This window comes from Capsicum annuum, chromosome 6 (genome assembly GCF_002878395.1).
Source record: "Capsicum annuum cultivar UCD-10X-F1 chromosome 6, UCD10Xv1.1, whole genome shotgun sequence".
Lineage (NCBI taxonomy): Eukaryota > Viridiplantae > Streptophyta > Magnoliopsida > Solanales > Solanaceae > Capsicum > Capsicum annuum.
The window spans coordinates 216,711,896-216,783,984 of NC_061116.1; the positions used below are offsets into that span (position 1 = coordinate 216,711,896).

The window sequence follows — 72,089 nt, forward strand, 5'->3', positions numbered from 1 at the left end:
TGCAACACCTTATGTTTGCAATGATCACTCAACGGGGAATCTGAATGTCCTTAAGAATGGTCACCCTGGAGAGGTTTTTTTGTCTGCTGGTTCTGGTGGAATGCAGGTCCACAGCTCGCTAAACTTGGATGAATCAAACAGTTATAGCAATGTAGGCACTGATTCTGGTTTTGGAATAATACGAAGGACTCGTCAGATGCAGAACCAACCTGATGATGGGCAGTTGGGATCTGGAACGCAAGGATCTACTGGTAGAAGAATACGTTACCAATTGAAACTTCAAGCTGGAAGAATCGAGTGTCGCATGCCTACTGATTCTGACCAGGGTGGAGCAAATCATGAAGGCCTGTTAACTGCATATGAGGTAACTCTCCTTAATCCCTCACGAAAAAGAGGCTAAAAGGTGACACATTGACATATATTTAATAATTGGCATGTGCAGAGTGAAAAAATCTCCACTGAAGATAGTTCTACTGCGCCTGCTATATCTGGTGATGAGACACAAGATACCGTGAGTAAAGAATTTAAAGGAGATGGTCTTATGGCAGAAGACTTGAATGGAAAAGTGAAAGATACAGATGATTTTCCAATTTGTGAAGATTCAAAAATTGGAGCTATGTGTTTGTTTTCATTAAATTTTTATATATCCAAGGTACTCATGGTTGTAAGCGTACTAATAGTGTTCTTAGGTGTTTTGGGATGCTTTAGGCTGAGATAGTCTGCATCTGAATCATAGGTTTTTTGTAAATAGGTCTGATGGATGACAGAGGTGCTCGCGGTAGCATGAACCGGCTTAGTATGTTCTGTTGGTTTTATCTCCTTTCCTATTATTGCAGAGGAGCTCAAGTTGATACAACTTGAAAATCAGTAGTTTATATTTGATGACTGGCTCGTTTTGTACATTACTAGAATTATATTGTATAAGGAGATCAGTTAATTTAAACTTTTATCCAAAGATTTGCATTTCGCATTTGATGTCACATCCTTGTGCTCTGGTCTTTTCCTGAATCTGGGGCATGGTGGAAGCTTTAGCACTCCGAGTTGTCCTCCTTGATTCTATCCTCCCTCAATATATGGACCTTCCGTGGCTCAGACGAGGGAATTCTTCCTCTCTAAATAAAATAAAAAGAAGCTAGAAGCTTTCTATTGATAGAGCTTTCACATCAGCACATAGAATCCTATTCAAGGAATGGCCATAAGTAGGAACTGTGGAAGTAGTTGCAGCCTTGTTTGTCCTCAACAGCTTTGAGAATAGTATACTTTTTTTTTTTCAATTAAAACTGGTTTTTCATTGATATGAGTAAAAAGTACATGATTTCGAGTTTGGTATACCAAACTTATATTTGGTGCTTTAGAAGCACTTAGCAAAAGACTAGGCCTAGATAAAAGCCAGTGAAGATCTACTGACCAAGCTGTCTAAGGGGGTTCAAAAATAACGATAGCATCTTTTGTTCTTTTTGATCTAAAGGTGGCCAAATCCATTCTATCTAGATTTACAAGGCCTCGGACTCGTCCAGGAAGGTTAGAAAAGGAGTTGAAGACATGGTTTGCATCTGTTGTGCGACTGATTGCGGCAAGCTTATCAGCTGGTTGATTTGCATCTCTAAGGCAATGCCGGATGGTAAAACCATGCTCTTCAACTAATACATTTTCCAAGGGATGGTCCAGTTATCAGTGATAGCCTTGGCTAGAAGCATGGAGTTTGTTTCTCCGATCACTAGGTTGATTCCTCTCTGTATGCCATGTTATTTCATTTGAAGTTTTGGATTGATGTAACTGTTTATTATTTTTAGTACATTGCAAAGGACTAAACTGGTAGCTTACAATTGTTCAAATGCTACACTGTTTATGTCAGGCTGGAGGAGAAACTCCATCTCCTTGAGCACGTTTCCGATATTATCAAATCTTCATCACGTTTGTACCATTTTTTTTTATTCCAATCCATTGTCTGATATCTGCATTGGAGTCCGATTAATTCTGATTCGCGCCGGGTAGGGTCCCATTCGGGAGGTAGCGCTTCCTATCAAGGATTTTTCCATACCCAGGACTCGAACACGAGACCTCTGATTAAGGAAGAAACAGCCTCATCCACTGCACCACATCTTTTGGTGTTTGTACCATTCGTTTGTTCTGAAATCAGCACGTTTGTTTCCATCTTATACGGGTAGTATATTAATATGCCAAGTAACACTTTATTCAGTTACTGAATATTTTATTTATAGAAATTTATGACTTTCTGTGTAAATTGAGAGAAAATAAAATAAATATGGATAAGAGTTGTAGAGAGGAGAATGTATAGTTCTTCTCATTCAAGCGTGTATTTTCTGAAATGCGACGAATATCAATTTATATGATTGTACAAAATCATCCTAGAGTTACATATCTCAAGTGATACATTAATAAATGTACGGAAAGGGGCCTAAAATGTTCTTTAACTATGTAAAATTGTGCAAAAATATCCTTCGTCTAAAATATTATTTCCGTCTATCTATTGAACCTAAAATGTCCTTCTCACCTATCTATTAGGCTTAAAATGCGCTTCTCATCTACCTATTGGGTCTATTTTGCCCTTTTACTTAGCCAAATTATTTGAAAAGACCATCCATAAAACTTAATTACATAAATAATAATACTTTCTCGATATTAAAAAAATAAAAGTTTTTTTTCTTCATATATAGCCATTTTAAGAAATAAAAAAAGATAATTATAATTCTTAATTTAATGCAATAACTAATTATCAATTCACCTTAATTTAAGAGATATATTTTCAATCTTCAAATTAAACGTAGAAAAGATAATCCTTACTTTCAAATATTTTTCTCTCTTATATTCAAAACTCATATATTTTTACGTAAACTAAGCATCCCATTATTTGCTAGTGTATGTTTCGTTTTATTTTCATGTATGTTAATCATCTAGCATTATTTCATTATTGTGTATTTTAAATTCTAATGTAATGGGGTAATCATATTTTTTTATGGATAAATATTTATGAAATAAAAATTATTTTGTTGGAAGTACAGATATATCACGTATTTTTGTTGTATAAATATAATTAATGTAAAAGTCAAATTATTATTATATTTTTTATAATATTTATATATAAATATTCATGATATTTTTAAATATATTTTTTACACCAATTGATATAATATCAAACACCATTTGCACCATTTGATATAATATCAAACACCATTTGATATAATATCAAATGGTGCAAAAATTATATCAAAAATATAATAATAATCTGACTTTGACATTAATTATATTTATACAACAAAAATATATAATATATCTGTACTTCCAACATAATGGTTTTTATTACATAAATATTTATTCATAAAAAATTATGGTTAACCCATTACATTAGAATTAAAAATACACAATAATGAACTAATACTAGATAATTAACATACATGAAAATAAAATGAAACATACATGAGCAAATGATGGAATACTTAGTTTATTTAAAAATATTTAAATTTTGAATATAAGAGAGAAAAATCTTTGAAAGTAGGGATTATCTTTTCCACTTTTAATTTAAAGATTAAAAATATATCTCTTAAATTAAGGTGAATTGATAATTAGTTATTGCATTAAATTAAGAATTATAATTATCTTTTTTTAATTTTTTAAAATGGCTATATATGAAAAAAACTTCTATTTTTGTAATATCGAAAAAGTACTATTATTTATGTAATTAAGTTTTATGAATGACCTTTTCATATAATTTGCCTAAATAAAAGGGCAAATAGGCTCAATAGGTAGATGAGAAAAACATTTTAGGCCTAATAGACAGGTGAGAAGGACATTTTAGGTCCAAAAGGTAGACGGAAAGAGCATTTTAGGCCCAATAGATAGACGAAGGACATTTTTACATCATTTTACATAGTTGAAGGGTATTTTAGGCCCTTTTCCGATAAATATATGATAAAGAATTCATAAAATGAACATTTATAATCACAAATTTGTATCACTTTTTGGTACTTCATCCATTCACAATTTATAGTTTTTTTTTTTTCATTTCGTTTTCAAAAATCTAACATTTAAATTTAAGATATTAAATTAATTTAATTAGTTGGATTAACTCTCAGCAAAATAAGTAAAAATGAATTAAGAGAGTAGTTTCAAATTATATAAAGATTAAAATTATACTCTCATGACAAGCGGATGCAATTAAAAGGGGACAAAGGAATTTATCAATTAAATGAAATTTTTCAAGTTTTAAAAATTAGTTTAAAATAATTTTTTATTTTTTTATTTTTTATTTTTATACTTTTATCCCCAATAACAATAAGGGGTCGTTTGGTAGGCCGTATTAGGAGAAATAGTCCATGTATTAAGTATGGTATTAATTAATACTATGTTTGGTAGGATTTTGGACTAATGTATTACTAATACCTTGTATTAGTTATACACCCTACATGGTATTATAGGGTGTATTACTAATACATCACATATTGTGGTATTAGTAATACATGAGTTTTAATGTCATGAAATTAGTATGTGTAAAGACAAGAATATTCCTCAAATTCTTTTAAACATTTTTTCATTTTCTTAAATTTTTTTAAATATTTGTATTAATAAATTTATTCAAATAAATTAGTTTATAAATTTTATTATTATTTTAAAAAATGTACTCAAATTTCTTTAATTTTTTTCTAAATCTTTTTCAATTTATCCAATATGTGTTACTTCTTTCAATTTATCAAAATAATAATGTCCCTCCAAATAATTATAGTTATAAAAAAACTACTCCATTAGCTCAAAAAAATATTTATTGATCAAAATCTGAAAATAAATTGCAAACAAGCTTTAATTTTGTAAATAAGATATTCATAAATAAAAATAATTTTTCTACTTAGTTTTAACACTCTATAGAATACAATTTTATTTTAATAATGATTTTACTGTCTCATCCAAAAGTTATACGTATCTCCCTTCAACTTAAAAACAACACAAAGTGGGAACAACAAGCAAATGATGAACAAACAAAGAAAAGGTAATAAAAAAATAATTTTTATAAGTGAATGATTAAATCTTAAAATTCTAAAGTAAATAATTAGTTATATTGTTAACTTTTTTTTATTTTTAAAAAAAAAGAATAAAAAACTTTTACAAAAAAAAATACACAAAGTTATAGCATGTCAAGAGTATTTTTGTAAACAAACAATATTCTTTTTAAGATATAACAATGCATATTGCTTTCAATGCATCAAACCAAACACTGCATAAAATATAATCCCAGTATTACTAATTCTGCACTACTAGTCCCATATTACTAATATATTGATCAGAGTATTATCTTATACACTGTACATCCTAAATTTTGTCTCAAAATTTTAGCAATCTCAGGTTCCCCATAAAAATGGAATAGAGGGATAGTTTATTTTACTGGAAAAATTTGTGATGGTCGAGTTGCAACCAACATTAGTTGGGTGAGACTCCTTTAAATTTGTGACATGTGTGTCTGTGGGCCCTTATATCAGCCCACTTCATTTTTAACTTTCCTCTCTCTTGTTTCGTTTTTTTTTTTTCCTTTCTATCTAACACTTCTTTTTCTCTTCTTTATTTTAATATAATAGCAATTCCTTCCTTTTTAATAGTTCTATTTTACCCAAAATTTTATAAGTATAATAAATGATCCTAATTAGAGGCGGACCTACCTTGAAAGTAGAGGGTGCATGTGCACCCGCTAGCTTCGAGAAAAATTCTGTGTATATAATTTATATATCTCTATATATATCAGGATATTATGTTAAATATATGTTGTGCACCCCCAAAAATAATTGATTTGATTGACAAGATGGTTGAGCATGTCAATTAAAGTCTTCTTTATTGCGTGATGACTCGGGTTCGAAGCCCAACAACAATATTTTTTTATTGCTCCTTTTTTCAAATACACTATTTGTTTGTTGTTTTATGTTTGGAATTTTAAGTGCAAACACACACACACACACACATATCAATTGATTAAAAAAATTTCCTACTTAGTAATCATTTATTTTACACTTTTTCTTTTTTCTTTTGTGTATTGTGGACATTGTTAACGTATTTTTCATTTTATTTCAAAATACAAGCTCCCCTCCAACTTCAAAATATAGATATTTTCCCCATCTTGTACTGTAAATGTTTATTTCTTTTATCTTTTGATCATTGACTTATTTTTTATTTAAAAAATTAGTAATTTAAAATTTGAGATAGGCTTAAACCAAACGTTTTTCGTACAACCATCTAGCAAACAAATCTCTCGAATTTCATATTTTTTTTAATTATTATTTAAAATATAAAAGTGCATTGAATTCAAGTATGATGGATAACACACTTTTTTCATATTAAATCTAATTAATGATATTTAATAATATTAAAAGTTTGCTTATAAAATACTATAATTAATAAGTTTTCAAAGAACTGCATGTCGAACTTTAACACTATTAATTACTATGTTAAATATAAAGGTACACCCGTCAAGTTCAAATTCTGAGTTCGCCTCTGATCCTAATCCAAATTTTTTCACAAACAGATTAGTACTAACCTAAATAACTTATATATTATTTTTTTAGTATGTTCTAATAATTCTTTTTCTCATTTTTACCTTTCAGAATTTATAACTTAAGATTTCTGACAAGTATCCATCGAGTTAATTTCTTAAATGGTCATTTAATTCAATAAAATTATTTATTATTATTTTATTCAAGTAGGCTGTTTAAGTTAGTATATTTATCTTACAATGTGACAATGGAATTAAAAACTCCCCTTATATATTATAATAATTTATTTATTCAGAATATTAAACTATTTGAATTACAATGAACAACGAAATTTTATTAAATTTAAATCCGTACAAAATTTAGATTATATTGAATTCAAAATATATATTAGTCCCAAATAAATATTATGGATTAATATAGTTTGATTAATTAAGTCCAAATATTTATGGATTTAATTAAAGTTCAATTTTTATTGGGCTAGCCCATTGATTTGGACTATAAATAATGAGCCCACTTAGCTAAGCCTGAGATATTGTCATATTCTAGAGGCCCAAATTAGCGTCTCGTGTCAAATGATGTGGCATGCCAAGTCAAGGGAAAGAGCCAATAGGACCATGCCACATGTCAAAATGATGCAACAGGCCCATGAAATCAAAGCCCATAAAAGACGCCACGTCACTCAAATCTGATTGGTCAAAGGAAGTTCATATTCATCATGACTCTTCCATTTCCACAACTATAAATAGGGGTCTCATAATTCAGAAAAAGGACAGACCCCATAACTCTAACAAGTAGCAAGAGAAAACTCGTGGATCAAATGTAGCAATTTCTCTAAAAAGCTCAAGCATTCAAATCAAGTTCACTAAGATCAAGATCAAGACCGCAATATTCAAAAACAAGCTCAAAAGTCCTTGAATTCAAGCACAGGTCAAGATTAAGTCCCTCAAACCTGCTAATCAAGTTCAAATTCAAGATCAAGCTTCAATCCCTTGAATTTATATTTGAAAAGGCGAATCAGAGGATTCATAGAGATTGTAACACTCACATTGAAATCAATAAAATCAATTGTTGCAATATTTTTCTTGTCTCGATTATTTATTTTCCCGACTTAAAAATTTTACTGTCCAACAAATTCTGGCATGCCCAGTGGGACAATCTCTACCTCTCATCTCAACTTTTCCAACTGCAAAGTTCAAACAACACTGAAATGACTTCCAAGAAGTTCAACTCTCAATCAACTGCTTCCAAGGCTGCTGATTCAAAGTTCTCTGCTGAAGTAGAAAGCATCCATGGTGTCACTTTCGGAAGCTTAGGAGTTGTTACAAAGAGCAAGGCAGGCTTGCTAGGACAACAAACACATCCAGTGTCGTCCACACCAACTCCAGTTTTTAAATCTTCAATCCCGAAAGAAACAAAGTCCAATGCAAGTGTTTCGGAAGGAGGAAACTGTACGAAAGAATCGCTTAAGAATACTTTAGCTTTACTTGAGCATTTCGGTTCTAAATACTCTGGCGCAAAGAGCGATGATCGTTCAAGCAACTCATCATCTCTCCGACTACACCACATAAGTTGAGCACTTCAAAGATCAACTTATGCGATAATTCATGCTACTCTCCAACATCTCCCTTGATCATGCAAATAATGGTGACTGATGCCTCATCTATAGAAGAGCAACTTGTGAACCTGATAAAGGTAATTGAGAGACTGACCAAATATGTTTAGAATCAAAATGCTCAAATTGATAAGATAGTGGATAGGGTGGAAGGCCTGATAGATGGAGAGTTTAGCCATACGCCTAGAAAATTTTCAGAGGTTCATGAGACAAAATCCTGTAAAACAAACACCACTGACTAAAGAGGTGCAAGTTTCTTCTGAGGAAATAATCCCGATCGAGCAATTGAGGGAATTCATTGAAGGGACCCTCAAAGACAAGTATGATATTGTCACCAAATCTTTCCTTACGTATGCCAAGACCTACATTGCAAGGATAGATAGCCTCAAAATTCCTGCCAGCTATCAACCCCCAAAATTTCAACAATTTGAGGGCAAAGAAAACCCAAAATAGCATGTCGTACACTTTGTTGAGACATGTAACAATGCTGGAACTTACGGTGACTATCTTTTCAAACAGTTTGTTCGTTCTCTAAAGGAAAACACCTTTGATTGGTATACAGAGCAATTGGAGCACGAGTTCCTAAATTTCTTTTATAGCACAAGGCGTACAGTGAGCATGGTAGAGCTCACAAATAATCGACAAAGAAAGGATAAAACAGTCATTAACTTCATCAATCAACGAAGAAATACTAGCCTAAACTGCAAAGATAGGCTCAACAAAGCTTCTGCAATAGAGATGTGCGTCCAAGGAATGCACTGAGAGATTCTCTACATCTTGCAAGACATTAAGCCTAAATCCATTGAAGAGCTAGCTACCCATGCTCATGATATGGAGTTAAGCATGTTTTCTACTGGAAAGGGATCATCGCCTATCCATGACCCTCAAAAGGGAAAGGATAAATAGGAGCCCAAAAGATGGGGCAAGTTTGTCCCCAAAAATGACAATAAGGAGTCCATGAATGCCGATGTGTCTCCTATGAAGGTCACCACAAAGGTGAGCAAGAAACAAAGTGTGAAGATGACTTTTAGAGCATGTTCGAATCAGAAAACTTTAAAGGAGATGCTAGAAAAGGAATATCCCTTCCTTGATTCCGATGTTGCTGAGATTTTTGATGAACTCCTTGAGCATAAGTTCATTGAACTCCCAGATATGAAGCATCACAACGAAGCTGGAGGGACCAAAGACCCTAATTACTGCAAATATCATAGGCTCATAAGTTATTCTCTGAAAAAGTGTTTTGTTTTTAAAGATAAAGTCATGTAACTGGCAAAAGAGAAGAAGATCTTCTTTGGTGATGAGATGGCCAGTTCTCATCAAATCTGTATTACTTTTAGCTCACTCGACCCAGTCCAAATATGTGTCAAAGAGCATAATAAGAAAATATTAGAGCCTGGCAGATCTTCAGTTGACGAAGGAAATAATGAAGGTTGGACTCTGGTGATGAGGTGCAGACGCAGGAGGATGAGTCTTCAAAAGGAGTCATTCGAGCAGCCAACCAGAAGGATAATGGTAAAGAAACAAAGAAAACAAAAGTTTGTTGAATTCCTAAAGAAGACGAGGGTGATGGAGCTTCACCACCAAAAATCTCGGCGTCCGGTGACTTTAGAGGAATTCTTACTGAGTTGGTTTCGTGTAAAGACTGCCCAAGTCAACCTTGAGGTGTCTTATCTTTATACCATCAAAGAGGGGGCAAAGGGTGAGAATCTACCCATGGAGGTTCTTTCACCTTCCGAAAAGCTTGCTGAAACTCTTAGCGAAGAAGCGCATGCGTGTGATACAAAAATCACATTCATAAATAACGATTGTCTGCTTGGTGAGGCCCTACATAATCGTCCCTTCTACATGGTGGGTCAAATTCTAGGAAAGAAGATTAATAGAATCTTGATAGATGAGGGATCTGGAGTCAACATCCCGCCTATCCGCATGATGAAGAAACCTGGCATCGCTACTAGTGAACTAGATAAAAGACATATAATGATCCAAGGCTTCAACTAAGGGGGCCAGAGGCCATGGGATGTATTAAGTTGGGGATTTGTATGGATGATTTTCAATCAAACCCATTAATGCATGTGATCGATGCCAAAACTTCATACAATGTATTGCTTAGTAGGCCTTGGGTGCACGAAAACAAAATTATCTCATCCTCTTACTATCAATGCTTAAAGTACCTCGAAGGCAGAGTGGAAAGAAAAATAGTTGCTGATGACAAGCCATTCACTGAAGCTGAGTCAACATCCTACCTATCCACACGATGAAAGAACTTGGGATCGCTACTAGTGAACTGGAAGAAAGCCGTATAGTGATCCAAAGCTTCAATCAAGGGGGCCAGAGGCCCATGGGATGTATCAAGTTGGGGATTCATATGGATGATTTTTAATCAAACCCATTGATACATGTGATTGATGCCAAAACTTCATACAATATATTGCTTGATAGGTCTTGGGTGCATGGGAATAAAATTATCTCATCCTTTTACTATCAATGCTTGAAGTACCTCGAAGGCGGAGTGGAAAAAAAGATAGTTGCCGATGACAAGTCATTCACTGAAGCTGAGTCATATTTTGCCGATGCAAAATTCTACTTAAAAAAGCATGTTGTGGATGAGAAAAGGGTTGAAGATGTCACCAAGACTAAGTGTGATGATCTTAAATCTAAGAAGGTCGCGGTGATTTCCAAAAAAGTCACCACCAAGATGCCTCTCTCCACTTCAAATAAAGAAGGTGTTGCTTCTACGAAAAAAAGGAAACTCTCATTATTCGTTACGTACCGAAGGTAAGGAAAGAAAAAGATCACCCATCGGATTCCCAAGATAATGTGCTAAAGGGGCTAACTTTACCTATCAGGAAGATTGATGCAATAAATCCATCCTTAAGACTTCTTGAAAAGTCTGTGGCTCAAAATCTGCCATAAGATATAACACTCCCTATGTAACATACTGTAACACCCCGTATTCAAGTACGTGTATTGGCGTATTCAAGTACGTGTATTGGTCTTATATATATGGAATTAATTTTTTTTATTTTATTTATACCGAAATTTGCCCGTCGATGGTTCCATGCGAAGGTTATTGAATAAACTTTCCAACGATATAAAAATTTCCAAAAATGGATAGATTTTGGATATAATCGAGCATGTTCGAAACTATAAAACGGTGGCCGGGATATTTGGGAATAGTAAATGTGCAGGAAAATTTTCTGCACACAAACTACTAAGGCCAGCCAATTTTTTGGGTCAACTTTGAATGATCATAACTCCCTTAATATAATGAACTGGGAGAGCTGCGACCTATGAAAAGAAATATCTTTGAGTCTTCTTTCCAATGCAATTGGTTTCATCCAAATCCAACGTCTAAGTAAGGAGTTATACTCGTTTTACTTCAGCCTCTCAAAATAGATTTTTAGGGTCAACTTCAAACGACCATAACTTCTTGTACAGGACGAAATGGGTGGCGTACTTTATATTAAATGAAATAACTTTGAATTATATTTCCAAATATACCAATTTCACCCAAATCCGATATCGGAGAAAAGATTTATGGTCGATCTACTTTAGCTTATCAAAACAGTCCACCAAAGGACAGATTTGACATTATTTAAATTTTAAAGGCATTTTGGTCATTTCCTATTATATTATGGATGGGAATATGTGTATATTTACATGTATATGAGTTCAGAAACTCATTTTCATCATCAATCATTGAGGAAGAACAAACCCTATCCAAATTTGACCTTTAAATTACTTTTGATTCAACTGTAGAAATTTCAAAGTAATCTGATAACTGCGTTTGTCATCTCGAGAGCTTCGAACGGCACCTATTATTTGTGCAAAAAGGATTGCATAATCAAAAGGTGAATTATAAGGTATGAATATTATTTGCCTTTGTTCTTTTTCATATGTATATGTGTGATAGAGGATTATATGTATTGGTTGTTATTGAAAGGTGATGGAAATAGAGTTATGGACTATTTTGCATGGTTTGGTTGTATTGAATTGTGGAAGGTGGATATGGTAATTTACTTATGGAAGGTGGATATGGTAATTGAGTTATGGAAGGTGGATATGGTGATATACTATTGAATTGATGATTATTTATGTCTATGGCTCAATTTGGTTTAATGGATTGGTTGGAAGGATAAATAAATCCAAACTTGATATTGGAGGATGTTGTATGAATATTCATAGCACGTGAATGTAATTGGAGTATAAGAAGGTTAAAGTGACACCCTTTATGGTGTAATTAAGGCTTACTACTCAACCACTAGTTTGGTGAATTCAAATAATTGAATTGTGACGTTTGGTTGCTAATACTAGATTGCTATATATGTTCATTATAGATAAGTAATCCAAAAAGACGGGAAGTCCATTCGGGACTAGTATTGAAGGTTGACAGTCAGGTATGTAAAGCATACTCTATACCATATCTTTGGCATGAAAGTGAACAATTGTTCTATTAAGAAAGTTTCCAAAGTTATTCAATAACATGTGATCCATAATGGTTTTGTATGATGTCCTACGTTGCCAATGAACTTTTTTCCACCCTACAAGATATCAATACATTCCAATACTTACTTGTCTTCCAAATCTTACATGTTTATTGCACTAATGAATGTCAGAAGGTATCCGGTTACTCAAACAAGATCCATGTGCTATTAATGACTCCAAAACGTTTCATTGATATACCAATAGGTTCCTACTTCATTGTTATGGTATTGATAACTCCAAAACACTTTATTGATGTGCCAATGAGTTCTTACTTCATTTTTATTGCATTAATGGTCTATTTATATGTCTCTTATTGATGTATCATTGTTTCAAAGTATCAAAGATGCGGTGGCGACCAAAATAACAATCTCAAAGATTAATTGAACTAAGTGATGGAAGTTCTCTCTTATCGGGTGGTATCCCAGGGGCATAAGCCTATCATGGGTCAATCCCTATTTATGTATTTATGGGTGGTATCCCAGGGGCATAAGCCTATCATGGGTCAATCCCTGTTGATATGTATTGGAGGTAGCCTAATGGTCACAGTACAGTACAGTAATGATTACAAAGATGATAAGAATGAAGGTAAAGTGATTGAATAAATACAATGTACAGGTTGTCACAAGTTCTAGTAAGTGTGGTCCACTCCTATTATGATTTATTCACTTGTTTCTAATTTTTCCTATATCATATGTGATTATCTACAGCTTTACATACTCAGTACATATTTCGTACTGACGTCCCCCATGGGGGACCTGCATTTCATGCTGCAGGCACAGGTACCTCAGCTTATACACCACACAAGTAGGAGCCAGGATATTCAGCTGTTTTTGGTAAGCTCCAGTTTGCTTCGGGGCTTTTCGTGTCATATTCAGTCACTTTTGGTATTGTATAGAAGTTAGTTATATGGCGGGGTGTGTCCCGACCTTAGTTAAACTCTGTGTATTGTCTAGAGGCTTTGTAGACCTAATGTACAGTCAAGGTGGTATTTTGTTAATAGACGTAATGGCTCCAACGGCCAAGTATTGTATATACATATATATGTGTGCTCGAGCTTATACAGGTGATTATTTCCTTTTATATGCGACATGATGTTGTCCGAATTTTGGGTTGTCATAGAGATATGCATGGGAAGTATAAGATTATTAGCTGGTTCTCCTGGGTCTCCTCGGTTATGGGTGCCAGTCCTCCCCAATAGGCTTTGAGGCGTGACATGTACGAAGGATGGCTTCGATCTAAATGCATACAAGCTATTTGTAAAAGCTGGATACAATCCAAATGAGCCATCAAGGTTGGACAAACTTCCATCGAAAGGTACGACCAGGCAAGCACGTGAAGGCCTAGGATATACGCAGCCACCTCCAATTTGTATCTCCATAAGAAGGGCGGTTAGCAATTACATCACTGTATAAGAAGAGTCCACTGCATCCAACAAGAGGGCTTCTGTCTTTGACCGACTTAGAGAATCAACTGCAAGAACTTCTGTGTTTGAAAGGTTAGGACCTCTAAATAAGAGGAAAAGCAACAAACATAAGAGGAGTCATCAAAGCACGATGATGCACTCTTCACTTAGAATATGAAAGGATTTCCAAAGTTTGATTCCTTCTAGAATGAAGCGACAGATGGAACTGGTAGTTTCTTGCATGATACAAGAATAATGGCCGCCTTAGCTTTTGATGACATCATTCAAAGTCACTATGTAAAGAATCAAGATTTGGTCGCATAGAGGGCATGTGATCATACTTGAAGGGGACGTTTTTAGCCTACCATTGATCAAACCCAAGTGTGGAAGATTACTTAGAGCCTTGAAGACTTAAAGACTCTCGGGTTTGGACTACCTTTGTTGGTTCACGGTTTTGGTTCCCTTTACTAAGGGCATTTTGGTCACTTAGCTTTAAGGGCATTTTGTACAATTCATATTGTCTTCCAACACACCAAGGCCACCCTTGGTTATTAAGGGTAATGTGGTCTTTTTGTCTATTTTTTTAATATACTATAAGTAGTGCATTTTAGGTCTTTCCTCTTTAGTTTATGAAAGATGAAATATTGAAACACTTAAAATCCTCTCGAGAGAGAGCAGACCAACTTAGTGTAGTTCTAGTATAGGGCTTGGAAAAGCTAACATTGTTCTTTGTTTGGAAACGGTGGATCTTGAGGTGAGTTGATTCACTTGATGGTCACCGTAAGAGTGTGGTTTTGATTATTACATTCACTAGGGGTTTATGAGTTTAATACACTCTTTATTTCTTAATCTTGTAGTAAGCTTGGTCTCACTATCTATCATTTACTTTTGTTGTTGTTATCTTGTGTAGTGGATTGTTTTGGGTCATTTATTGAATCCGAAACTTGTGTTATTGTTGTTGCTATTATTCATCACGTTTTATAGTTGTTTTGGTGTTGAAATACACCCTTGTATCTTGTATTCTTGTTGTTGGTAGCGAATTCGAGTGTGGTCTCCATCTTGGTCCTTGAATCCTTAAGATTAGTAGACTGATTTGGGGTGTGATTTTATGTTTCCGTTTTCATTCCCGTATCATTTGGTATCAAAGCATGGCTTGATCTTATTCCCACAAGATCAATCTTGGGCTTGTTAGTTGAAAAATAAAAAAAAATTGTTAAAAAAAAGTTGAAATTTGAAAATTCCAGAAAAATAGCAATCTGTCCATTTTATGTTCTTGGCCGAAAATTGTGTTATTGTTGTGTATTGGACAATATTTTTACTTTTTTTTGTTGTCTCTAAGTGTTGTTTTGTTCCTCACTAACACGTTGAGTCTATATCTTAGATTTGAGCTTGAAATATTGATGTTGTTAATGTGAACAAAGTGTGGCCGATTGTTGTTGCGGGTTCGAGACTTGAACGTGTGATGTGTTGTTGGTTTGAGTTTTGAATGTGTATTGTGGAGATTGTGTTGTGGAATTTAAGCTTGGGAAGTTGTTTTTGTTGTTTGGGATGTCCATCTTGAACCTTAGAACTTCAAGACTCAATGTTTGTGTTCTTGGTGTTCTTCACCATCTCCATATATTGTTGAAAAAAAGTGGTTGTTGATCTTAGAAGTTGAAGAAAAAGAGTGCGTATTGTGTTAGTCTTGCAAGACATAGATCCAAGTTTCAAAGTGTAGTACTTGTGACTCAAAGACTTTTCCTATACACTAAAGACTTTACATCACTTCTCAACCACTTTTCCATGAAACAAGGATCCATGTTTTAAGAAAAAAGTATTAAAAAAGTCAAGTCTTGAAATTTGAAACTTGAAAAAAAGGCTTCAAGAATTATTTTCCCTCCAAAAATAAATTCTACCAATCTAAATTAATTTTTGACCAAGAATTGAACCTTTGAGAATAACCACTTGATAAAATCGAACCAATACGTGGCTGCCACATCATCACTGCTATTGTTCACGCAATATTTTCGAGCTTAAATTTTAGATTCTTAGTTTTATCTTATTGTTTCATTAGTTTCATGTCTTGATTCTAGAATTAATTAACAACTAGTAATCACCTACTTAGTTGTAGATTAATTATTGAATCCGTTTCTTCGTGTCTTCGTTATTTGTGTGCTTTTCTCATTTTTAACTTTTAGTAACTTCTTTGTTTCAAGTTTGTAAGTAAATTTTGTTTTGTTTCTTGAGTCGATCAAGCAAGAATCCATTCCGGCCGCCAAGTAGAATTGACATCTTATTGACTACCGAAGTATAAACAACTTTCAACATTTGACGCTCCAATTGTGAGGATCACAAAAGTGAGTGAATACGAGTGTTGGTGAGGATCTTTTACTACTAATCTTGTTTGTTCATTTTGTAGGTTCAAAAGGTGATATAAGGGGAATATGTCTTCGATAGTCGGGGATTATTGTGACTACAACATGGGAGACTATGGTTGTAGTGAGGGGTTTTATGGCTACGAAGTTGAGGGATATTGCGGAGGCTATGAAAATAGTCATGATCAAAACTTGGGTAGATTCGAAAGTTACTATTTTGAGGGAGAAAATGAGGTGAATAAAGTGCCTAGTGCTTATGGTGATTTTAGAGATGATGTAGGACCTCGTGATGGAACTTATGATGACGTTGGGGCATGGGAGGAGTCCTACACTTCTTACTCTAAACCTAGATTTAGTGTTAGGTATAACCCTTTCGTTCGCAAAGCTTATGAGAGCTACGATGAAAGTACACGTGAGGAGTGTGAAGATTCATATTCTCCACCTTTTAGTACTTCTTATCAAGATCGATATAGTGTGAATGGTTATACTAGCTCTAGTGGAGGTTGTTCAACAAGAAGAAGAGGGTATGGATCTTCAAAACCGAGGGGTACTCATGTCCTTTATAATGTTGATCCAAGAAGGAGTGTACACTCTGGAAAGGTGACCATTTGTGGGATACCGGGCTGCCTCGTTGTGTTAAATGATAGGTACTATAGAAACTACATCGTTCCATCCATGGTTGACTACTTGGGGTTGTTTTGCGAGCCTTTACTCGTTCCATACTTCTTAGACGGGTTTAAGGTTACCGAGATAAGTTCGATGAGGAGGTGTGGTGTGATATTCTTCCATTTACATATGGTCATGTATGCTTAGGTGTTGGTTGGTTTGCACAACATAGAGTTCCAAATATGGAAAATTAGCCTAATGTTGTAAGAAACCGGTGGGGAAATCACCTCATGACATACATGCTGCCCGAGCTGCAAAGACAAGTGAATACTTACTCCAATCCGAATGCTTATGAGATAAAAAAGATTGAGAGGAGGGTGTGAAAGGAGGTAATTCGAGAGTGGAAAAAGGAGAGGTTATGTGGAGCGAAGTGATGGGATCGCCACCAAACCGAGCTAACATTATTTGTCCTTCTATTTCTAAGAACATTTATGTAGGTACCGGCATGGTAAGTAATGGAAATCAATGCCAAAGTGAAGTTGTTTCCCAAGATTATGGAGGACCTTCACAACACGGCAAAGGAGAGTCGACTCAAGAAATTCAAGGTAAAATAGCTAACTCTTACACTTTTGTGCATGTGAATGATAATTGTGTGGCAAGTTGCCCATTGAGTGTGAGTAGTAGATTACTTACTTGTGAGTCTAATGATTCTTTGTCTTTTGTTAATGATGTACATGTTGTGAGTGTGGATACACTAGTTGATCCTATTGATGACCAAATTGACTCTTCTTGTAAGATCGATTTATGTCCACTTAGTGTTGAAGCCTATATGTTGAACGAAAGTACATTGTCTTGTGTAATTGATGTTGATCAACCTATTTGTGAAAATTTTCCACCAATTGAGTATGTGTGTGATGTGATTAAGAAAAATCAAGTGAGTGAAGTATTTGAAAAAGTTGGTCAACAAAAGGAGAGTGAACCCGAGAGCTATTCTTGGGATAATCTTGTACTTGAAATCTCTTAAAAATGTGATATTAAGCTTTTAAAGAATGCTGAATGTGTTTGTTCCGAATCTGCCCGTGAAATAGATCATGCTCCCTTTAGGTATAATGTCTTATTTGAAGATGATATAAACACTCCTAATGAGCCTAGTGGTGAAAATGAAGGTATATCTTACCTTGGAAGCTATAGCCGATATGCTAACCCACTATGGTGTGACAACATTCCTCCTAAAGATGGAAATCTCTTTTTGGAAGACGAGAGTACTCTTATGGATAAGGAATGTGTAGTCCTTCTTAAAAACCCGAGGACAAATGTGTCATTGACTCCTTGGGGTAATGTTTCTAAATGTGCATCCTTGTTTGACACACTTGTGCCTAAATTGCATGAATTCCAACTTGTGGATGCCAAGTTGTCTAGTTGTTTGAAGGAAAGAATGTGTATGTGTTTAAATACTTATTCTTCACCCGTGAATTCCTTTGCATGTGATTCTTTCCTATACTACCTCTTTGCCTATGATGATGTCCATGCTAGTTTTGGATTTATTTTATATCGAGGTAAAAAGTTTGTTGGTCTGTCCATGTGTGTGTGTGATAATGCTATATGGATTTTATGGACTTTAGAACCAATCGAAACACCCCCCGTGTGGTCTTTTGACAAGATAAAGAAGCAACGGTGTCTTATGGCTTATAATATGAAGGAAGTTCTACTTTATGAATTATTTGATGCCATTAGGACCTATGTATTTTCTTTATCTCTTGGTGATTCCCGTAACCAAATCCTTTGTGCACCTTTTATTGATATTTTTATATTTAATTCAAAGGATCCTTGGTTATATTGCAAATATGTGAAACCTTGGCATGTTGAGATGATTTATTGTGCTAACCCTAACCCTCGTGCCATGAGGAGTTTGTATTTGTTTGCCCTCTCTTCGGTTTAGCAAGGTTTGGATTCGAGGTCGAATTCTTTTCAAGAAGAGGAGGATGATACAAGAATAATAGCTGCCTTAACTTTTGACGACATCATTCAAAGTCACTATATGAAGAATCAAGATTTGGTTGCATGGAAGGCATGCGATCATACTTGGAGGGGACGTTTTAGCCTACCATTGATCAAACCCAAGTGTGGAAGATTGCTTGGAGCCTTGAAGACTTAAGGACTCTCGGGTTTGGACCACCTTTGTTGGTTCATGATTTTGGTTCCTTTTACTAAGGGCATTTTGGTCACTTAGCTTTGAGGGCATTTTGGACAATTCATATTGTCTTCTAACACACCAAGGCCACCCTTGGTCATTAAGGGTAATGTGTTCTTCTTATCTACTTTTGTAATATACTATAAGTAGTGCATTTTAGGACTTTTCTCTTTAGTTTATGAAATATGAAATACTGAAACACTTAAAATCCTCTCTCTTGAGAGTGGACCAACTTAGTGTAGTTCTAGTATAGGACTTGGAAAAGCTAACATTGTTCTTTGCTTAGAAACGGTGGATCTTGAGGTCAGTTGATTCCCTTGGCGGTCACCGTAAGAGGGTGGTTTTGATAATTATATTCATTATGGGTTTTTGAGTTTAATACACTCTTTAGTTCTTAATCTTGTAATAATCTTGATCTCACTATCTATCCTTTACTTTTGTTGTTGTTATCTTGTGTAGTGGACTGTTTTGGGTCATTTATTGAATCCGAAACTTGTGTTATTGTTGTTGATATTGTTCATCACATTTTATAGCTATTTTGGTGTTGAAATACACCCTTGTATCTTGTATTCTTGTTGTTGGTAGTGAATCCAAGTGTGGTCTCCATCTTGGTCCTTGAATCCTTAAGATTAGTGGACTGATTTGGGGTGTGATTTTGTGTTTTCATTGTCATTCCCGTATCAATGCAACAAGGTGCTAAAACCAAAGGCGTATACTGTGGTTTATACCAAGCAACACGAAGAATATGAAGAGAGTGTTGGCTCCTCATATCATGTTACGACCCAGAACGAGAAAGATGTCTCGTCTCAAATAAAGGTTGATAAAGAGATAGAAGATGCCTTTTGGTGTTATCATATATTTATCAACGATGATGATCCTCAAGAGGAGAAAGATGCTGGAGATGCTCCATCGTAACTTGAAGAAGGAGTAAAGGCCACAATAGATCCCTTGAAGGAAGTTAATCTTGGAACCGATGAAGAACCAAGACCAACTTACCTGAGTGCATTTCTAGAAGTAGAAGAGGAAGAATCTTATATGGACATACTCAAAGAATACATGGATGTATTCAATTGGACCTATAAGGAAATGCCTGAATTAGATTTGAAAGTAGCAGTCCATCAGTTGGCGGTCAAGAATGGTGCTCGTCCTGTTAAGCAAGCCCAAAGGCGTTTTAGGTCAGAGTTGGTTCCTTTGATTGAAAATGAAGTTAACAAACTCATTGAAGCGGGATTTATTCGTGAAGTTAAATATCCCACATGGATTTCAAGTATTGTTCTATTACGGAAGAAGAATGGTCAAATTCAAGTTTGTGTTGACTTTCGAGATCTCGACAACGTCTGCCCTAAGGATGACTTTCCAATCCCTATACCAGAGTTGATAATTGATGCCACCACTGGTTATGAGGCAATGTCCTTCATGGATGGTTCATCCGGCTATAATCAAATTCGTATGGCGCCAAAGGATGAAGAACTCACTGTATTTCGTATGCCCAAAGGTATTTCGTATGGTTTGAAGAACGCTGGTGCCACTTATCAAAGGGCTATGCAGAACATCTTTGATGGCCTACTCCATAAAAATGTTGGGTGCTATGTGGATGATCTAGTGGTGAAGTCAAGAAAGAGAGACGACCACTTAAAAGACCTAAGAATGGTATTCAAGTTACTTCAAAGATATTAACTTAGGATGAATCCATTGAAGTGTACCTTTGGAGTTACTTCTGGAAAGTTTTTTGGCTTCATTGTACGATACCGAGGAATTGAAATTGATCAAGACAAGGTCGATGTGATTTTGAAGATGCCCAAGCCTCAAAATATTCATGAGTTAAAAAACCTTAAAGGAAGGCTAGCATATTTAAGGAGGTTCATCTCAAACCTACTCGGAAAATGTCAACCATTTAGTCGTCTCATGAAGAAGGACACTCCCTTCTAATGGGACCAAGTTTGTAGTAATACCTTTGAGAGTATCAAATTATACTTAATGAAGCCACCAGTTCTTGCGGAACCCTTACCTGGGAAACCATTGATACTCTACATCGCTTCACAAGAGAGGTCAGTTGGAGCACTACTGGCTCAACAAAAGAGTAAAGGCAAAGAAAACTCTCTTTACTATTTGAGCAGAATGATGACGCCGAATGAGCTAAAGTATTCTCCAATCGAAAATCTATGTTTGGCATTGGCCTTCTCAATTAAAAAGATGAAATACTACTTTCAAGCTCATGTTGTCCGTCTCGTGTCTAGGGCAAATCCCATCAAGTTTGTAATGTCAAAACCAGTCCGTAGTGATTGAATTGTAAGATGGTACCTTCAATTTCAGCAGTTTGAGATTATATACGTTCTCTAGAAGCTAGACCCCCATGGAAGATGTCTTTTGATGGTTCCGCACATCGAGATAGAGCTGGTGCCGGTGTGGTGTTCGTCACTCCACAAGAAGAGGCCATCCCATACTCTTTTACCCTAACAAATCGTTGCTCTAATAATGTTGTTGAATATCAAGCTTTAATACTTGGACTTGAGATGACAGTTGACATGAAACAACTGTAATTACAAGTCTTTGGTGACTCCCAACTGGTGATCAAACAACTTTTGGGAAGCTATAAAGTCAGAAAGCCCGAGCTACGACCATATAATAATTATGCACAGAAGTTGATAGGGTGGCTTGGAGAGGTAACCCTCCAACATATGCCAAGGAGAGAAAATAAGCAAGCTAATGCCTTAGCTACTTTGGCCTCAACAATCAGACGTGAGTTACTATCCGCCAAGAATGGGTAGCACCGCCGTCAGATAAGGATATAGAAAACAGGGTTGAATACCTCGTTGCCATGTCTGAAGCTGTAAAAGAAGATTGGCGACAACCTATCATTGATTACTTATGTTATGGGATACTTCCAGAAGATCCAAAGAGAAAAACTGACATTCGTTGTCGTGCACCTTTCTTTCTTTACTACAAAGACACACTGTACATAAGATCATTTGAAGGAGTAATCTTACGGTGTTTGGGAGAGGAAGAAGCAATTCAAGCTTTGCAAGAAGCGCACTCAAAAGTTTGTGGATCACATCAGTCTGGACCGAAGCTCCATTTTCAAATTAAAAGGATGGGATATTATTGGCCAATGATGGTGAAAGATTGCTTGGACTATGCTAGAAGATGCAAAGCTTGCCAATTCCATGCAAATTTCATACATCAACCTCCAGAGGTACTACATCCAACTGTAGCTTCTTGGCCATTCAATGCTTGGGGAATGGATGTTGTTTGTCCACTACTAAAGTCTTCTGGTGGACACTTATACATCTTGGCCGCGACAAATTACTTCTCAAAATGGGCCAAAGTTGTTGCTCTCAAGGAAGTAAAGAAAGAAAATGTTGCAAACTTCATCCGATTGAATGGCATCTACCGCTTTGGAATTCCTCAGTACATAATAACCAACAACGGCAAGCCATTTGATAACAAGTTGATGAACAAATCTGTGACCTCTTTGGCTTCAAACAGCGCAAGTCTTCAATGTATCATGTTGCTGCCAATGGTCTAGCTGAAGCCTTCAATAAGACTTTATGCAACTTGTTGAAGAAAGTCGTCTCCAAATCTAAACGATACTGGAATGAGCGAATGAAAGAAGCTTTATGGGCGTATAGGACAACTTACCATACATCAACGCAAGCAACCCCATACTCACTTGTTTTTGGAGTTGAAGAAGTCCTGCCACTTGAGCATCAAATACCTTCTTTGAGATTGGCTATTCAAGAAGGGCTCACTATGAAGAAAATGTTAAGTTGAGTCTTATGGAGTTAGAAGCTCTTGATGAGAAGAGACTGGAGGCTCAACAAAATCTTAAATGCTATCAAGCCCGGCTATCTCGTTCTTTCAACAAAAGGGTTCGCTTGAGGTGTTTCCAAGTTGGAGATCAAGTCCTTGCAGTAAGAAGGCCCATTATCACTTCTCATAAGTCTGGGGCAAATTCACCTCAAAGTGGGATGGACCATATGTCGTACAAGAGGTATATTCAAGTGGTGCTTACAAGCTTGTCGATGCAGATGGTGTGAGGGTTGGTCCCATCAATGCCAAGTTCTTGAAGAAGTACTATCCTTGAAGAAAGATGACACACGAGTATAAACTACATGTACACTCCTTAAGGCACGAGTACAAACTGCATGTTCACTCCTGGCCCGCAAGAGTATAAACTGTGTACGGCTAAAAAAATATATATATGAAAATCGCTACGTTGAAAACCTCGATAGAGGCGGCCTAGGCGTCCCTGCAGTATCTACCATATGGATACCAAGTCTGAAACTATCCTAATTAAATTTTGGACTTACTCTAAATATTTGTGACTCAATGGGGGCAACCCATAAAAAAAAAGAGTTCCTTCAATGGGATTTGAAATGCCAAAGTTCTCCAAGCCTACAGCTAGAAGGATCTAAAAATTTACATGCCTTAAGGTGGACAAGATTTGTTCGTTTTCACCTTAAGCGGGCCTCTAACGAGTTTATCCTTAAAGGATATCGAAATTTCCATGCCTTAAGGTGGACAAGATTTGTCCCTTTGCACCTTAAGCTACCTCTAACGAGTTTATCCTTAAAGGATATCGAAGTTTCTATGCCTTAAGGTGGACAAGATTTGTCCCTTTGCACCTTAAACTGGCCTCTCGTGGGTTTATTCTTAAAAGGATCTCAAAATTTTCATGCTTTAAGGTGGACGAAATTTGTCCCTTTACACCTTAAGCTGACCTCTTATATGTTTATCCTTAAAAGGATATAAAAATTTTCATGCCTTAAGGTGGACAAGATTTGTCCCTTTGCACCTTAAGCTGACATTCTGATGGATTTGTTATGTAAAGGGACCGTCTTGAAGTTAAATTGGTCGGTCTTAGAGTGTACTGAAGCGAAGTTAAACTCTCGTACCCTAAGCCGATTATTGCAAAGTCAGCATCTTGAAGCCAAATTGGTTGGTCTTAGAGTGTACGGAGGCGAAGTTAAACTCTCGCACCCTAAGACGATTGTTGCAAAGTCAGCATCTTGAAGTCAAATTGGTCCGTCTTAGAGTGTACGGAGGCGAAATTAAACTCTTGCACCCTAAGCCGATTGTTGCAAAGTCAGCATCTTGAGGTCAAATTGGTCGGTCTTAAAGCGTACGTAGGCGAAGTTAAACTCTCGCACCCTAAGCCGATTGTTGAATATTGCTATTTGCTTCAAGAAAAAAAGGCAACTCACCGAAAATACTTCAATGAAGCACGACGATCAAATCAATGCAAAATAAGATCTGCAGCAAGGACCAAACGAAATTACTGCTGTGAATTGTATAATTCATGACGTGTATTTATAGAGTAATTAGGCGGTGACAAACTCCTAAATCAATTTAAACTTGGAGAGGCAACGTCCTAATTCTAAGGAAAAGAAAAAAAGAAAACAATAGGGGCGGCTGACTATTACCTACGGAAAACAAATTGAAACAAAGTAGGGATCAATTTTTGATGGAAAAAAAAAAAAAAAAAAAGCAAAATGAGCCTGCACTTAATATAAGGGAAATCAAAAGGCATCAAATGCCAAAAGAAAAGAAAAGAAAAGTGAACAAACTAAGTTGTTACACTTGCACGGAAATTCACGCTTTTATATATATATATATATATATATATATATATATATATATTAATAAAAAGAAAGGGTTCTCCATGTCCCTCATATTCATTTTATGGTCCGTCCTAATTTTATTTGCACATAAATTTGTATAATTATAAAAAATATCAAGTCTATATTTTGAGCCTAGTCTCTCAAAGATCTCGACAATTCTCGAAGCAGGGGGCATTGTGTGAACAATGAAATTTTATTAAATTTAAATTCGTACAAAATTTAGATTATATTGAATTCAAAATATATATTAGTCCCAAATAAATATTGTAGATTAATATAGTTTGATTAATTAAGTTCAAATATTTATGGATTTAATTAAAGTTCAATTTTTATTGGGCTAACCCATTAATTTGGACTACAAATAATGTGCCCACTTAGCTAAGCCTGTGATATTGTCATATTCTAGAGACCCAAATAAGCGTCACGTGTCAAATAACGTGGCATGCTAAGTCAAGGGAAAGAGCCAATAGGACCATGCCACATATCAAAATGATGCAACAGACCCATGAAATCAAAGCCCATAAAAGACGCCACGTTACTCAAATCTGATTGGTCAAAGGAAGTCCATATTCATCATGACTCTTCCATTTTCACAACTATAAATAGGGGTCTCATAATTCAGAAAAAGGACAGACCCCAGAACTCTAACTAGTAGCAAGAGAAAGCTCGTAGATCAAATGCCGCAATTTCTCTAAAAAGCTTAAGCATTCAAATCAAGTTCATCAAGATTCAAGACCAAGACCGCAATATTCAAAAAGCTTAAACATTCAAATCAAGTTCATCAAGATTCAAGACCAAGACCGCAATATTCAAGAACAAGCTCAAAAGCCCTTGAATTCAAGCACAAGTCAAGATCAAGTCCCTCAAACCCGCAAATCAAGTTCAAATTCAAGATCAAGCTTCAATCCCTTGAATTTATATTTGAAAAGGCGAATCAGAGGATTCATAGAGATTGTAGCACTCGCATTGAAATCAATAAAATCGATTGTTGCAATATTTTCCTTGTCTCGATTATTTATTTTTCCGATTCAAAAATTTTATTGTCCAACAACAATCTATTTAATATATTAAATAACTTAGCAACCAAAACAATTTTGCTTGCTTAATTGGGTAATGAACAAGTTAGTATAAACTAATTACACAATAGATCAGTTTAAAACTAAAATAAATTGCCCTTTAAAAACATAAAATAAAATAAAAATCATAAATAATAATAATAATAATAATTGTTATAAGCTTTCAAACTAAATAGTTTCGCCATAATACAACCACATGATTTTAATACCACCAAAGGATATGGTACAGTGGATGGGTCTGCTCTTTCCTTAATCAGAGGTCTCGGGTTTGAGCCCTAGATATAAAAAAATCCTTGGTAGGGAATGCTTCCCCTCGAATGGGACCATACGCGACGCGAATCCAAATTAGTCGGACTCCAATGCAGGTACCAAACACCGAATGAAAAATCTCTCAAAAAAACATATGATTTTAATGTAAATCAAACTAAGCTAATAAATAATTTCCATAAATATACTTTTAAAATATTAAATTTGATTATTTAAAGTAGCAAAGACAGCTCGAAAGTCATTCAAGATAAATTCATTGGAGGTATGAATCAATACTATTTTTTTCTTCTTATCCCCCCACCCCCCCCCCCCCCCCCCTTTTTTTTTTTTTTTTATCTTTGTAACAATTAAAATGAGATTAATTATAATTTTGTAAGAATTTAATGAGATTTTAAGGGCCAAGACATAAAAAATAAAATAAAGTGTAATTAAAAAATGCACATGTAATAAGGATGCTAATTACAAACTATCCTATTTTTTAAGTGGGGTTTTTAATTTTATTGTTACTTTGTAAGATAAATATATTAATCTAAATAACCTTATTAAATAAAACAATAATAAATAATTTTATTATATCATTTCATTACCTTTTAAAAATTAAAAAAATAAATTACTGTGATAATTTAAAAGTGAATAACTTTTTATATGATAAATAAATAAAAGAATAATTTATGTGTGATAAACTTTAAAATTAGATAATTTATAGTAATAAAAAATAAAAATATTTTTTGTATCATAATTTTTTCATCCTATTTTATTCATGTTATTTGATTTTATATAAAAAAATATAACATTCTAATAAAAAGTGAAAAGGACAATAATCACACGAAACCACAATGTGCACTCTCAAATAATGAGAAGCCTCACACACCTCATCCACCATAAAATTTTCCCATTTTACTAGTCAACTCTAAACAACAGTTACATGAACAATCAACCGCAAAATCACATAAAAAAAAACTGGCAAAATGTTGTCATTTCCCTCCTTTTTACCCATAGTGCTTTTCTGCTTCAGCTTCCTGTATTCAATTCAAGGCAGTTACTTTGATCAAGAATTTGCCAAGCAAGTACTGAACTCAGCAAGGAAGGATAAAGATTGGTTAATATCCATAAGAAGGAAAATCCATGAATACCCAGAGCTCAGATTTCAAGAATATAATACAAGTGCACTCATTCGTAGTGAACTCGATAAGCTTGGTGTTTATTATGAATACCCTTTTGCTAAAACTGGTTTTGTTGCTCAAATTGGTAATGGTTCTCCCCCTGTTGTTGCTTTAAGAGCTGATATGGATGCCCTCCCTATGCAGGTTTGTCTCAATTCTTTAGCAATGTTCATGTTCTTGAAGACATAAATATTGTTGCTGTTTTATTATCAACCAACCAACCAATTATATATACCCCAATCTTGAATTAGTTGGGTCTAGTTGCGGAGCCAGGAATTTAAATAAGGGGATTTAACAAAAGAAGTTCACATGTACAAAAAGATTCAATTTTTCGTAGGAAAGGGGAACAACTGATAGTTGTGATAGTTGATAGTTGATAGTTGATAGTGGAGAGTTGAGAGTTGAGAGTTGAGAGTTGATTGTTGATTGTTGTTTGTTGATAGTTGATTGTTGAGGTGTGTTTTGATAAATAGTTGGTGATAGTTCAGTTAGAAAAAGTGAATACTTGATAGTTCAAATAACAAACTCGCAAAAACGTGATGTTTCAAGTGTGTTTTTCATCATTTAACTCAAAAAGAAAATTCTTATGTACAAAAAGATTCAATGTTTTCACTATTTACATAGTATAATTTTTCAATGCCCTCGGTCGTTGCACCCCTCTGCCTCCACCTCGTGTTGGGTCGGATATTATTATTCTGTATCAAACCCATAGGATTCAATATTAGCTAGATTGTCTTTTGCGCTGGTCGTCAATCTATCACAATCCTCCAACTTTATTTGGAGTTGTGAACGGCTATGTTTTGTGAAGATTATATAGGAGTTAGAAAGAGATTCGTAGTACTGTGCATATTTTAGTGTGAAATGTCTCTGGTATTGATCTTGAATGAATATAACCATAGGAACTTGTTGAATGGGAACATAAGAGCAAAGTTGATGGCAAAATGCATGCATGTGGACACGATGCTCATACGACTATGCTTCTTGGTGCTGCTAAGCTGCTGAATGAGCGGAAGGACAAACTTAATGTGAGTTTTGTTGATGTTTGGTATAAAGGAACTTTACTCTTCACTAGTACTGTCTTGAGCCGGGGTCTATCGGAAACAACCTTTCTACTTCTCCAGAGGTAGTGGTATGGACTGCATACATCTTACCCTCCCCAGACCCCACTGTGTGGGAATACACTGGGTTTGGGTTTGTTGTTGTTGTTGTTGTACTCTTCACTAGTACTGATTCATTTGGAATGTAAGTTGTGCTTGTGTGATTCTACGAAAAAAAGATTCTTTGCACTATATTGACCAATGGCCAGATTGACTTGTTCTGAATAGTAATAATACTATCCATTGTGCTTCAAGTCCTCATCTATGTTCGCATGACATTGTCCTTTGGAGCTTATTACAAAAGGGGGCATTCCTAACACAAAGATGACTGTAGATAATAACATTCTTTTAAGGAGGGGGTTTTATGTCTACTTTGTCTAGATAATGAAAGAATAGACTCAAAAGGAATTGACAAAGAAGATATCTTATTATTTTCTTACAGATTCTGTTCATTTGTTAATTAACTTGTATCTCTAAATAACATAGAACAGTTAAACAAGAGCTTTTTATATGTTCATCCAAGACAGGTTAAAAGAAAGTGAATACTTCATATAAGATCTAGTCAGTCAGTAGAACTTACAGTTTTTTGAGCCATCTCAATGTTTCCCCTACACAACTGTTTCTGCACTCCAAACCACTGTTTGAACATCACACAAACTTATCCAGAAATATGATATAGTGTTTAATAGGCAAAGTTAAGGAAATACAGAAGCTAGCTACTGTTTAGCGATGCATGACTGGAAATTTCCATCTGCATACCTTGGTATACTATTTGGGGTCAACTATATAAGTCCTGCAGACTTCAGGCAAAATGATTGAGAAGTGGGAGAAAGATTGTATTCTTGGAGAAGGAAATATCTCTCTTTGAGAGTCTTTCAAGTCTGATAAACTGTGTGCCGGTTGCTATTTCAAGTTGTCTTCTAACTCCCTTTCCTTCCACGCATCGTTGGCAGAAGTGAAAAGTCGACCCGCTTGAGATGGTTGGTGTCAGAGATGCTCCCTAATTGAACATTTTCTTGCAGCCATTCAACTTGTTCTTTGCTTAAGAGAGCAGGTTCACTTGTGGCTATAGCCACCAAAACCCCTGATAATCTGGTTCTTTTCTGGGCTATCCACTGGCTTTCCATGCATCCTCCTATTTCACTCTGGCAAGGCCTGTATGAAGACACTGGTCATACAAAGGTCTGCCCTTCTCTGTCGAGAATCATTGGTTGAAGTTGTTCCGTTTGACATGAGAATAGAACTTTTTGAAATGGTTAACAGTGGTTGGGTTAACATTATGATTTTCTTTGTACTTTTCATCTCTTCAAACTTCTAAAGGTCTCAGAATTGGAGGGATGGTTTGATTCCCTGAATTCTTCCTCTATGCTCGTTGAGACCTAATCAAGACCTAAAAGGAACTTAGAGATTTTCTCCTTTCAAAAATCTCCTTGAATCTTCTGGCATCTCCTGGAATTCAGAATCAGGACTTTCAAAAGTAGCTAGTTGTTTCCAGAAATGCCCGACAGCACAATAATATTGGACCTATTGGTAACTGGACGTATCACCTTGTAGGAGATCGTGTGGAGCACATCTAGTCAAAAAGGTTGAGTTGCATCTTTGTTGTCATACTATGTCTCCTTTGGAACAGTCTGAACTTCATAGAAGTGTCATAAAAAGGAAGTTTCCCCTATTTCATTGTCGATGTTGCTAATTAACTAGGACATGACCATATTCTTCTTTGATTCTTAAAATCTAAATTTGGGTCATCCTTCCATGGTGGACTAGTAGTGCACTAGGAAGGATGATCTAATCATTTTCTACGAGCGTCACATACCATTTCTTGGATCTGTTTATGCCTAACTACATATGCTTCATCTTGCATATATTCATCGGAACATTACGTTTTGAACCACACTCTTTGATTACTTGTCAGTCTGTAATTGTCTGAATGATACTATTAGATTTTTCCTTTTAACTTCATATGAATACAGCATCTGTCACATGAAACTCCTAAAGCACTGTTCAAATTCACCTAATCTGTTTTGTCCTTTGTGTGGCATCATATAGTATCAGACATTGTCTTCTTTTTGCTAAACTCAATGCTATTGTATTCTTTTGTAGACCACAAAGGGAACTGTGAGACTTGTTTTCCAACCTGCGGAGGAAGGAGGCGCTGGCGCAAATCATATGATAAAGGAAGGAGCTCTAGGTGGTGCAGAAGTTATATTTGGTATGCATGTTGATTTTAAAAGACCTACAGGGAGCATTGGCACTAGTCCTGGACCCCTTTTAGCTGCTGTTAGCTTCTTTGAAGCAAAAATAGAAGGACAAGGTGGCCATGCTTCACAACCCCATGAAACTGTGGATCCAATACTTGCTGCATCATTTGCAATTGTAGCATTGCAGCAGCTCATCTCAAGAGAAGTAGATCCCCTTCACAGTCAAGTACGTGCCTTAATCTCAGTTTTGGTTCATTGAGAGTTATCAAAGCGAGGCGAAAAACATGTTAGTGCTTCGCCTCGCTTAATGTGCACTTCAGTGTCATCATCAAGTCTCTTAAATACACTTTTCGTTGCCAATGAGCTTCTACGGAAGAGGCAACACTAAGCAATTGATATTTCACTTTATCGTTATTTTTTTTTACTATTTCTTTGTTCGTATATATTTTATTCATGTTTATTGTTATTTGTCTTAGACTAAACGTATATATTTGTATTTTTTTCTCCATTTGGGCCTTTTTTCATTAAAGCCCTCATCTTATTTGCGCTTAAAGCCCCAATGGACCTAAGAGGTTTTTTGTGCTTTACTTTTTATTAACACTGGTCCAATGGTCTGTCTTCTATTTTTCTTCAAGATGTTTACCTCATAAGAAGTGTACATTTTGGTATGTTTATAATTATGTAGACATGTATCCCTTTTAGGAACATTTCTTGTTTTTAGAACTCATTATTTTAGAGGTGGAAGTTGTGTAATGTTTGAGACCTCAAGTCTCATTTGATAGTTAAGCTGACTGATACTGAAATACTCACTTCTGCCTGAAGGTTCTTTCTGTTACTTATGTCAGAGGTGGATCGGCATCAAATGTAATTCCATCTTATGTTGAATTTGGGGGAACTCTGAGGAGTCTTACAACTGAAGGCTTGTTTCAACTTCAAAAGAGGGTGAAAGAGGTACTTTGTTGAACCTTGAATCTTGTTAACTATCAACATCGACCAACTATTTTTTGGCTGTTTCCTTAATATGCAGTTTGCATTACAAATTTTAGTGATTTTTATTAGCTTTAAACTGATGGCCTTCTTAGGCCATTGGGAAATGATGGGTTACAAGAACCTCTGTAATGAACTAACAAGATTAAGGTTGACTTCTTGAACACGTAGGAAAACCCTTTCCCCGATGAACATGCAAGTACCAGCCGAATGAATGACGTTCTTGCAGTTTGCCTGTAAAGATGCCATGACGTAACTCTGGCATTCTTAGCAGATCATATTTCCCTGCTTTGCTTCTCCTTCTTTTTCACAATCAATTTTATTCCTCTCCCCAAAATAGAAGGTTATTAGTTTTACTATTGGATCCTGTGTTTCTCGATACATTGTTGCAGTAGATGCAAATGGTGTCCTCATGTCCAGTATTCACCAAATTGCTACAAGTTCTTTCCAATAAGAACAGAACCGCGATTTCTCATAGTAATTCGGTGCGTTTGAAATACACATTTATATGGAGCATGCAGGTAATTGAAGGACAGGCAGCTGTGCATAGGTGTAAGGCGTATGTTGACATGAAAGAGGAGGATTTCCCAGCATATCCAGCTTGCACAAATGACGAGCGCTCACATCAACTTGTAGAGAGGGTTGGCCAACTCGTGCTTGGTCCTGAGAACGTTGGGGAAGTGGAAAAGGTTATGGCAGGCGAGGACTTTGCCTTCTATCAACAAGTTATTCCTGGAGTTATCTTTCAAATAGGGATCAGAAATGAAAAGGTGGGCTCTATCCACGCCCCACACTCGCCTCACTTCTTTCTTGACGAGGATGTCCTGCCAATTGGAGCAGCAATGCACACAGCCATAGCAGAGATGTATCTGAACGATTACCAACATTCCTCTGCTGTTTAGATAAATACATTGTTGTTTGGTGGTCTCTCGAGTTACATAAACCTTCCAATCACTCGATCATTCATTCTGTTCTATAATATTGTATATAATACGACATAAATAAGCAAATCTAATACAGTGATGATGTTTGTTCATGCGTCCTATTACCATTTTCTTGATTGACATGGTACCGCTTATGCTCTTTAAAATCCCTCTTATGCAACAAGGCATTAAGGAAGTAGCTAAGTAAGCAGATCCCAACGCACTTGCAAATATAATGACAGTAGTTTGAGACTGTTTATGCAAAATCTAGTGCAGAAGTTACTGTCTTTATGACAAATTGCGACAGGTGTGGTGAAATTTCATGATGTTATTAACTCATGCAAACACCACATTTTGGTGTTGAGAGCTGATCAGAACCTGATGCACTTCAACTAAGATATTAGTAGTAATAAGTAGGCAGAAGAGGATTCCGCGTGCCAACTTTGTGGGATTATACTGGGTATGTTGTTGAAGTGGGTACTCTGTGTGCTAATGAATTTGCTCATATTTTGTGGATTTCTTAATGCACAAAGCTATTAAGTTCGGCGAAGTCCATATATTACACTCTATATCCGCCCTTCTGTCGTTGTTCTCTCTCTCTTTTTTATTATTGCCCCAAGAAGAGGGGGCAGAAATTTGGAATGTAGAATTGGAAGAAGCCATGTGAGACCAACTTTGAAGAATGAAGATCTATATACTCAAATCATTAGCACTTTAGCATCCCCAAAGTTTGATACAACCCATTTTTTGCTCAACTTACCAAGTTGTATTGCAACTTCTTTTATAACAATGATGTTTGGGTCAACTTGAGCACACCTAGATTAATAGGTAATAGGTTACCAACACGCCAAATAACTCTATCCATCAAGACTTGGACAAATAGGATTACCTAGTGATTCTCGACCTACTTTATTGAGTGATCATACAACTTTAAACTCTTATATGATTATTCTCTGTGCTATTAATATTATTTTTGTCCATAAATTTGGGCATCCCCTCCTTTGTGGAATCCCTTTCTCTTGAATACAGTTCAACTAATATACAAAAAGGAGGAATTAATTAAGAATACAATTAAGAGGTACCCTTTATGCAGTTAGTTCCCATGCATGTGCACTGCCATCTCACAGAGTTAGCTTTTTTTGCACACAATTTTGCAAACTCATATTGTCCTATGATAGAAGTTTGATTCTCCTCATTTTCAGTATATAAAAGCTTGTTAACTAACTGGTTTCTCCTCATTAGTCATCAGCAGAGAATATGGGTAAAGAAGCCAAACATGTTAGTCATATTTTGCTTTCTTGAATTTATTTCATTTGTGAGATTCAATAGACTATGAGAAATGTTCACATTGTTGAGTATTATGTTTGATAGGAGACCGTTACGAAGATAGAAGAAGTCAAACAACCTTCTCCTTTCATTTTGTATGTAGACTTGCATTGTATAGGATGTGCTAAGAAGATTGAGAAGACCATTTCCAAGATTAGAGGTTTTTATTCTACTCTATTCACTTTGCTTGTGATGTTATAGTCATTCTAGGTGCACCTTTACTATTTCACTGTGTTTTTGTGTATGTTTCTTCTAACGTTATTTCAGAAAACATCAAATAATCAAATCTGTATATTCAAATGGAGCAGGGGTTGAGAGAGTAATGATAGATATGGTGCAAAACCAGGTGATGATAGATGGAGTGATCGAACCACAAGCAGTGTGCGCCAGTATTGTTAAGAAAACAAAGAGAGTAGCAAAAATATTGTCACCCCCGGCACAAGGCGAGGATGAACCTATTTGTGAAGTTGTTGCTTCAGAGGTAAATCTTTTATGCTCCTGTAGTATAATTTCTTACTGAAGAATATTCATTAAGACCATAAAGGTAAATGTTTGATCCTTGTTTAAATACCTTTTCAGGTTAGCAGGTTGACAACAGTTGAGCTTATTGTCAACATGCATTGTGAGGCATGTGCCAAGCAACTTAAAAGAAAAGTTCTACAAATGAGAGGTACACCAACGTGTTCTTTAACATTATATTGGCTAGCCAAATTTTAAGTACGCGGATCCAGAATTTTAAGTTGGTTGATGTGAAATGTCATGATAAGTATAACTTGGTGTCTACAATTTTGCACTTAAGTGATCCGAAATTTAGTAAGAATCCATGGTATGTTGGTAACACATTCACATTTCTGTGGACGACTTTATTTACATGCTCATAGTAGTTTAGCCAACTCCCTATAGATTAGACACAAATTTCATCAAATTATCAACTCATACAAAGCATAAAAATATAATAGGAGATCAATTGTTATAACTTAATGGTATAGAGTACTAATAATCCTCTTCATGGTTTAATTTAGGAGTGAGAACAGCTGAAACATATCTGAGCTTAGGGAAAGTGATAGTAACAGGAAGCATCAACGCCAACAAGCTCGTTGACTATGTTTACAGGCGAACAAAAAAGCAGGCGAAAGTTGTCCTTCAACCTGAACCCTGGAAACCTACGGAAGAACCAAAGAGTGAAGATCCAAATTCAAATCGAGATGAAGAGGCTAAGAAACTCGAAGAGGAAGAAAAGAACGAAGATAGGAAAGACGGTAAGAAGGCATCAGAAGGAGAAGAAGAAATCATCAATAAGATGATGTATTATAGCCAACCACTTAATGTCATCGAAAGATCAATCCCTCCACCTCAGTCCTCACCTCTTCTCCGACGAAAATCCTGATGCATGTTGCATAATGCAACCACTAATAACAGTTATGTGAAAGATCATTTTCTTCTATTCAATTTGTAAGTGGTCATAGGAGGGAGACCATTTTCTTTGTTGGATGACCAACTCGTATGTTTCTTGCATTTTACGAGACAAGGGTGCAACAGATAACAGATGATAATGCCAGAAGAAAAAAATCAGACCTTATATACATAAGGTTTCAATATCATCTCTATGTAATTGAAAGCATAAGGTGAAAGCATTTCGATGCTAAATTATCATAAGGATGTGTGTATAACCATAGAAAAGGTTTTAACGATTACTATTTTCTAGAGGGAGGACTAAGACAAGGAGTAAAACTAGTCCCAGACTCAAAGCTACATGCAAATTAAACTGTGATAACTATTAGGAGATCTCGGTCACATAAAATCATGCGTGCGCCACTCATGTATAAACCTTCTTGAAAAGTTTCAAACGACGTTCCTGGTCTAAACTCCTGCTCCAGAATTTGTTGTAATATTCTGTATAGGTGAAATCTCGATAAATGGCTGAAGATCCATCTTCAGTTAAGGCTTTCGGAGCACTGATAATGGAACAATCAGAGGGACAAAGGAAAGAGGCCACAGACATCCTTGCTTTGTCTGAATTTACAATAGCTCTATGCCATACACTTTTGTACTTTCCATTACTCAATGCCTGCACCACAAACGTGAGTGTGATTATTTCGTCTAAAAGTTTAATTTACTAGAAAAATAGTCTAGTTTTACTTGATTATATTTTTAAGACCGCTCCTAGCCCCGCCTCCCACTACCATGTTTGAGTTAAAGGTAAGTTGCACTAGTATAGACAAGTGACGCTTGCTCAAGTACGTTGAGCACCTCCAAAACATCTACCTATAGTTTGAGGGTTAGCGCCACGTTGGAAGGTATGGGGCACATAAATTGGGTCAACAGGAGAAAGTAATTATGAAATAGAAGAGACATTTTCTTTTTTACCTCCAATTGATCACCAAGATTGATGACAAAGGCATTAGGCTGAGGTTTAACAGATAACCATTTTCCATCCTTGAGAACTTGGAGACCTTCTACTTGCAAATCTTGAAGAAGAATAGTAATGGCATTTGGATCTGTATGGGCTGGCAGGCCATATGTGAGTTCAGGTTGTGGACACTGAGGGTAAAAATTGATAGCCATATGTTGACCTTGTTCACCCAACACATTTTTTATACAATCTTTCCCAAGGCCTAGGCTCTCTGATATGGCTTCTTCCAATCTATATCCAAGTTGTCTAACTTCCATGCAATACTTGCTCACTATTTCCCTATGCAGTTAGAATAAATCATGAGAGTGGTATTAAATTCTTCTTCCAATTAAATCGAGTTAAAAAGAAAAATAATGAAACACCAATGCAATATGAACCCAGCTATAGGTAAAACGACAACAACAATATACCCGGTAAAATCATACAGTTGAGGTCTGGAGAGGATAAAGTGTGCGCATACCATATCACTATACCTCAAAAAAGTTAGAGAGGTTGTTTCTGAAAAACCCTTGGCTCAATTTTAGTAAATCCATAGGTACAAAGAAGAGAAAAACAATGAAGAAAATATAGTAACTAACCAGGGAACAAATCTATGAGAAAATAATAATCAATTACAAAATAGAGCGATCGTCGAAACACAATAAACAACAACTACAGTAGATATCATAAGTAGGGATCAGCTCCATCTTAACATATATAATCGATTTTTTCTACTTATTCTTTTTTAAGTAATAATATAATTAATGCATTTAATCTTTCTTGAGACATAATACTAATCTAGATATATGAATTTCTCCTAGTAATTCTTTCCTTTTACAGTATATAAAAATTTATTTTTTTTTATAAATAGTAATATTTATTTTTTTAAAAAAATTATAATATATTATCGTAAAAAATGAGGCCGCCCTCAAATTTGGAAGCCTAAAGCGACCGCTTATTTTTTTTAGAGGTAGAGCTGCCCCTGCGTACTACTACTGTGCGACAACACTTCTACCTGACTAACTTTCTACTCTAACACCCGTTGTAAAAAATTCTGTTTTTCTTGTAACAATTTACTATCGTTGTTTACAACAAAATTAAGCACATCATTTTTTGGTTCCTGGCTCTAGAAAATTAACAATAATATCGTTTTAATTTTTTAAAAAAATGAGTTTTAGCTTAAAATAATACTCTTTCCGTTCCATTTTATGTGTTGTTATTTCCTTTTTGGTTCATCCAAAAAAAATAGTATCATCTTTTTTTTATTTGGTAACTATTTAATGGCATAATCCCTATTTTATCATTAATGGGTCCCATTTTTGTAGAAAAAATAATTAAAAAATAAACTTTAAGAGGGACAATTTTGTAAACTTTACAAACTCATTATTTATTTTTTAAACTGGATGTCCGGTCAAATAACAACACATAAAATGGGACGGAGGGAGTAAATAAAAACGTTTACAAAAGAAGAAAATGTTCTCCAAATACGACCAGATATGGACAATCAAACACCATTAGAGATGAAATCCCAAGGAATCAATCATCCATCACATGATTTTTGTTGCTTCTGTCACATGATAGTACTCTCTTCATTCACATTTACTATTTATTTATAAATTTTATATTAATATTTTTTAAAAATAATAAGTAAAATATAATTTTATTATAATGTTCATATAAATGTAATGTAGGTTGATCTCTTAGTATATTAAAATAGACAAATAAAAATGAACAAAAGAAAGTTAATTAGTTTACTATTGATTGAGAAAAAAAAAATTCTTATATAAAAAATGTCAATATTTTTTAAAGAAGATTACTCTACACTTTACGATTTGCAAGCTGTTTTAAGATAACGTCATGAGCCTATGTCATCCATGACGTCATGGATGTTACGTTAACAGCTGAGCAGCGGGGACGGAAAGAGACACAGACAGAGACAGATACATCGACAATTAACTATTATTCACAATATTTTTGAATATGTATGCTTTTATTTTATTTTAGAACATATATTTGGTCATGAAAATCAAATAAATAATTCGAAATATGTTTTGATAATTTTTGATTTTTTGAAAAATATCTCTTGAGGTGTTTTCACTTTTTTTTCACAAAACTTCAACTTCAAATTCAAAAATACCAATTAAGTGAATACATTTTTTATTTTTCTTGATCAAACGGATCCTTAACAACTTGATGAGAATAATAATAATTAATGTTTGAATGAAATATTCGAATTTTTTATTCTTGTGAGCTGACCAAATTAAAGTGTCAGGGGAGCAAAATGCATAGAACTATAGGGGATAATACTCCATAAATCATTTTATGTTCGTGTGATCAGTCCTTTTAGTTTTATTTGTCTTATTTTGGATCTTTTTTTATCGTGGGCATGAGAGTTTTAATTTTGTTTTTGCCTTTATAATTGCTTTGTTATGTGTTATTTAAGTCAAGGATTTTTTAGAATTAACTTCTTTATTTTTATGAATTTGGAATAAAATTGCTTTGTTATGTGTTATTTAAGTCAAGGATCTTTTAGAATTAACTTCTTTATTTTTATGAATTTGGAATAAAATTTAAGCATTCTTTTTCAAATCTCACTTATAAAAATATATTAAATTCATTATTCTTGAACAAAACCTAGAAGACCTCAAAATAGTAACCTCTATCAAAAAAGGTCAGTAGAATTGTATTTATCATCATTATTATGGATTGAGGAAGGTTATTGGATAGATACGCATACGACTATGTTTCTTTGTACACAGCAACATATAATTTGACATAAATCAAATTAATTACTGTAGTACTCTTGTTAAAAAATCAATTTATTACTGTATTAATTTTTAAAAAACTATTGATGTGAAGAATTCTCTTGGGACCAATACACTAGCTAGATATTTTTTTCCCTCCAATAAAAGAAATGGCACATGGCTAAATCAATCAAGGTGTACTTTACAGAATATTTTTGTCTTCCTAACAGGCAGTACTCTTCACTAAACAATTTTTTTTAACATAGAAATAGCTTAAACACAATCAACATGGGTTGTGGTATAGTGGATAAGGTTGTTTCACCCTTAATCAGAGGTCGAGGGTTCGACCTTAAATATGGAGAAAACTCTGTTGAGAGCGCTGCAATCTTAATGGGCCTTGCAACGCGCAATCCGAATTATTCGGGACTCCAATATAAACACCGAACACCGGATGAAAAACGAAAAAAAAAAACGTAAACACATAACAAAAAATTTACCCAGATTTGGGTACATGGATGAGTCACCTAAATTTTATACATATAAAGCAATTTAGATTTTAGATACGTGACAAACAAAATGACGACTACTTAGAAACGTGACAAAATAATATAATAACACAAAAACAGCTTGGATACGTGACAAAACACGTACACCGATCAATTACATTAAGAAAAAATGATTTGGCACATATAAAAACAATTTGAGCTATGCCAATATTTCATATGACTTATTTAACACTATAAGATAAAAAAAAAAAAAAAAAAATTTAAATTTTTACATACTTTTAAGTTATGATCATAAGATTCAAAAAACTTGTTCCTACTGTCTAAACTTATATACCGAAAGTCAAAAACAAATTAACATAAAGAGTATAGAAAAGTTAATTGTGTTTACCTGAAAGAAGAGGGGTTAGAAGGCCATTCAGGGGCATATTTGTCCAAAGGATAACAGTGCAGTCTAAGATAATCTCTCCAATTATGAACAGTTTCCTTCTTCACATTAAAACTTGTTGATAATCTCATAGTCTTTGATGGATCATCTGAGTATAATTTCATCTTTTCTTCCACTGGAAGCTTGAAAAACTCATGAGCTACCCCTAGCATTCCCTCTATCACCTCCTTTGGCACGTCATGATTTATCACCTGATTGTAATAAAAAGAAAACAAAATGCAAGGTAAGACTGTATACATCAGTATACCATGCATAACGAAAGTTTTAAAGCACTGAACTGCCATAATGACTGCTGTTATATGGAAGGTTAAAACTAATTTATTTTTGTGTGAATTATTCTGATATTTCTTTAGTGTGCTCAATAATACGTAATTGCTAGTACTATAAGTCATAACAGTTACTCCCTCCGTTTTAAAAAGAATATTTATAGTCCGTTTAAAAAAGAATGACCCCTTTCTTTTTTTTGATAATACTTTAATTTTAACTTTCCACATGACATGTTTATGAGCACAAGATTAAAGGGTATTTTGGTACATTTAACAGTACTTTAATTTAAGACCACAAGATTCAAAAGCTATCTTTATTTTCTTAAACTTTGTGTCAAGTCAAAGTAGATAATTTTTTTTTAAACGGAGAGAGTAATTCAAAATACCTGAATGTAATGTTACCACATAAATGGAACCAAAAAGAGAACAGTAATAACATGCCTAGCTAGTGCAATTACAAAACCAGAGAATTGAATGCACGCAAACGTTATCCCTACCTTGTTTTGGGTAGAGAGACTGTTTTCGATAGATAAATAAAAAAAACACTGCACGTGCATTAGCAAAATGAAGAAAAAAGGAACCTGGAAAAACCCGTAAAGAAGACAAGCTTGGCCAATTTGATGAACGATAATGTTCCTGTCAGTGCAAGACATATCGATAACAGGAATAAAATCTTCACAATCAACAACTTCAGACAGACGAGGTCTTTGGGATTCAGGGCGAATGTACGTTTCAGGGAGAGTTGAGTACTTAGTTCCACTAGAAAGAACATTTTTTGTTTCCATTTATGTCGACTAAGAACGCACACAAAATACAAAAGGGCTTGTAGTTGAGAGTGGCAGTACTACAGGAACTAGATTGTTGTTTAGTGTTGCTTGAGTTGTGCAAGTAGTAGTTTCAGAATATGGACGCTCAAGCTAATATATATACACGTAGAAAATTACTCCTCTCGGTCTTCGTTTAAGAAAGTGAAAAGGATTTTTGAATCTGATGTCAAATCACGAGTGGGTGATCCTATTGACTATTACTAGCATTCATATTTACCGACTTGATTACATAATTATTCTTAAGATGTAAAATAAAACGTTACATTGCCGACGTAAAAAGTGTGAATAACCAAGTCTTTCCGGCGTTCCGGCATAAAAAAGAGATAATGAAAGCTGGCTTTATTTTTACTTTTTTTGGTTTCCCATTAGTGTTCGGTAAAGCGCTCCCTAACAGAGTTTTCTCTATAACCAAAATCGAATCCTCGTGGAGCAGCTCCATCCACTGCACCACAACCTATATTAGTGAAAGCTGGCTTTATTCACACTTATTTGTATCCCTTCGGCTATGGATAGCTTCTACACTTCTTTCGAAAATTTTATTTTGGAAAGTTATTTGGATATAGAAATATTATGAATTTTTGAAATGTGATTTTGTTGAGATTTGAAAAACTTGTAATTTTATTTCAAAACACTCACAAAAATTCACAAACAATTTTTTTTTTTTTTTTAAACACAACTACAATATAATTGATCCTATATAAAAACGTGTATTCGTCGTGATCAGCTTCCCGCACTCATATTTCTAAACATCCTTGGTAGTGCGGAGCCATAATTTTCATTGAGAGGATTTAGAAGTATATATACGAACTAATCGAAGGGAGTTCAACATCAACATCTACTATATATGCATAAAAAATCACTATTTTCAATCATGTAAAAACAATATAATATTTCGTTGAACGAGATACGGATGAACCACTGGAGCAAAAGTGGCTCCGCCACTCATGATCCCTGGGAGGAGAAAGAATAACAAGAGCATTTCTTAATACTCAAAGTTGCATACCTGAAGCGAGTTTTCAAGAAATTGCTCGAGTTTTAGCAAAAGTGGCTCTCCAGGGTCGTGGACGTTTACTGATTCTATTCTTCTGGCTGCGATCTACATTTATCAAACCCATAAACTCGCAATTTACTCCAGAATTGTTGTTGATTGCTTCACTAAAAATAAAGAAGCCCCTAAAATTACCCATACCTAGACTCGTGGTGGAGCTTCATTTCATCTAAATTATTGGTTGGTTGTTTCAAAATCGCTAGCTAGGTATAATTGGGAGTTGAAAGTCAGTAAGATTGAAGTCAGATTCTTTCTCTTTAAAGTTACGATTGTTTGAAGTTCAATTTGATTAGGATAAAAAGACCTAAAGGCGGCCAAAAGGTTCTTACGCTTCTATCTCTGTCTCTGTTGTAACTGGGCCAATCGCTAGCACATTCATGGCCCCGACGTTTAAATACAATTTTTATTTTATCTTGAAAAGAAATACCCCCTCCGTCCATCTTTTCTTATCCACTTTTCTATTGTTACATGTATAAGAAAGAGTAAATGATAAGAATAATTTTATTATATTACCCAATTATTTTAATAAATGTAATGCCTTGAAAAATGCATTAGATAGTGAATTAAATTTGATGCAAAGAATAAAATAGTTAGACTATCTATTGATTTAAAAATTAATAAGCATTGTTGGATATCTTAAAATAAAAAGGTGAAAAAGTAAAGATGGACTGAGGAAATACTGCTACCATTTTATGTGCCAATGCCATCTAAAATGTATTTCCTTTGTTCTAATTTATGAATTAGACTTTTTATTTTATTTTATTTGAATTTGAAGGATATCACTTTTCGTTTTTAATAATAACTTAAGATATAAGAATTCTCATTTCACTCTTAATAAAATAATTTATTAGCACATAAATATCTAAGACTTGTTATAAATCACAATTTTTCAAAAAAAAAAATTTCCTTAAGTACGTTTCCTATTCCATTCAAATAGTATGATATATAATATAAATTGGATGGGAATAATTCATGAGAACTGCAAATGGTTTGGTACGTGGTATAAAAATAATAATTTAAAATTAAATTTGAGATTATTTTATCTCATCATTAGTTTGAAGTATTAGCTAATCTTGAAATTATTAAATTTCAACAACTTTTGTTTTCCTCTGACTACAAATATATGTATGTATATATGTAATCCTGTCTAATTCAGTAATCAAAGGAAAGATATTGTATTTTTATATTTTAAAAAATTCAACAGGACTGAAAAATTCTTTAATCATAATTTTCGTATGAATACTCCATCGAATATGAAACTTATGAAGTAGTGAAACATCAATTCACTTATTGAGACTTAATAATTTGATCTTCATAAAGTTTTTTTTCCTTACGAAGTCATGTGTAGTGTATACAAGAAAAATTGATACGTATATGATTAAAGAGAAAAAAAATACCATTGTGTTATAAAACAAGAAAGAATAAAGAAGAGTAGAGAAAATAGAGAGAGTGATTCTTATTTCTTCTCTTGGGATGAGAGATCATCACATTGTAAATACAATGAACAAAACCCCTCTATTTATAGGGAAAATTTACTCCTAGTCTGAGTAAAAGACGAATGCTTCAAATCCTAATAGATATCAAAGTAGATCTTGATAGACATTTACTATAATGTAAATACATTTATAACACTCCCCCCTTGAATGTCTAATTGGTAGATAATGTACCTCATTAAAACCTTACTAGAAAAAACACAGTAGGAAAAAAATCTAGTGAAGGAAAAAGAGTACACATCTCTAATAATACGCATTTCGGCTGCCTCATTAAAAACCTTACAAGGAAAACCCAGTGGGACAAAACCTCGTAAGGGAAAAAGAGTACAACGCGTATTAACTCCCCCTAATGAGAACATCCTTGAACCTTTGCATCCTGATCTTGTACACCATCTTATTGAAAGTTGCAATTGAAGGAGACTTAGTGAATAAACCAGCCACATTGTCACTTGAACGAATTCGTTGCACGTTAATATCACCATTCTTTTGGAGCTCATGTATGTAGAAAAGTTTTGATGAAGTGTGCTTCGTTCTATCTCCTTTTATGAATCCATCAAGATGTGTTATGCATGTTGCATTATTTCCATATAAAATTATGCGTACATTGTCACATTTCACGTCACATTTTTCTCGAATGAGATGTATCATGGATCTCAACCATACTCATTCTTGACTTGCTTCATGAATAGCTATTATCTCATCATGGTTCGATAAAGTGGCTAGATAGACTGCTTTGTATATCTCCAAGATATGGCAGTATCCCTACATGTGAACACATTATATGTTTGAGACCAAGATTAATGCGGGTTAGATGAGTACCCAACATCAGCATGATCAGTAATATCGGGACTGCAATCTTTAGAAAACCATTAAAACTCATGTATCTTATCCCATTTCGATGTCTCGTAGTAGGAGTAGAAATATATCTTGCTAACAAATTGAGCGAAAAGGCTATATTGGGTCTTGTAGTATTTTACAAGATACATGAGTGCATCAATTGTACTAAGATATGGTACTTCATAACCAATCCAAATTGGTATATTTCTCATTTCAGCAAATAATCTTATTGCTTTTGAAAACTCTCCAAGAGTTTCAATAATTTTCAAGCTATAAGCTTATACAATATAAGGATTATCAATAAGTTCTCCAGAAACTTTTATATTTTGAATCCTTAAAGAAGTTTTCATATAAATTTTGTCAAGTGATAATATTCAATATTTCATGTGTGACATCTTAGCTTCAAGTGTCTGGACTGCAAATCAAATAAGTTTTACGCTTACCAAGATGCATCCTTTTATGTCACTTGATAAATGTTTCTATGTCAGCATGCTTAAATTAATGTAGAATTCAGATCCTCATAATCTTTCACAATATTGCGCCAATATTGTATCAAAGAGATTGATGATATATCATTTTGTATTGATTCACAATGTGACATAACATTTTGAGATCTCATTACTTCATTTTTTTCAGGTACCTGAACCTCTCATAAGGTTTCATGAAGTGTTATGTCATAGGCTCTTCAAGCGCATATTACCTTCTTATTATGATTATTTGCACCTTATTTTATACAAGTACTATTTCATTTATAACCGATTGGTCTATCATACTTCACGCATGCATAGATTTGTCCTTTAGAGACATAAAATAGGAGCACTTGCAGCTTAAATATGAGATGTGTTCAGCATTTGACTTGAATTATCTTTTGAATGAGGATTTGATGATAATTCCTAACATACTTCATAGCTGCTTATAATCTCTCCCTTATGTTAGGAAAGCTAACATACATCCTCCATCTTCTTTGATGGATCCATCTTTGTGCATCATGGTATATTCATTAATCGTATACCGCACATCAAAACTATTAGATGAAATAGTTGGTTCATGACCTTGAACCAATTGAGGGGAAGAAATAATCATAATTTATTGGTCTAATGCATACAAGTATTATTGTATGCAACATATCATATTCCAGATCAACACATGAAGCTTTGTTCTCATTATCGATGGTTTAGCTATTTATCGAAGGTATTCAATGTCAAATCATCATCATCAAGATAATTTTCTTGATTGCACAATCTAAAAATTATGTTCTTAACTCGAGCAAGCAACTTGATGAATGTCAAACTATAGATTGACAATGAATGTACATGTGATCATCTTATTGATGCATCATTTTAACATATCACATGATAGATGAACGGGCCCTTATTCACCTTTTAAAATTTTCAGATTTGAAGGGATCCAATCCCAATATTAGTTGGTCCAACCAACTTATCATGAGAAAAAACAACATAAACAATTCTTGAAGAATCTTCTAGTTCTTCAATACATGCACATCTTCGAGATGTCACAATCGTTCATATCAATTTATGAAATTTTATTCTAGTAAACTTCAAGTTTACTATGACATGTACTTTTTCTTTAGTAAATTTCATATTTACTATTATATGAATAAATTTCAGATTTAATACTTCAGAAGTAGATTTCAAAATTATTCAACCTCTTTCGGAGGTGAGTTGAGATACAATCACAATCAAGTGCACGTTTGCATTAATAAGTTTCTCATTCCCTAGGAATGAAATATTATCGTGCCTTAAGCCTATCAAATTATGATAGCTTATAATCTCTTTCAAGATTTTGCTACTTCAGAAGCAAATCGATGCTTACATATGATGTAGAAAATTTTTCTCTAGCATATCTTATAATCATATAAGCGTGTGAAAATATCATCACTTTTGATAATCATTATTATATTCGTGCATTCAATCACTTGTCTTCTTTCAGACATATTATGCACTGCTACCACATACACCTCAAGAATGAAGTAAGTTGTCATATTTCAGACTTATCATATATTGCTACCACATTCACTTCATGGAATGAAGTATATTTAATGGGTCGAATTTCATGACTTTTCACCCAATATCCATTATTTTGCCTTAGCCATCACAATATCATTAATATGGTGTATTGAGATTCAAACTCAATATTTGATCCATATAAAGGCGTCTTAGGCATGAATCGATGGAACTTGAACCCAACATATTATCATCCTTTTTAATGATATTGTTCTTGAGGAATAAGTTTAAAATATAAATGGTTTCAAACCAATTATTTTTTCTCAAATCCAATAATAATTATATTAGTAGTAGCAAAAGAAAGATAACATAAAGAATTACTAACCTTGAAATCCTTCAGATTTATGATCTCACCTTGTTTGGCAGAGTCTCGTGCAAACAGATCTCAATTGGTAAGAGACTTCATACAGATCTCAATTGGTAAGATACTTCGTGCTGATAACGTGTTATAAAACAAGAAAGAATAAAGAATAAGAGTAGAGAGAATAGAGAGAGTGATTCTTATTTCTTCTCTTGAGGGATGAGAGATCATTAGATTGTAAATACAATGAACAAAACCTCTCTATTTATAGGGGAAATTTACTGCAAGTCTGAGTAAAAGACGGATGCTTCAAATCCTAATAGATATCAAAGTAGATCTTGATAGATCTTGATAGACATTCACTATAATGTAAATACATTTATAACACATTGACTTTAAATGTATGGATTCTTAATTTATTAAAATTCAAACTTTTCTTGTACAAAAGATTAATTGTTATAAATGTATTTACATTATAGTGAATGTCTATTAAGATCTACTTTGATATCTATTAGGATTTGAAGCATCTGTCTTTTACTCAGACTACGAGTAAATTTCCACTATAAATAGAGGGATTTTGTTCATTGTATTTAGAATCATATAATTTCTCATCCTCAAGAGAAGAAATAAGAATTACTTTCTCTATTCTCTCTACTCTTCTTCTTTATTCTTTCTTGTTTTATAACATTACTCAAATATAAAAAAAAAACGTATAGTTTACTTTTGTAAAAATCAGTTATGCTAAATTCTGTCATTCCTTAAGGAAAAAAAAAAAGATAAAATTCAAATATCATTAAAAAAAATTACTTTCTCCATTTTAAAAAAAATTATCTATTTTGACTTGACACAAAGTTTAAGAAAATAAACTAACTAATAATTTTTTAATTATTATATTTGATATTCAAAATTTATTGGTCTAATTATCCATAATCAAAATTGTATAAAATTATGGAAGTGATCGTTTTCAAAAAAAATTCCTTTTCCTTCCAACCGAAGAACTCTAAAAACGAAGTCAATTAGTCAAGTGTCTTATAAATCATTGTCCAATCAGTGCTTGAACTTTTTTCGTATATTTTGAATTAAACAAAGATATTTTCTATCCTTATAATGCGTTGACGATTAAAATATGCCACCAAATTAAAAAAGTGACACAACTATATCATGAATATAAAAAGTAATCAAAATATTCTCTATCTTTAAGATTTCATTCTGATGTTATTTCACTTTTTCGAAAATAAAATTTCTATCATAAAAGGGATGTAATTACGTTATGTATAGATCATTCTTAATTTTTGAATCTTATTCGTAGAATTATGCTAAACATGGTATTCTTGTTATTGCTTTTCTCTTCTCTTTGCTTGATGTAGTTTTCTGATGTCATGGTACACTGCATGAATGACATGAGTTTAAGTGATTCCACAAAATTAATTAACATGTGCTTCATTCATCATCTCAAAAGACAAAAATTATATTTTGATATTTCAGCAAAAGATTACATATATTTTGGGTTAAGCAAAGATATTTCATCCTTATAACGAGTTGGCGATCAAAATATGCCGTAACATTAAAAAAATAACACAATTATGTCATGAATATAAAAAGTGATCAAAATATGTTCTATCTTTAAGATTTCATTTGTGATGTTATTTTTGTTTTTCGAAAATAGAAAATCTATCATGAAAGAGATAAAGTTACGTTACGTATAGACATTTCAAATTTTCAAATCTCATCTGTGAATTATGCTAAATATGGTATTTTTGTTATTGCTTTTCTCTTCTCCTTGCTTGATGTAGTTTTTTTATTTCATGGTACACCTCGCATGAATGACATAAGCTAAGTGACTTCACAAAATTAACACGTACTTCATTCATCATCTCAAAGAAGAAAAATAATTGTATTTTTATATTTCAGCAAAGGATTTCATCTATTTTGGGTTAAGTAAAGATATTTTCTATACATATAATAAGTTGACGATCAAAATATGCTGCCACAGTAAAAAAAACAACACAACTATATCATAAATATTAAAGGAAAAAAGGTATGAAAAATATCTATACTTTGGCAAAATTTGCAGTTATGTATTCGAAACTTTGCGGAGGTCCTATAACCTCCTAGACTATTTTTTACCGTATTTAGTTGGCATATATTTGGCCACATGAACCACTGCGTGTATTTCACGCACACTAAGCGCATAAAAAAAATATTTGATAAAGGGCAAATATATGCTAGTTAAATAGGGTAAAAATAGTCTAGAAAACACAAGATCCCCCGCAAAGTTCAAGGTGCGTAACTACAAATTTCACCTAAGTACAGGTATTTTTCACACATTTTTTCCAATAAAAAAGTGATCAAAATATTTTCTATATTTAAGATTCCATTTATGATGTTATTTCTATTTTTCAAAAATAGAAAATCTATCATGAAAGAGATAAAGTTACGTCACGTATAGACATTTTAAATTTTCAAATCTTATCTGTGGAATTATGCTAAATATGATATTCTTGTTATTTCTTTCTCTTCCCTTTGTTTGATGTAGTTTTCTGATGTCATGGTACACCGCATGAATGACATGAGGTAAGTGACTCCACTAAATTAACACGTACTTCATTTATCATCTCAAAGAAGAAAAATAATTGTATTTTGATATTTCTGCAAAGGATTTCATATATTTTGAATTAAACAAAGATATTTTTATCTTTATAACGAGTTGGCGATCAAAATATGCCGCCACATTAAAAAAATAACACAACTATGTCATGAATATAAAAAGTAATCAAAATATTTTCTATCTTTAAGATTGCATTTATGATGTTATTTCACTTTTTTGAAAAATGGATTTCTATCATGAAAGACATAAGGTTGCGCTATGTATAGATCATTTTTAATTTTTGAATCTTATCCGTGGAATTATGCTAAATATGGTATTTTTATTATTGCTTTTCTCTTATCCTTGTTTGATGTAGTTTTCTGATTTCATGGTACACCCGAACATGAATGACATAAACTAAGTGACTCCATAAAGTTAACACGTACTTCATTCATCATCTCAAAGAAGAAAAATAATTGTATTTTGATATTTCAGCAAAGGATTTTTTATATTTTGGGTTAAGCAAAGATATTATTTATATATATCCATATAACAAGCTGACGATCAAAATATGCCACCACGTTAAAAAAATAACACAACTATATCATGAATATAAGAGGATAAAAGGTGCGAAAAATATCTATACTTTGGCAAAATTTGCAGTTACGCACTCTGAACTTTGCGGGGGTCCTATGACTCCCAAAGACTATTTTTTACCATATTTAGTCTACATATATTTGGCCACTTGGACCACTGCGTGTATTTCACGCACATTAAGCGCGCAAAAAAATGTTCGGTAAAGGACAAATGTTTGCCAGTTAAATATGGTAAAAAATAGTCTATGAAATCATAGGACCCCCACAAAGTTCAGGGTGCGGAACTGCAAATTTCGCCTATGTACAAGTAGTTTTCTCAAATTTTTCTGGATACTATTTTTCTCAAATTTTTCTCCATACAAAAAGCGATCAAAATATTTTCTATCTTGAAGATTTTATTTTTGATGTTATTTCACTTTTTCAAAAATAGGATTTCTATCATGAAAGAGATAAAGTACTATCAATTTATTACCAAATAGAAGAAGAAAGTCATAAAACTCAAAAGAAAAGAAAAACTAAAGAATTCTTTCAACTTCCCCATCACCAGAATCACCGTCGCCCCACCTTCGGGAACCACCGGAACCACCTGACATGATATCAATCGGACAACAACCCCCAACTACCTCCGATCCAAGTCATACAACCAGTTTGAAGGATAAGTTCCTTAACAAAGAAAACTCTTTGAACAACAATTACAATTACAAATTTAGAACGTGCAAATGCCCAATCGGAGCAGAGGAAGATAGTGGTACTATCGACTTATCGGAAGATAACAAAGCTCGAATTTATCAGTCATGGCAATACTCTGCCATTGTTAAACTCTTCAACATAAGGCTAACCCACAGTTACCTCAAATTGAAACTTCAAGATACGTGAAAGCCAATGGAACCCCTTGTACTCATAGATCTGGGCAACGACTTCTACACTGCTAAATTCAGTAAATAGGAAAACGTTGCAAAAGCACTACAAGGCAGCCCCTGGTTCGTAACAGGTCATTTTCTATCAGTTAGACAGTGGGAGCCAAACTTCATCCCACAAGAGGCGACTCAATCTCACACCGCAATTTGGTTTTGTCTACCCCAATTGCCAACAGAATTCTATGACCAGTCCATTCTAGAATGGATCGGGTCAAAATTAGGCACACTTTTCAAAATAGATACTTGCACATCTACCACCCTTCGAGGTCGATATGCCCGAATCTACATCCAAGTCCCACTGGACACTCCATTAAAAACTCATGTCACCATCGGCACCCATCACCAAAAGGTTACCTACGAAGGGGACAATATCTTATGCACGGGTTGCGGAAGGCTGAGCCATATAATTAAGTACTGTATCCACAGCAGAACTACTGTAGCAATGGAGTTAGAGATCCCGACCACATCCACATCCACACACCAAAAGGCAATCGAAGCCAAAGACTGGCAAATGGTATCCTTCCCTAAAAGGAGATCCTCACAGAAACAACACCCAGAATCACAGCCACAAAGATTCACCAGGAGAAAAACAAACTCAGGTAAGTGATGCCATGGAAGACGCAGGTATGCCCTTACCTCAACAACTACCCCCTCTCCCACGTCATTAATAACTCTAATATTGATTTTAAAAGGAACAAAAAGATTATTAATAAAATTGGGGAGCAAAAGAGAAAGGGAAAATAGAAATGGGGCCCAATAGCCAACATGGCAACAAAACTGTTGCCAGCTACAGCCCGTCCTCCAACCGGGGCAGCCCAAAACCTACCATTAAATACATTGACCAGCCCTTAATTAATTTGGGCGGCTCTTGACAGACCCCACTCTTCTCTTTCACCAACAAAGCATCAATGGAAGCCTCCGCCTCTGCATCTTTTGCAGCGTTAACGATAGCCGAGACTAGATCTAATGATCACCCTGGGATGATTGACATGACCGATGTGGTCATGTAAATTAACTCCTCCTAAAATACCTATTTAACTACCCATAAAATCCAAAATCACCCCCTTACCAGCCTAAATAAGTCCATTAAAGCCCAGAACCCAAATAGCAAACCCAACGACTTCATCAACTCCAACCCTCGAAGAACCAATGATTCTTGTATCAGCATCACATCCCCCCAACTGACTCCCAACATCATGAGTGGAACTGGCACTGATGGGGAAGACTATAACACATTGCATCATGGTAGGGGACCAACCAATTGTACTAGTGATCCAACATGGATGACCCAAATAATCAAAGAGGGAATAGACAAAATAGTCGAGGGACTGGATCACCAACTTGGACTCAAATATAGCTACAAACGCAAATGCTGGGGTCCTTAAGCAGCATGAACTCCAACGAGTTCAACTCCCTAGCGAACCACATATTCAAGAGTCTACCATGCTACCTCAATATTCCTTACCTCTTAGAATTGGAGATACTAACATTTGTCCCCTGGAACCCTCCAACTCCCTCAGGCTCAGCACCGCAGACCACACCAACTCCTTCGACCTCAATCACTCAGCTTCCCCCACAGCCTCAAGAGGACATAACACCGGTAGGCGTCCAAGGAAGAACAAAACCAACCATTCTAGAGAAACTTTAGCTAGCAAACCTGGAGATGAAGGAGTTATTGGCAACCTTCACGGAAGACAACGTCAACTACTTCATGCTTGAAAAATCCCTTCGGAAAGAATTCGTAGAGCACTGCAGCACAGCTACTATAGTGCTCTATCTACGGGTGATGAAAACTTTCAAGCTATACCTGAGGAGTATGTTGGAGGGGATGAATGTAGCAGTGCTCCTGAGCCCTTATGTGACACAGGGGCAGACACAAAGGCAAGACAAGGGCAAGATCCCAAATCTCAACCATCCCCCTATCCCTGTTGACACTATGAATTTCATTATCTGGAAAACGAGGGGTGCAAATAGCGCCAGCTTCAAACGCAAGTTTGTTGCACTCATCAAGACTCACAACTCTACCGTTTTAGTGCTACTTGAGACTAAAATGGTTGATCACAAAAATCTTGCTGAAATCTTCAAGTTTGCTGTACATCTGGAGTCTAGTGCAGATGGTAGGAGAGGTGGTATTGTGGTGATGTGGAAAGAGGATCTGGTCAAACTTCAGAAGTTTTCCATTTCCCTCAATGAGTTTACACCACTATTAAGGTGAATACCCATCCTAAAACTTGGCTTTTCTCTTCTATTTATGCTAGCCCCGACCGCAGTATTCGAGCCACCCTTTGGGAAGAGTTGTGTCAAATCTCAACTACCTTCAAAGGGTATTGGCTGATAGGTGGTAACTTTAATGAGGTCCTCAGAGCCAATAAGAAATTAGGAGGGGGTTCCCATCAATACTCAAAGGGTCAACTATCTCTAGGACTGTCTAAACCAATACAATATGATGGACCTTAGTTATAGAGGATGCATATATACTGGGACCAATAAAAGGCATCGTAATAAGGCTAGCCTCATTCAGAAAAGACTGGATAGGTGCGTGGCCAATACCTCCTGGATAAAATGCTTTCCAGGGGCAATAGTCATCCACCTACCCAGAACCAAATCTGACCTTTGTCCTCTTTTTCTCACTCTAACTCACAACCACCAAGGTTCTAACCTTAAGCCATTTAGGTTTGAGCCTATGTGTTGTAACCACCATAGCTTTCAAGACTTAGTCCATGAAAGCTTTTCTCTAGACATCAGCCTCCACCAAGCTATCCATTCCTTCTAGAGTAATGCTACCCTCTGGAACCACGTTGTCTTTGGAAATCTCTTCAAAAAGCTTAGAACCATTACTACTGGACTGTATGGACTGCAAAAGTCCAATCATTACCACTCTAGCACCTTCCTTCACAAGTTAGAGAATGATCTTCTCTATGAGTATGAGGCCCTTTTGAAATGTGAAGAAGACTTCTGGAAAACTAAATCTAGAATCAATTGGCTCACTGATGGTGATGCTAACACTGCTTTCTTCCATGCAAGCACCTTTCACAGAAGAAGAACGAATAAAATCACTGAGCTTGTCGATGATGCGGGCCAAATAGTTAGAGGGGAAGAATCCCTCACTAATCACATTATACACCATTTCACCAAGCTCTTCACCACTAGCCACAATCAGAGTGTCAATACCCACTTCAGTCTCATTTATTCTAATAATATCATTCAAGCTGAAGCCTACCAAATCCTGGATACCCCACTCAGAGACTTTGAAATCCACGTAGCCATCAAGGGTTTTAAGCCTCTCAAAGCCCCTGGATCTGATGGGGTTTACCTTTTCTTCTACTAAAAGTTCTGGAATGAGGTGGGTCTCAAAGTCATCTCTTTTTGTAGGAATGTCTTCTCTAGCTCTGAGATCTCTGCTAACCATAACACTACCCTCTTATGCCTCATACCCAAATGTAGGAATGCCTCCAATCTAAAAAATTACAGACCCATTAGACTCTGTAATACTTCCCATAAAATCATCACCAAGATTATTGTTAACAGAATTAAGCCTTTCCTCCAGGAAATTATTAGCCCCTCCCAGGCTAGATTTCTTCCTAACAGAAGGGAAGCTGACCAGGCCATCATTATCCAAGAGTATATCACTCACTTTGTTAAGATGAAGGGCAAACAAGCTAACATGATCTTAAAGATTGACCTGGAAAAAGCCTTTGACAAGCTTCAATGGTCCTTCATCAAAGATACTCTCAAATTCTTTGGCTTCCCACCCAACCTAAGCAAACTCATCATGTCCTGCATTAGCTTCTATACCATAGCTATCCTAGTAAATGGTAGAACTCCTTTCTTTAGCCCCACTAGAGGTATAAGGCAAGGGGACTCCATTTCCCCTTACATATTTATTATGTGTATGGTGAGGCTTTCTAGGGGCATAGAATCTGAAGTTAGAGCTAGTCACTGGGATCCTATTAGCATCTTCACCAGAGGTCCAAAGCTGTCTCGCCTTTTCTTTGTTGATGACCTAACTCTCCTAGCCAAAGCTAATGCTAAAAGCTGTCATACCATTACCAACATCCTGGCCACTTTTAGTCGTTTATCTGGTTAGACCATCAACCACAGTAAATCCAAAGTTATCTTTTCAAAGAACTGCACCTCCACCCATGCTACCTTATGCTAAAAAAATTCTCAACTCTACCCCAGCACAAACATTGGAAAATACTTTAGTTTCCCCATCTTTCATAGTAAACCCAAGAACTGTGACTTCCAATACCTCATTGACTCCATGAATTCCAAATTAGCTGGTTGGAAGACCATATTCCTAAACATGACTGGCTGAGTTGTTCTAGCCAAAGCCACCACCAATATCATCCCCACTCACACTATACAATACATTAGAATCCCCCATAAAATTACTGGATCCTTTAATAAAACCCAAAGAGATTTTTTCTGGTGCACTAGTGCTAGCCACAAACAGCTTCACCTACTAAACTAGGAAGCTATCACCACCCATAAGAAAAATAAAGGCCTCGGACTCCATAGAAGTGAGCTCAGGAATAGAACAATGCATGCTAGCCTTGCCTGGAGATTATTTCACTATCCTACATCCCTATGGAGACAGGTACTGCTCCAAAAGTACTACACCAATCAAGATGCTCCTCACCACAAGAAGTTAATTTCTAGAACATGGAACTGCATTAAAAGAGGCTGTCAAAACTATTCCTTGGGTATTAGGTGGAGAGTGGGCAAGGGTAACAAAATAAGCTTCTGGGGGGACACTTGGATCCCTCATCTACCTAGCCTCAGAAACATCATCCAACGTCCTGTATCCCAGCACACCATGGACATCACTGTGCAAGATGTCTACAACAATGGCAACTGGGACTTATCCCAAATTCCCTTCCAAATCCCCAACACCACCCTGCAGAGCATCACCAGCATGACCATGAGTACTGCTGCTAATGCCTCTGACACTACCATATGGAATTACACTCCTGGTGCCAGATTCACCACACAGAGTATGTAATTCTTGCTCTCCAACCAAAATCATAAGGTGGACCTCCTTGGTACCTACCAATCTATTTTTTCAAAAATCTGGAAAGCAAATACTCCCAATAAAATCAAAACCTTCTTATGGCTCCTGACCCATAAAAGGCTGCCCACTAGTAGTTACCTCAACCACACAGGCATTGATGTTCCTACCCAATGTCACTTCTGTAACTTCAATACAGAAGATCTTCCCCATATCTTCTTCAATTGTAACAATGCCACAAACTTTTAGAATGGCATCCTGGCAAAAAACAGCTACCAACCTTTCACAGATTGGCAAAATATGGAAAATTGGGAGGACACTTGTGCTGTCCTATGGGGGAAACCCTTTAATAGGTGGCTAACCTGGGGCACACTACTACCTTATTGTCTCTGGTCTATCTGGCTGACTAGAAATGACAATTTCTTCAATGGAAACCATAATTACACTAAAGTTGAGGAGGTGATTGCCATGGCCACTGAATACTCTATGGTCTGCAAAACCAAGCATCAAGATAGGCTCTACTCTAATATTTCTATCACTCTCAAATGGAACCCTCCACTCAGTAGGAAGCTCAAGCTCAATACTGATGGGTCTGCTATGGCCAATCCAGGGCCTGGTGGATCGGGAGAAACCTTCAAAAATAAGAACGAGGATTGGGTCTTTGTCTACTACCAGCACATCCCCCATACCACCCCGACTATGGCAGAACTATTATCCATCAGAGCAAGTTTGTTGATTGCTAAAGAGCATAACCTTCGTTCTTTTGAAATAAAAACAGTCTCTTCTGTAGCTATTACCATCCTAATAAATAACCACCCCTTCTATGCCAACATTATTACTGAGTGCAGGTCATTAATGGTAGAGCTGGATGTAGTGGAACCAACACAGATATACAGGAAACAAAACTCAATGGCGGACTGCTAGGCGAAGAAGGGAACTAAGAAAGAGTATCTACCAATACCTACTATACTACCTTTTGTACCTATTTTGGCTGCCAAAGTTGTAGATGATTACTATATTGGCAAGTCCTTCAATCATTTTGTTAAACGTTTATACATTAGCCCATAAAGCTGGGATGTGGCCTTGGAAAACTATTTGCCTCCCACATCTGATGGGAGTTCCAACCCCCCTGGCCCCATCTAATGATGAATGAAATTATCCCTTCATTACCAAAAAAAAGAAAGAGATAAAGTTACATTACGTATAGACATTTTCAATTTTTAAATCTCATCCGTGGAATTATGCTAAATATGGTATTCTTGTGATTGCTTTTCTCTTCTCCTTGTTTGATGTTGCTTTCTGATTTCATGGTACACCATATGAATGACATGAACTAAGTCACACCACTAAATTAACACGTACTTCATTCATCATCTCAAAGAAGAAAAATAATTGTATTTTGATATTTCAGCAAAGGATTTTGTATATTTTGGATTACACAAAGATATTCTCTATCCTTATAACAAGTTGGCGATCAAACTATACCGCCATATTACAAAAATAACACAAGTGTGTCATGAAAATAAAAAGTGATTAAAATATTTTCTATATTTAAGATTTCATTTATGATGTTATTTCACTTTTTTGAAAGTACGATCGCTATCTTGAAAGAGATAAAATTACGCTACGTATAGATCATTTTTAATTTTTGAATCTTATCCGTGAAACTATGTTAAAATGGTATTTTTGTTGTTGCTTTTCTCTTCTCCTTGCTTGATGTAGTTTTCTGATTCCATGGTACACCCCGCATGAATGACATAAGCTAAGTGACTCCACAAAATTAACATGTACTTCATTCATCATCTCAAAGAAGAGAAATAATTGTATTTTGATATTTCAGCAAAGGATTTCGTATTTTTTGGATTAAGCAAAGATATTTTCTATCCTTATAACAAGTGGACGATCAAAATATGATGCCACATTAAAAAAATAACTCAACTATATCATGAATATAAAAGGAAAAAAGGTATGAAAAATATCTATACTAACTTTGCATGGATCCTATGACCTCCCTTGACTATTTTTTTCCATATTTAATTGGCATATATTTGGCCACTTAGATCACTGCATGTATTTCACCTACATTAAGTGCGTAAACAAAATATTTGATAAGAGGAAAATATTTGTCAGTTAAATATGGTAAAAAATAGTCTAGGGAATCATAGGACTCCAGAAAAGTTCAGGGTGCATAACTGCAAATTTCGCCTGATTACAGATATTTTTCACACTTTTTTTCAATAAAAAAAGTGATCAAAATATTTTCTATCTTTAAGATTTCATTTACGATGTTATTTCACTTTTTTGAAAATAGGATTTCTATCATGAAAGAGATAAAGTTACGTTACGCATAGATATTTTTAATTTTCAAATCTTATCCGTGGAATTATGCTAAATATGGTATTCTTGTTATTGTTTTTGTCTTCTCCTTGTTTGATGTAGTTTTCTGATTTCATGATACACTGCACGAATAACATGAGCTAAGTGACTCCATTAAATTAACACGTACTTCATTCATCATCTCAAAGAAGATAAATAATTATATTTTGATAGTTTGAATTTCGTATATTTTGGGTTAAGCAAAAATATTTTCTATCCTTATAACTAGTTGTCGATCAAAATATATCGCCACATTTAAAATATAACACAATATGTCATAAATATAAAAGGTGACCAAAATATTTTCTATCTTTAAGATTTTATTTATGATGTTATTTCACTTTTTTGAAAATTGGATTTCTACCATGAAAGAGAAAAAGTTACGTTACGTATAGATCATTTTTAATTTTTAAATCTTATTTGTGGAATTATGCTAAATATGGTATTTTTGGTATTGCTTTTCTCTTCTTCTTGTTTGATGTAGTTTTCTGATTTCATGGTACACCACACGAATGACATGAGCTAAGTGACTCCACTAAATTACCACATACTTCATTCATCATCTCAAAGAAGAAAAATAATTATATTTTGAGATTTCAGTAAAGAATTTCGTATATTTTGAGTTAAGCAAAGATATTTTATATCTTTATAATGAGTTGGCAAAGCAAAGATATTTTCTATCCTTATAACGAGTTGGCAATCAATATGCTGCCACATTAAAAAAATAACACAACTATGTCATGAATATAAAAAATGACCAAAATATTTTCTATCTTTAAGATTTCATTTATGATGTTATTTCACTTTTTTGAAAATAGAATTTCTATCATGAAAGAGATAAGTTACGTTATGTATGGATCATTTTTTATTTTTGAATCCTATCCGTGGAAATATGTTAAATATGGTATTTTTGTTATTGTTTTTCTCTTCTCCTAGCTTGATGTAGTTTTCTGATTTCATGGTACGCCGCACAGATGGCTTGATCTAAGTGATCCACTAAATTAACACGTACTTCATTCATCATCTCAAAGAAGAAAAATAATTGTTTTTTGATATTTCAGCAAAGGATTTTGTATAGTCATAACGCTTGACTATAGAAAGCATTTATAGACATCATAATTTTGTGAACTCCACAATAAGAATTCAATTTTTGTTAGAGTTGTTGGAGGTTACTTTACGCTAAACCTAACTTGGTGGTTACTCTACTCTAAACCCTTAATAAAGAGATTAATCATCTCCCAATAATTTCATAAACTCATAGAATATCACTCTCTTTTTGATAATCAAATACATCAAGAAGATCCATAAACCCTCCTTTTGTGGAGATCAAATTCAAATATTTTTACATTAAAGAATATGCTATTAACGGTCTTCGAATTGCGAAGAAAATCCATATCAAATCTAAATCTTCTTACATGCTACTTACGGCCCTCGAATTACGAAAAAAATTCATATCAAATTCAAATCTTTTTACATTCGAGAAATACGCTGAAAATTCATATCAAATTTAAATCTTCCTACATCCGAGAAATATGCTATTAACGGTCCTCGAATTACGGAGAAAAATAAAGAAAGAAGAATTAAGGAAGGAACATAATTATATCCATATCATTTATCAATAAAATTCTTACTTTTCATATTTTTGTTGCATTGTGACTGCAATTTATTTCTGTCACTGTAAACTTTATTGCAAACAGTGTTAACAATACTAAAAAAGAATACAATTTACTATTATATATATGGGAGGATCTCAATTTTCGGTAGTCCTCACAAGGATTGATGATGTTCTTTTGTATATATTTTCATTTTTGTCCTTATTCTTTTTGTTAAGACCATTTTCACTTGTGTATTTGTAACTGAATTTTTCTTGCCACAGATTGTCTTTTAATTAAAATTTTCTTCATTTTAAATTAATAATCATTTTTTCTCAAAAAAATTATTTAAAAATAACTTTTCACATAAAATTAAAGTTAGTAATAATTTTCAACTACACCTTTATAGTCACTATTGTTCACTTCTTAAAAAGATATAGTATTAAATAAGATAACTTAATCAATAATAAATAGTACATTGTCGTTATTAGTTTTCTTAGCAAACATGAAAAAAGATAAACCAATAATTAGAGTAGGATGAATAGAATATTTTTAAAGGGTGTTTAAAAATTAACACGATAAGTAAATGAACCGAATGGAACAGTCGGTTAATGTAATTTAATTATTATTTAATATCCCTATAGATCATGATTAAGTTAGTTCGTGTAAAGGTTCTAAATTAATGTTGTAACTATTTTTATATTTACTTGAAGTGACTGAAATATTCTGTTGTATTAGATGAAAACAATGAATTTTGCAACTCTTGTCACATTAAAGTATAGGTGAAATAAAATAATAAATATTAAAATAAATTTATTTCTATTTATAATTGAGAAATTTTGTACCAATAAATTTATTAAAATATTAATATTTTTCTATTTTTGATTATCATTGAATTGTAATTATTAAAATATTATCATGTTATTTTATTGAACGGGCGTCTCAAGTTAGATTGGTGACATTAATAGTTATCATATATGTTGAGGGTTTAGCATCTTGCAATTTTTCAATCGACGGCGCTGGCGAAATTAACCTATCTCTTCGTGTCTTGAAGATTTTGACGATAGTAGAGAACCACCAATCTGCCGCCGGCCACCATAAACACGTCCCGATGACCCTATCAGTTTCGGCGACCCCATCAGATTCTGGCGATATTGTCGTCTTTTTCTCTCTCATTTCTTGCACCGACCACTAAAAGGGTAGCGGATTCTTCAGCGGGCCATCTCTGTGACCCAGCGACCACATGAGTTTTCTGTGAGTGACATCGGTTTCCAGCAAACTGATCGTCGTTTTTCTTTTCTTCTCTTTTATTTTCTTTATAACCCTTTTAGGTACTACAATTTCAGATCTGACGCTTCAGGAGGCGACATCAATATTCTGGTAACCAACTCATTTTTTCGGCGACCATCACATTCTTCGGTGGTCAAGTACAGGGACGCGATACCAGCAGTAGGGTAAAGGCGGTGGCAACAAATTTCAGCAATCAATTTCTACACCAATTTGCTAGAATTAGACAAAACGATCAAGAAAACGTCCTTCACTGCGTCTTCTCCCAATATCAGGTGCACTCATTTCAGTCTTCTCTAGTTTATTCTTCCATAGTTTATTTGGTATGGGATTCTTGTCTCTTTTTCTATCCTGATTTCTTGTCTGATTTCTTGATTGTTCCTGTGGGATTACTGGTTATGGTTTCTCCATAACTTAGTAGGTGTTCGTTGCTTGTGAGTAGTATAGTACTTGTTGTTGCTTGTGAGTATCAAGCCTGTTTATTGGTTTTTGTTTGCTGATTTAGTTGTTTTTAGTCGTACTCTTTTGCTCGTCATGTTTTTCAGCTTTTTTTTCTTTATTTTGTTCTATCATATCCCTTTGAGTGATGGTTAGGGTGATAGATGATGGACTAGTATCATGTCATAGGTCGGGACCAGGGTTAAGGTCGGGTCTAGGTTTTAATTTGGGGTTGAGGGTGAGGGATCATAGGGCTAAGTGGGATAAAGGTGCTTTTAGGTTAATAGTTGGGTCCTGAAACATAGGGACGCTTTAAGGTAAGTCTATGGAGTTGGTGAAGATTCTTAGAAAATGGAGGGTTAGTATAACGTGTGTCCAGGAAACTAAATGGGTAGGCACTAAGGTGAGAGATGTGGATGGATATAAATAATGGTACTCGAGTAGCGTGGGGCATAGAAATAGGGTAGGTATCTTAGTAGATGAAAAACTTAGAGAGCAGGTGGTAGAGGTTAAGAGAGTCAGTGATAGGTTGATGTCTATTAAGTTGGTCATGGGAGGGTCTAAAGTGAACGTTATTAGTGCTTACGTTCTGCAAGGAGGTTTGGATGAGGAGGAGAAGAAGAGCTTTTGGGAAGTTTTGAATTAGGTTGTGAGGGGCATCCCGAGCACTTTGTAAGAGGAGACTTCAATGGACATATTGGGTCTTTGTCGAGAGGTTATGATGATGTGATGGCAGTTTTGATTTTAGGTAGAGGAATGAAGGAAGAGCTTTTATTTTGGATTTTTCTAGGGCTTTTGGATTGTGGATAGCGAATTTGAGCTTTTTGAAATATTTTATAGTTCAGTGGTCAAGAGTCAGATAGACTTTTGACTCCTTAGGAAGGGTGATAGAGCACTATATAAAGATTGTAAAGTCATACCTACCAAGAATCTTTCGACTCAACATAGGTTGTTGGTGATGGACTCAGTAATCACTAAGGGCTAAAAGAAGAGGAGTGTAAGGGCTCGACCCAGGATTAAATGGGGTAGTTTGGTTTTGGCTAGTACTTTGGAGATGGGGGGAAAGTTGAGGAGCAGGGGGCTTGGGAAAGTAGAGGGGATGAGGATAGTATGTGGAAGATGACTTCCAGTTTCATTAGGGAGACCGCTACAGAGGTGTTGAGTGTCTCGAGAGGTCGATCTGGCAAGCATCGAGGGGATTAGTGGTGGAATGAATTAGTTAAGACGAAGGTAGAGTTTAAGAAGTTGGCTTATGCTAAGTTGGTTGAGAGAAAGAATGATGAGGAGAGGTGAACGAATAAGGAAAAGTATAAGGTAGCTAGTAGAGAGGCTAAGTTAGCGGTTACAACGGCTAAGACGGCTATTTTTGAGAGCTTGTATGTGACTTTACAGGAGAAAGGATGGGTTCAGAAGTTGTATAAGCTTGCCAAGGACATGGAGCGGAGGGATCGTGACCTTGAACAAATGAAGTGCATCAAGGGTGAGGATGGTACTGTGTTGGTCGAGGATGCCTTCATTAGGAAGAGGTGGCAGTCCTATTTTCATAAACTTTTGAATGACGATGGGGGCAAAGGTTTCGTGTTGGAGGACTTGGAGAAATCTGAGGAGTGTCGCAACTATGGTTATTGTAGGCATATCGAGGTTGAGGAGGTCAAGAGGGTTATTCGCAGGATGTGTCATAGGGCGATGGGGCCCGACGAGATTCCAGTGGATTTTTGGAACGCACTGGTGGGGCAAGTTTGGAGTGGTTGATAAGGTTGTTAACATTATTTTTAGGGTGGTGAAGATGCCTGAAGCATAGAGGTAGAGTACGATAATTCCATTGTATAAGAACAAGGGAGACATCCAAAGTTGCAACAACTATAGAGGTATAAAGTTGTTGAGTCATACTATGAAAATTTAGGAAAGGGTGGTAGAGTTGTGGCTGAGAAAGAGCGTGACTATCCCTGAGAATCAGTTTGGTTTCATGTCAGGTCGCTCAACTAATGAGTCCATTCACCTTGTGAAGAGATTAGTGGAGCAGTTTCAAAAGCTGAAGAAGGACTTCCACGTGGTGTTAAGTAATCTTGAGAAGGCTTATAAATGAGTTCCCAGGGAGATTCTGTGGAGGTTCTTGGAGGCTAGAGGGGTTCCCGTAGCGTACACTAGGTCGATTCAGGACATGTATGATGGCGCAAAGACTCGGGTGAGGATGGTAAGTGGAGATTCAGAGCATTTTTCGATTTTGATAGGGTTGCATCAAGGTTCGTCTCTTAATCCTTTTTTATTTGCCTTGGTGATGGATGTTTTGATGCAACATATTCAAGGGGAGGCACCTTGGTGTATGTGATTTGCTGATGATGTGGTACTGATTGACGAGACTTGGAGAAGAGTTAATGATAAGTTATAGATTTGTATACAAACCCTTGAGTCTAAAGAATTTCGATTAAGTAGGACCAAGACAGAGTACTTATAGTGTAAGTTTAGTGATATGTCGCAGGAGGCTTACATGGTTGTGAAGTTGGACTCTCAGGCCATTCAGAAGTAAGAGAGTTTCAAGTATCTGGGGTCTATGATTCAGGCAATGGTGAGATTGACGAGGATGTCACGCATCGTATTGTGGATGGGTGGTTGAAATGGAGGCTCGCTTCGGGTGTTTTATGTGATAAGAAGGTGCCTTTGAAGCTTAAAGGGAAGTTCTACAGACTGGCAGTCCGGCCGACTATGTTGTATGGAGCGGAGTGTTGGCCAGTTAAGAACTCCCATATTCAAAAGTTGAAGGTGGTAGAAATGAGGATGTTGTGATAGGTGTGTGGTCATACTAGGAAAGATAGGGTAAGGAATGAGATTATTCGGGAGAGGTGGGAGTGGCCTCAGTGGAGAACAATATATGAGAAATAAGGTTACGTTGGTGTGGGAATGTGATGAGGAGGGCTCTGATGCTCCAGTGCGGAGGCATGAGACACTGGTTATGAATGGTTTTAGGCAGGGTAAAGGTAGGCCGAAGAAATATTGGAGAGGTAATTTGGCATGATATGGGTAGTTACAGCTTTCGGAGGACATGACCCTTAATAGAAAGGTGTGGAGAACGTGAATTAGGGTAGAGGTTTAGGGGTTGAGAGTGCATCGGTAACAATAGGGGAGCGTTCTTTATTTGTGTCTGAAGTTTCTTGTTCGTAGTGTTGAGTGATGTCTATGGTTTCTGATAGATAGTTTTAGTATTATCTTGTGGTTGTAGTATTATCTTATGGCTAGTGGCGTTAGTTTATTTTGCAGACTGTACTAGTTTATATGCATTTATACTTTGTGTTTGTTATACTGCTATCGGTCCTAAGTCGGAGGTCTATCGGAAACAGTTTCTCTACTTCATCTGAGGTAGTGATATGGTTTGCGTACACTCTACCATCCCTAGACCCCGCTATGTGGGAATCCATTGGGTATGTTGTTATTGTTGTTGTTGTATCATGTTATTTTATAAAATATTAAATTATTTGTGGCCTCTTGTTATATTCTAATTCTCCCGTAATACTTTTTTCCATGCAAATAATTTTTAAAAAAAATTATCTAATTATGTGATTAAGAACTTTAATAATTATAAATTTTTCAATAAAATATATTTAATATATCTGTCATTAAATTATATTAATTATAAAGTAAAAAATATAATATAAATTATATTTTAAAATTTAATTATTATTATTTATATGTAGAGTAGTTTGGATCCGAGCTTAGTACGGATTTAATGAAACTAGCATTTATAAACTCGTAGAATACACCTTTCACTTCATTTAATACTCCACGTAATAATCTTTTTTATAATTTTATAAATTATACAAATAAATTAAAATAATTATTTTTAATCTAATTGAAATGAAATGGATGGTGTATGAAATTTGGAAGGATATGCAATTATAAACGTAATAAACCTAAAGTGTCGTGAAGAACTACTGGGGACAAATGCTAGTGCAGAAAATGAGGTGACAGGTTGGGTAGGCCCACTGATAAAAGAGTTTGGGCGTCATGCAGATGACAAATGCTATATGGCGTCAACTTTACACGTACACGGTTGAGGTGGTAGCAGTGTCGTTGTCCGAAATTTGACGAGGAATGCGCATATTTTCTTTCTTAGTTGTGTTAAGGATGTGTAAAATTTAATATAGACGTATAATAGCTAATATTGAACTTCTATACACCATATAATCTTTTGATAAAAGATGTGCATCAAATCACCTTTTTTCTAAGAAAATCCCTTCACCAACGGGTATAAGTATACCTCAACATCGGATATTTATATTTGATCAATTAATTCAAAATATTTACAATAATAACATACATAATATTGCACGTGGATTTTGGAGAGGGTAGTATGTAGATGTACTTCTACCTTGTGAAGATAGAGATGTTGTTTTCGATTGACTCTCGGCTAAAGTAAAACATATAAAAAAATTAGGCATGTAAAACAAATAAAATAGTAAATCTGAAAATGGTAGCAACGACAAACAATTAGTATGATAACTGAACCAAAAACAAACAACAAATTATTCTAATATAGAAGAATAAGATAGTATGAAAGTAATAACAAACATACTACTTAATAGGGAAATTAGACAACGCTCAGCTACCCACTAACCACATCCTTGGTCTCCATATTCTTATATCTAGATCATATAAAAATTAGGCATGTAAAACAAATAAAATAGTAAATCTGAAAATGGTAGAACAACAAACAATTAATATGATAACTGAACCAAAAACAAATAACAAATTATTCTAATATAGAAGAATAAGATAGTATGAAAGTAATAACAAAAATACTACTTAATAGGGAAATTAGACAACGCTCAGCTATCCACTAACCACATCCTTGATCTCCATATTCTTATATCTAGATCATGTCCTCTAAAAACTACAGATACCCAATCTAATCACCTTACCAAGACCTCCTCGACCTACATCTACCTCTCCTCAAGATAATATCTTTTATAGATTATTTTTTTTTATCATGATTGAATGATGTCATATTCTTAGTTCACTACAATTAAAATTATTGATTAGGGATAAATATTCGGAACCAATAAGTATTTGCGTGATGATTAAGTGCTTCTTGCGACAAATTCAATTGCACAATGTCTGCGAGTAGCCCTCTATGACGTACTAGACGTATATAGGCCTATCTCTACACTTAATATTACAATTTACAACGCAAATATAAGCTAAATACTTCATGATATATACATATAGCTTAAATAAGTAGTACTACTATAATTTTCTTGAATAGCATAATTATGTTCATCCATATTTGGGCCCTAAAAGCGGGCCATCAAACCAATTGAGAAAGGTTACAGGGCCATCTATTTGGTAGATGGGTTTTTATGGGCCTTCTTTGGGGTCTTTAGGGCATTCTATGTTAATAGGAGTAAACGTAGGGTAAACCAACTACTAATATTTGAATATTAACTATGTAGGACTTAATTACCTGCATAACGCACCGCTAAACTAACTACCAAACAATACATTAATATCAGCATAAATAATATATAGATTCCCACATAATCCCTACATTACAAAAAACTGCATAACTTTAATTGAGGCCCCTTCGTTATTTACTTTTGGCTTCTTAGATTTAAGTGGGTAAACAGATGGGAAGAGAAAAAAAAGGCTCTCACATCTAATTTCTCCAGAAGCACCTCTTTAGAAGAAGGGTGCTATTGAAGCAGCTCATTTTCAGATTCAAGCAGTCTTTTGTTTTGTTCCTCCTCAGAAACAAAAGCATGAGTCGGGGCAGCCATTTCCTTTTCTCACAGCAGACGAAGAACAAGAAGAATACCCCAATTTTAAAATCAGGCTTTAAATCTTAAAAACAAAATAAGAAACCATGAGAACAAAAAAGGAAAAACAAAGTGCAAAAAGACCTCACCAGTACTAGGATACAAAGGAAGAGAGGGAGGAAGAAAGATTATATGAAAAATGGAACGGATATAGCGGAGGCAGAGCACATCTATCAAATTTCTTTAAAAATACACCAGCTACATGACCAACGTTTCAAAACCAAGAGAACTTTTTGTTCTATTCAGAAAAAAAATTCAAAGTGTGTGAGTAGGACTGGGGTTGTCTTAATTGCGTAAATTGGTTTGCCCTTTTAAAATTGTGTTCAATTAAAAGAATTTGCTTTCGAGGGTATACTAATAAATGTTCTACTCAGATTATAGTAATCTGTGCAAATTCACTTCTGCTCTGTCCTTCTTGTTGATTAATTTTGTCTTACCTCATATTATTTATCTTGGCCGCTTCGACTACGAAGGGATGAAGACAACATTCAAAGATCAAAAGAAACATAAAAATGGTGATTTTCTTAAATCTTCTTATCAAAACATTATAGTAATCTGTACAAATTCAATTCTTCTCTGCCATTTTTATGCACTTCTGCTATGAAGGAATACAACTAACACCTAAAGATCTGATGATGATGATAACAATAGGAATCTCTCAGTGTAGACTTTATTCAGTTTATTTTAAAATTGGAATGCATAATGTTTATGCTAAAAACTACTCGCTCCGTTTAAAAAAAATGACCTTCTTTCTTTCTTTTTCCGTTTGAAAAAGAATAATCCTTTCCTTTTTTGGCAGCACTTTAGTTTCAACTTTGCACGTGGCACGTTTAAAACCACAAAATTAAAAGACATTTTAGTACATTTGGCTTAACTTTAATTTAAGACCACAAGACTCAAAAGTTTTCTTTATTCTCTTAAACTTCGTGTCAAATTAAAACAGGTCATTCTTTTTTAAACGGAGCGAGTATATCAAGGAAGAAAATTAGACTCTATTCTGTAACATATCTCTGGGTATCAGAAATTGAAATACATATGCCGAGGGTATTGCAATAGATTATGCAGTGGAATACACTATTAGTCCATGTCATCAGAACTGTTATAGTCTATTGAAATAAAATTTGAGTATGTGAACAAAAGATTTTTTTCTCACAAAGTAAATCAATTGTGTTTCTACCTAGAACCAAGGGGGTTCCGCATCTTAAAAGGTCTAAAAATGTTAAGGAACAAAACTTTAGCTCTATTAAGAGATAAATTTAGTTAAGAAGACTTAACCAAAATCATTCCTTTGAGTTTGGAGCATGTATAAATTTACAAAATTAGTTTAAAATAGACAAACATATGTAATAAACTTACTGATAAAGATTACAAATATATTACTCAAGTGCATGTACATAGGTATCAGAGCTTTGGTGTTATACCTTTGAAGCATAACATAGGTATCAGAGCTAGCTTTTGGAGTTGAGTTAGGTCCAAGATCCATTCTTTATCACGGTTTCAGAGAAATGGATTCTGATACCATGATAAAGAAATGAACCTTGGACTTAACCCAACCCTAAAAGTGATCTCATGAGGCAAGGATTGCCCAAGTCCATATAAGGACGTCAAGGACTCTTTAATCCACAGATGTGGGATTCCCCCTCCCCCGCACGCCCAGGCCTGAACATCTGAAGAGTGGACAATATAAGATAGCGGCCAACATTGAAAATAATGAATTGGCTAGTCTTGACTCTGATACCATGTTGAAGTATGTGACCATCTCATCTAAAAGCTTAACTGTTAGAGAGAGTACACTTTTATTATTTAATTATATTCTCAACAGTTACTTAATAAGCTATTTTGACATTGAAAAAATGAACTTTACGTGGCATTACAAACTGAAGAAAGACACAAAACTTTTATTTCAAACAATTCAATAAAGAATCTTTTGTGCATTTGAAACAAAGAAATAGAGTCACATTTGTTGGTTTGTTTTGTCCCTACAGTTGAACTAAGAGAACTTTGAGTGGAGGTTTTTCTATTATTAAGGATGTCTAATTTTGAAAAAATACTACTCATTTCATTTCAAAAAGAATGGTATACCAAACAACATTAATTTTATACATGAATAATTAACTCCTAACTAACTACCAAACCTGGAATTACTTATGTAGGATTCCTACATAACTCGCTGCTAAACTAGCTACCAAATGACCCCTTGATACCTATTTTTTTTATTCTTTGAGAAGACAGAGATCAATGCTAGTACAATTCAATTTATGTGTATAATATCTCCAAAACCAAAGGCAGAATAAATATTTTACATAAATACAAAACTTCCTAAATGAGTTGAGCCAATTGATATAAATAGTTTGATTTACTCAGCTCCTAATTGATCAACTGATGACCGTCGTCTTTTATCACGAGATCTGGCTGGTAGGGTTTTTTTGATAACCAAAAAAACAAAACGTACCACTAATGCCTCTGCAGCAGCAAAATCATCTGAAGCATCCAATGAAAGTTGAGAAACTCTCTTCTCGGCTATAGCTCCTAGTGAATCTCTTGCTGAAATTGATGAAAATTATGCACCATCATTCCGACCTATTTTGTCATTTTTCTCCTTTTTCATATCTCTTTGTAGAAGTCATTATTGGATCCTTCCCTAGCAATTTAAGTGATTGATCTAAGAATGGAGAAACTTTTTCAGGTGCAACATGCGGTGTAAGCTCACCAGAGTCAGCATTTGCAGGCAACTTGAAAGATTCAGGTAAGGATGGACCAACTTCCTTCAAAATAAACAAGATTCAAGATGGATCATTTTGACAGATCCTTCTTCCCTACCAATGTGCAAGGAACATGTTGATAATAGTAGATATCACAATCTAGGTCCAGCTTCTAGGTCTGATAGTAACTCAAGAATCTTTTATCAATTCCCCTTTCTCAAGAACCCCAAAAAATAAATACACTCGAGAAGAAAAAGGTAAACTCAGACAGCAAATGTTGATTGTATGAGAGGTTATACAAAGTGGGGTTTGTACATATACTCAAATTTAGGATCAAAATTAGGAAAAATTGTCTGACATGAATAAACACTCCAAATTATAATTTCCACTTGGATTCACTAACATTTATTGCATTTTTCTGAAATTTTGGGTTTAAAATTCTTAAATTTTTCAGGGTGTTTGTGCTTTTCTCAGATAATGTTACTTGAACAGTGTGTTGTGTTATTTTTTGGCATTGAACTAATGAACTGTACGTGGCATAACAAACTAAAAGAAAGACACAAAAGTTTTGTTTCAAACAGTTCAAGAAAGAATCTTTTGTCTTTTTGAAACAAAGAAATAGAGCCACATTTGTTGAACTGTTTTGTCCCTACAGTTAAGTTAAGAGCATTATGAGTGGACAAAACAGTCCAAAAAATGTGACTCTATGTCTTTATTTCAAAAAGACAAGATTCTTTCTTAAACTGTTTGAAACAAAACTTTCATGTCTTTCTTCAGTTTATTATGCCACGTAGAGTTCATTAGTTCAAGGCCAAAATAACGTAATTGTTTAAGTAACATTACCTTAGAAAAGAACAAACACCCTGAAAAAATTTAAGAATTTTAAACCCAAATTTGAGAAAAAATCAATAAATATGAGTAAATTCAAGTGGAGATTACAATTTGGAGTGTTTATTCATGTCAATCAATTTTTTCCCCAATTTTGGTCCTAAATTTGAGTATATATACAAACCCCACTTTGTTTAACTTCTCATACAATCAACATTTGTTGTGTCTGGGTTTATCTTTTTCTTCTCGAGTGTTATTTATTTTTTTGGGGTTCTTGAGAAAGGGAAATTTATAAAAGATTCTTGAGTTATTATCTAACCTTGCAGATGAACCTAGATTGTGATATCTACTATTGTCAACATGTTCCTTACCCATAGATAGGGAAAAAAGATCTGTCAAAATGATCCATCTTAAATCTTGTTTATTTTGAAAGAAGTTGATCCATCCTTACCTGGATCTTTCAAGTTGTCTGCAAGTGCCGACTCTGATGAGCTTCCACCGCATACTGCACCTAAAAAAGTTGCTTCATTCTTAGATCAACCACTTAAATTGCTAGGGGAGGATTCAATAATAACTTTTATAAAGAGATGTGAAAAGGAGAAAAGTGACAAAATAGGTCGGAATGATGGTAACAATTTTCATTGATTTCAACAAGAGATTCACCAGGAGCTATAGCTGAGAAGAGTCTCTCAACTTTCATTGGATGATTTAGAAGATTTTGTTGCTGCAAAGGCATTAGTGGTACAATTTTTTTTTGTTATAAAAAAAACCCTACCTGCCAGATCTCATGATAAAAGATGGTGGTCATTAGTTGATGAATTAGGAGTTGAGTAAATCAAATCGTTTATATCAATTGGGTCAACTCATTTTGAAATTTTTTTATTTATGTAAAGTATTTATTATGCATCTTGGTTCTGAACATATTATACACATAAATAGAATTATGCTTCCATTGGTCTCTTTCTTCTCAATGAACAAAGAAAGCAGGTATTCAGAGGTCATTTGGTAGTTGGTTTAGCAACGAGTTATGTAGGAATCCTACATAAGTAATTCCAGGTTTGGTAGCTACTTAGGAGTTAATATAATGTATAAAATTAATATGTTGTTTGGTATACCATTCTTTTTTAAACGAAAGGAGTAGTACTTTTCCAAAATTGGATAACCTTCATAATAGAAAAACCTCCACTTAAAATGCTCTTAGTTCAACTGTAGGGACAAAACAAGCCAACAAATATGACTCTATTTCTTTGTTTCAAAAGGATA

The 72,089-nt window shown here is 34.7% G+C and overlaps 5 protein-coding genes across 6 annotated transcripts in view; 4 read left to right on the top strand and 1 right to left on the bottom strand.

Annotated features, from left to right (window-relative positions):
* LOC107875776 (NAC domain-containing protein 91) overlaps nt 1-980 on the top strand; it is a 4,470-nt gene extending 3,490 nt beyond the window's left edge. The window contains exons 5-6 of the mRNA XM_016722613.2: nt 1-364; nt 443-980. The exon at nt 1-364 is cut by the window's left edge and continues 104 nt beyond it. Coding sequence (XP_016578099.2) covers nt 1-364; nt 443-718 — 640 coding nt within the window. The 3' untranslated portion in view covers nt 719-980. The remainder of the gene's footprint in view (nt 365-442) is intronic.
* A 25,932-nt stretch (nt 981-26,912) lies between these two features.
* On the top strand, nt 26,913-32,596 carry LOC107875775 (IAA-amino acid hydrolase ILR1-like 5). 2 transcript variants are annotated; one of them, XM_016722611.2, is made up of 5 exons: nt 26,913-27,412; nt 28,168-28,293; nt 30,469-30,792; nt 31,389-31,517; nt 32,075-32,596. In XM_016722611.2, the coding sequence occupies exons 1-5, from the start codon at nt 27,074-27,076 to the stop codon at nt 32,453-32,455; spliced, it is 1,299 nt and encodes a 432-aa protein (XP_016578097.1). In that variant the 5' UTR covers nt 26,913-27,073; the 3' UTR covers nt 32,456-32,596. The 2 variants fall into 2 exon arrangements, with proteins under 2 accessions (XP_016578097.1, XP_016578098.1); XM_016722612.2 differs by lacking the exon at nt 28,168-28,293 and having other exon boundaries at nt 26,931-27,412.
* Nucleotides 32,597-32,707: 111 nt separating this feature from the next.
* On the top strand, nt 32,708-35,551 carry LOC107873872 (heavy metal-associated isoprenylated plant protein 9). Its single transcript, XM_047413993.1, has 4 exons — nt 32,708-33,962; nt 34,111-34,283; nt 34,382-34,472; nt 34,825-35,551. The coding sequence occupies exons 2-4, from the start codon at nt 34,125-34,127 to the stop codon at nt 35,187-35,189; spliced, it is 615 nt and encodes a 204-aa protein (XP_047269949.1). The 5' UTR covers nt 32,708-33,962; nt 34,111-34,124; the 3' UTR covers nt 35,190-35,551.
* LOC107875774 (protein DOWNY MILDEW RESISTANCE 6) lies at nt 35,415-41,062 on the bottom strand. The gene is made up of 4 exons (XM_016722610.2): nt 40,737-41,062; nt 39,833-40,080; nt 36,170-36,494; nt 35,415-35,870 (listed from the first exon to the last, which is right to left on the bottom strand). The coding sequence occupies exons 1-4, from the start codon at nt 40,938-40,940 to the stop codon at nt 35,619-35,621; spliced, it is 1,029 nt and encodes a 342-aa protein (XP_016578096.1). The 5' UTR covers nt 40,941-41,062; the 3' UTR covers nt 35,415-35,618.
* Nucleotides 41,063-62,039: 20,977 nt separating this feature from the next.
* On the top strand, nt 62,040-63,241 carry LOC124899624. Its single transcript, XM_047414577.1, has 2 exons — nt 62,040-62,123; nt 62,882-63,241. Exons 1-2 carry the CDS (start codon nt 62,040-62,042, stop codon nt 63,239-63,241), a joined length of 444 nt encoding a protein of 147 aa, XP_047270533.1.
* The last annotated feature ends 8,848 nt before the right edge of the window (nt 63,242-72,089 follow it).

What these genes read in the sequence shown, in the direction of transcription:
- LOC124899624 (XM_047414577.1), top strand. Translation starts at nt 62,040, where the DNA reads ATGGGAGGGTCTAAAGTGAACGTTATTAGTGCTTACGTTCTGCAAGGA. An exon ending in AGAAGAAGAGCTTTTGGGAA is followed by an intron (nt 62,124 to 62,881) that starts GTTTTGAATTAG and finishes GTGACTTTACAG; the next exon opens with GAGAAAGGATGGGTTCAGAA.
- LOC107875775 (XM_016722611.2), top strand. Translation starts at nt 27,074, where the DNA reads ATGTTGTCATTTCCCTCCTTTTTACCCATAGTGCTTTTCTGCTTCAGC. An exon ending in TGGATGCCCTCCCTATGCAG is followed by an intron (nt 27,413 to 28,167) that starts GTTTGTCTCAAT and finishes ATATAACCATAG; the next exon opens with GAACTTGTTGAATGGGAACA. An exon ending in TAGATCCCCTTCACAGTCAA is followed by an intron (nt 30,793 to 31,388) that starts GTACGTGCCTTA and finishes TTCTGCCTGAAG; the next exon opens with GTTCTTTCTGTTACTTATGT.
- LOC107873872 (XM_047413993.1), top strand. Translation starts at nt 34,125, where the DNA reads ATGATAGATATGGTGCAAAACCAGGTGATGATAGATGGAGTGATCGAA. An exon ending in GTGAAGTTGTTGCTTCAGAG is followed by an intron (nt 34,284 to 34,381) that starts GTAAATCTTTTA and finishes ATACCTTTTCAG; the next exon opens with GTTAGCAGGTTGACAACAGT. An exon ending in AAAAGTTCTACAAATGAGAG is followed by an intron (nt 34,473 to 34,824) that starts GTACACCAACGT and finishes GGTTTAATTTAG; the next exon opens with GAGTGAGAACAGCTGAAACA.
- LOC107875774 (XM_016722610.2), bottom strand. Translation starts at nt 40,940, where the DNA reads ATGGAAACAAAAAATGTTCTTTCTAGTGGAACTAAGTACTCAACTCTC. An exon ending in TTCTTTACGGGTTTTTCCAG is followed by an intron (nt 40,081 to 40,736) that starts GTTCCTTTTTTC and finishes TATTACAATCAG; the next exon opens with GTGATAAATCATGACGTGCC. An exon ending in TCTAACCCCTCTTCTTTCAG is followed by an intron (nt 36,495 to 39,832) that starts GTAAACACAATT and finishes CTAACTGCATAG; the next exon opens with GGAAATAGTGAGCAAGTATT.